This window comes from Arachis stenosperma, chromosome 4, assembly GCF_014773155.1.
Source record: "Arachis stenosperma cultivar V10309 chromosome 4, arast.V10309.gnm1.PFL2, whole genome shotgun sequence".
NCBI lineage: Eukaryota > Viridiplantae > Streptophyta > Magnoliopsida > Fabales > Fabaceae > Arachis > Arachis stenosperma.
In genome coordinates this window covers 9,455,659-9,527,747 of record NC_080380.1, presented here as the reverse complement: position 1 = coordinate 9,527,747, position 72,089 = coordinate 9,455,659, and the positions used below count along the sequence as shown (strand labels likewise).

At 31.3% G+C, this 72,089-nt stretch overlaps 1 long non-coding RNA gene and 1 pseudogene across 3 annotated transcripts; both read right to left on the bottom strand.

Moving 5' to 3' along the window:
- Window positions 1-28,777: 28,777 nt before the first annotated feature.
- LOC130976810 (putative vesicle-associated membrane protein 726) lies at window positions 28,778-32,168 on the bottom strand (annotated as a pseudogene).
- A 4,750-nt stretch (window positions 32,169-36,918) lies between these two features.
- LOC130976811 (uncharacterized) lies at window positions 36,919-53,797 on the bottom strand. Of its 3 annotated transcripts, XR_009084771.1 has the most exons (9): window positions 53,155-53,797; window positions 52,825-53,035; window positions 38,995-39,104; window positions 38,741-38,809; window positions 38,305-38,393; window positions 38,151-38,213; window positions 37,499-37,727; window positions 37,276-37,376; window positions 36,919-37,169 (listed from the first exon to the last, which is right to left on the bottom strand). It is a non-coding gene; the product is annotated as an uncharacterized LOC130976811 (long non-coding RNA). The 3 variants fall into 3 exon arrangements; XR_009084773.1 differs by lacking the exon at window positions 38,151-38,213; XR_009084772.1 differs by lacking the exons at window positions 36,919-37,169; window positions 37,276-37,376; window positions 37,499-37,727; ... (2 more) ...; window positions 38,741-38,809; window positions 38,995-39,104 and adding an exon at window positions 47,766-48,087 and having other exon boundaries at window positions 53,155-53,794.
- Window positions 53,798-72,089: the final 18,292 nt, after the last annotated feature.

Sequence of the window (72,089 nt, the reverse complement as noted above, 5' to 3'; positions counted from 1 at the left end):
ATAAAAAGCGCATAAAATCTCACAAATATATGCGCATAATTGTTCTCACACTCACCCCACTTATTTTTGAGTGATATATGCTATTAATTAGGTTAGTTCACTTATCTCTAAAATCAAATTATTATTATCATTATTGAAAAATAATTATTAGATAGAGTAAAGTATAATTTTTTGTCCTAAAATTTGACAAAAATTTTAAAAATATCCTTAAGTTTTATTTTGTGTCAAATTTTTTTTAAAAGTTTTTGATTTGCATCAAATATATCCTTGACGGCTAAATTTTTAAAAAAATTTAAGACCAATTTAACAATAATGCATAAAAATTATGCTTGATTTGCTTGTATTGGGATTGTTCTTATGAAATTGTTGTTGAATTGGTCTTAAATTTTTTTTAAAATTAGTCGTTACGGATATATTTAATACAAATAAAAATTTTTTAAGACAAAATTAAAATAAAATAAAATTTAAATATATTTTTTGTAATTTTTATCAAATTTTAGGATAAAAAATATATTTTACCCTATTATATAAGAAGGAGCTTTGTCCATTGAACTTTGTTCTGTTTGTATTTTATTTTCATGCGGTTCAATCTTGAAGCTAAGGTAACTACTTGATTGCGCTAGCCGAAAACGTACTCATGTTAAATACACATAAGGGACCATTATTTTGATTAAATTGATGGAAACATTATTATACAAATTAAAGTTGGTTAATTGTATTTGATATATGTATATATGATACGTGAAAATAACTTAATATTTAACTAAAATATTGATAAAATTTTAGTTAATTAGTTAAGTTTTTATATCTAGACGGTTGATGTTAAAAATTGTATTTTGTATTATTTAATTTGATATACAGTAAATATATATTAATTTTTTTTTATGTAATGATGAAATTGAATTTTCTTTAACAAGAAATTAAAATAATTAAAATTCAGTGAAAATAATATTAAAGACAATTTACTTATTTTAAAAATAAAAAATACTTTTTTTTTGAAATTTTAACTAAATCACCATGACCTATTTGTCTAGCTTAGTTATAATACGAATTCTCCTAAAAAATTATTTTATGAAATAATTAAAAGGATTATATTTATACAGAAGATTTAGTATATATATTGGACACAATCAATATTATAAAAAATTTAAAGGAAGATGAATGTATTTTTTTTAATAGAAGAGGAGAGTGGTTATTCGTTGAAAGCAAAGATCAGTGTTACTCACGTTATTTTTAGATAATCTGTTACAATAGGTTAGATATTTTTCTTTGACATTGCCATAAAAAAATAAAGAGCTATCACAATATTTTATAACATATCTAAACTGAAAAATGAAAAACACATGCAAACATAATCACACCTATTACATTGTACCATACTCATTCATATGTTATGGCTAAACAATTTGAATATCCTTGCTGTTCCTTTAGTTTCCCGACATTCAAACTAATTTTTTCTTTACATTATTAGTTGTAAATAATATTGTCTTTGCCTTCTTAGCTTCGCTTACCACCTAAGTTAATGTTATTGCATACCTTAATTAATTATAACAATGATATTTAAATCTAATGGTCATCTTTCTAGAAATAGGTTAGTACTGTCCATAGGAATCAACTTGAATTTTACCCAAAAATAAAATAAAATAAAATGGACGTGAACATTTTTCTTTGAATTATTCACTCATGATTTTAATAGGAAATTATTGAAATTGTTAAAGAAAAAGTATACTAAAACTAATTAATGCAAATATATATTTTATAAGGTTTCATTATTCCTCATGAATAGGAGTGAAGAGAGGTTCAACAGATACATTAGAGAATCTTAGATACATTTTTTCTTTACATTAGGGGATTATTCACTCATGATTTCAACAGGGAATTATTGGTTCTTGATAGTTTCTTGATTATTCTTGATAAAGGAGGTGATGAGCCAAATTACTGACGGGAGAGACATTATTGCTGTTGGAGATGGGAGAGACATTGCTGTTGGGAGACGGAATGCTGATGATCAGGGATGTATATATGGTTCTTTCTTGATGTATACTTCATGTTCTTATTATTCTTGAATGTAAGATTGGTTTTGTAGTTTCTTGATAATTCTTGAAGGATTTCAAGGAAGAGTTGAAGTCGAAGGACATGCTTCCTTGTCAATTTTGTAGTTAATTATTTTGAAAATGCTGCTTGCAAAATCTGATCGTTTGAAAGAGATTGAATTCATGTAATAATTCATATAATTATTTTTTGGATTAATATCATACTGTCTTTTAGTTTGAAATGGCTACGTTTATTTTAGTGTAAGATGTATAAATATTCACAATTAATTTTGTTTTAATATTTTTGGATCATTATTATAAATATATCTTAGTTAGAGATAGTTTATATTATTTAAAGAAATTATTAAGTATAATTAGGTATTTATTTTCATTTAATTAAAAATGCAGAATTATTATACATGTAATTATATTACTAATTAAATATTATGTTGTATTAATAATTATTAGAATACTAGTATTTTTATCCGTAATACTATTACGGGAATATAAATCTTTTAAAATGACTGATATTATAGATTATGACATGAAAAATTTATAATATTAAACTATTTTTATAAAATAGTCGTAAGGGACAAAAGTTCTCGTCGGCTAAGAAGACCAGAGTTTTAAACAAAATTAAATAATAAGTTTTTTAGTTACTATTTTCAAATGAAAGAGTTTAATTTTTTTTACTTAATTTTAACATTCATTATCTAAAATTTGAAAGAATTTAACATGTATATTTTTATATTTGATTAGGTATTAAGTTTGTTGTACAAATAAAAATAATTAATTTTTATGCTTGCTATTTAAAAATAATATTTTTTTTCTATATATATATAAATATAATTAGATATTAACACAAAATAATTTATATTAATAGTTATAAAATTATTAACTCATTTTCTTTAAAACAATTGAATCTTGATTCTAACTTTTAATTACAATATTAGTATTTTTTTAAATTATATGTAATAAATATTTTAAAAGAAAAGAAGTAAAAATATATATTAAAAAATAAGCAGTAAAAATTTAAAATTAAATAAAAAAATATGTATATAATAATATTTTTTATTTAAATTATATTATATTGTTAATTTTATTTTTTGTAGAACATAAAGGTAGAGAAAAATAGAGAATGAGAGAAAAGAGAGAGAAAGATAAAGACAAAGAATGAGAGAGGGAGTTTGTTAATTTTAGAAGTTAAGAAAATTTTTTATTTTAATTATAATGAAAATATCTGGTAACACATTTTAATTTATCAAATTACTAATATAAAATATGAATGATAAATTATATATAGAATGAAAAGGATAGAGAGAAATAGAAAAAAGAGAGAGATAGATAAAAAAAAATATATAAAAAAATTTACTAATTTTAGAAGAAAATATTTTTTTAAAATTTTAATAAAAAAATGTCATAGACACATTTTAGTTATTAAATTAATTAGTAATATATAATATAGCTATATTTTAATTTTAGTATTTTAATTTTAATTTTAATTTTAATTTAATTTAAATATAATTAAAAAATATTATATTTTATATTTTGATTATCAAATTTGTAATTAGTCATTGTTGTAAAAATAATTAATGCAAATATATGTTTTATAAGGTTTCATTATTCCTCATGAATAGGAGTGAAGAGAGGTTCCAAAAAATACATTAGAGAATCTTAGATTTGAAATCGTGATATTCATTGAAACATATTTTCAAACACCTAACATGTGTATTTTTCCTTCGGACTAACTAATCAATGTTTGAATAATAGTAAATGGGTCAAGATGTTAAAGTAAAACTTTGATCAATGCATCAATGAGATGAGTGTGAAAAAAAAGTAGTAGTAATCATCTAAAATATAATATAGTTTGAATATCATTAAGAGTGGTAGACTTCTCAAAAATTGAAATATCACCTTATATGAATAGACGAGTACATGTCATCATCTTAATAAACCTCTCTTATCAGGTCCAGGTCCAATTGTCATTACACTATTATTCATTTATTATATAATCTAATTGTCAAAAATAAGTCACATTCATTTGTTAAATTGGTCAAATACATAAATCTCAACCAGTTTCATTTCTCAACATTAAAGTAACTTCGTTAGAACAAAATATATAGCCTGCTTTTTCACTATATTTTTTCAATTTTTGTTTGGAAAAATGATATTTAATTTGAATCCTACCTATTATTGATATTTATATCTATGATATAATTACCATATCAATTTATTAATATATATATACCACATAAATATTGTAAATTATTTAATTATATATGAATAATCACAAAATTAACTAGAAAATTATTCTAATTAATATTTTAATTGTTCTTCACTACTGAAAATAATACCAACAAATTAATATATCAATTTTATTATTTTAGTTTAATTTATTAACTTGCAGTTTTATTCATTATTCTAATTTTTATTTTGATTTTTCTTCACGACTGACAAATACACCAACAAATCAATATCTCTCCTTTATTATTATTATTTTAATTTAATTTCTTAGCTTGCAATTTTATCCTCAAGTTTAGTCTCATGGTTCACGCTAGCACGTAGCTTAGGTAAATGTAACAAAAGTCTACATATAAATCTTGTAATGTATGTGTGTGATCAAAGGGTTGGAATTAGATAATTATAAATCAATTTAAGTTAAGATATTTGTTTGCTTATAGAAATGAGTGCCAATTGAATAGTCATTTTCACACCTCTCCCATCCCATGCAAGCTAGGATTATTGACATCATGGAACTTTCAAGTTTCAACTAACATGGAACCTACATATCATATTCATGCCCTGCAAAAATTGATTGCTTTTCGTATGGTATTTCCAATAATAAATTAAATTTAATAATTTGTTGACTAGTGAATAATATTAGGTTGAATGTATAAAAAGGAACAATCACCCACTTTGTCCCAAGTCATCTAACATTTCCCATTCTTAAATTCCATGCACAATGAATGAAAAAGGAGTGTACATAATATAAGTAAAAGAAATAAAGAAAAAAGAAAAAGAAATAAAGAAAAAGAAAAGGAGTGACCAACAAAAAAGAAAGAACATAAATGTGGACACATGGATTCCCATTATCATATTTAATTTATATGTCCTCTATTATTGCTTTCTTCCATCATCAACAAATATACACCATTCATTATTCATTCATAAATATATTTGTTTTATATACTTATTTATTTATTATTAAACTTTAACCCCCTTGGAAGTAAACAAAAGTATCATGAAACAACCAAAGAATCTTAGTGTGTGTTTTTTTTTTAATTAGAAAAACAAAGCATAAAAAGTTCATCATGTACTTAAAAAGAAAGCACAAAACTAGATAAAGTATGTATATATATCACCATAGATAATGACCCTTTATCAAAACACTACTAGATATTTTATTTTATTTTTTATATTTTTTAATCTTAACTCAAAGGAAAGCCAAACCAAACAACACTACTGCCTTGGAAAATACGAAGATAAGTACTAATTATTAAATTTAAATAGAATAATATTTAATTTCTATAAAAGCATCAAATGTCAGTTAGAAAATATTGGAATATATAATGTGTATTTTGGCATAAAGGTGCTTTGAGTAGCTAAATTTAACTTGTCGTTTATAGTGTCATTAGCATAAAATTAAACACCTATTTAGCAGAGACAAACTTTTGGTTGCATTTGCTTACGACATGTGATTATGACAATAATACATAATATTAGGCATGACATACATGCACTAATTAATTGTCAAGTGCATATATATATATATATATATATGAATTAATTTATTTTGGATCTTCATTTGATCATGATTATTAATGTGGAAAGTGTTCACAATTTTTCCAATTGGTCATCACATAATGTTAAAAGAATTTTCACTAATTAAACTTCTAATGACACTAATTTCTAGTAAGTATAATTTATGGGTATGAAAATTTGGCCTTGAATAATTCGTCTAAAAATAAGCCTCTTCTGACAAGCAATTAATTAATCATACCTTATTTTTTCATATGAAAGTTGGAATTATTTGCCAACCAATTTGGAATTATACATCTATCATCCTTCGGTGTTTCAAAAAGTGTTTCAAAGTTTTGTGATTTCAATGTTGAAAATAGGGTCATGAGGAGATCGGGTTGATGGAATTTAATTCCCATGTACCTTTTGTATTTTGTTATTTAATTATTGAATTTATTTCTTCTTATTATTTTGTATTTTTTCATTTTTCTAGGATCATTCTTAAAGGTTCTTTATATAGTAAAAAGTGTTGTAATATTTATTAATTAAATAAATATTAATTCTTTATCTATTATATTGTCAATAATTTAAATTTTAAAAAATATATTGTTAATCAAGTTAATTACATTTTTTTAAAAATATAAAAAACTTATACATTCTAATTTATTTATTATCTTTAATAATAATTCATTTTTTAAAGAGTGTTTTTTTTTTTCAAAATGCATTATATTAACAATAATTCTCATTTTATAACGACACATAATACAATCAATTATATAATTTTGATTATATTTCTCTTAAATTCTTGATCTATATCAAGAAATCAGTTATTGATGTCTAGTACCTTTGACAGAAAGAGTAACAAAATGATATCATTATCGGCATCATCAACAGTATAAGTAGGGCATACTATTATATATCTATCTTCTTTCATCAATCCTTCAAAATTTTCACTCATCATCATCATGTCATGTGTATTATATTGTAACATTTAGGAACCCCTACCTACCATATTTCAGAGAAAATAAATGCATTGTTTTTTTCATCTTTAGTATTTAATTTAACAAGGAGGAATCTCTGTTGGTCTGATATATAGAAGAGTTACCATTTTACACTTTTAATGTTTTTTATAGAATACTTCAATAAAATGCATGTACTAAATGATGTCAAATTAATGTAAATTTTTATAATTATAAATTTATGATATATAACATATGAAATTTAACCAAATAATTACTTTTTACAAAATTTATCTTTGAAAATTTTTTTCATAAAAATGGTTAGATATATAATCAATCATCGGTGACTCTTTTTATCGATTTAAATTTTTAAGAGAAATAATTTTATAGAATCTCTATGACTTAAATATCTAAATTTTAATAGTTGTTAATAAAAAAAATAGTATATATAAAAAAGTCTATACAAAAAACTTATACAAGTTTTAAAAAAGATTCGTATATTTTTTTATCAAATTAAATTTAAAAAAAAAAATTTATGATAAATTTTAATTTTAATCTTTACATTGGTAAGAAAATGTACACTAACTTACTTACACCAAGTTGTTTTTTTTTTTTTTCACAAAATTAAAAAAATGCTATAAATATATTTTTTGTCGTCGATTTTAACGGTGATTTTAACGATGTTTTTTTGTAGTGATGATATTTAATTTCTAAATCTACATGGGATCTTGTGAGATATAGCTGAATAATAGCTATGAGGATGAATTGAAAAAGGATTACTTTTGGGAGTGAATTTGAAAGTGGGTAGTTAAATCATAATTAAACTGAAGCTATATTTTCTAAAGTGCCTATGCTTTTTTAATCATATATAAATATATATCACAAAAGTAAAAGGAAATCGAAATCACGTTTCGACTTTTGATTGATTGGATGGATATATAATTATGAACCTAATAGTAGAGATTATAGAAAAAAGATCTGATCAATTTAATTAATAATTAGATTAAGCCGTGATTAATTGATTTGACCCCATTGGGTCTTATTTATTGACTTTGCCTTAACCAACATGGCCATTATTTTAACCTAAAGTTAATATGCTATACTAGGGCAAATCTTTGCTATTTTAGGCACACACAATTTTTTATTGCTTTCATTTGATGGATCGAACCTGGCAAGATAGATTAATCGATAATTAATTAATTAATTAATTAAATTGTCACGATTGAAAGGTTGTTAATTAAAATAATAAGAAAAGTTATGTAGTGTACATCATGTACGTATTTTATGAAAATAAAATAATAAACAAAATTGATGAGTTTGAGGAAGTCAAGAAAACCATTTATGAAGAAAAGAAGAAAATAAAAACTGTATTTTATTTGGTATTTTGTTTTGTTGTCAGAAAGAAGATCAGATCTCATTAATTAATTAAATAATTATGCATTCTTTTATGTTTATTATTATTTTATTATTTATTATTGAGAGGTGTTACAGAAGAAAAGAGACACGTGATCCAATAATTATCAACATAAAACAAACTAATTAATTTAGTGTACTTTGTGAATATGAAAATCTTACAGATGTAATAAGAATAATTGAGGACTTTTCAATATTATATATTTTAAAAATAATCTAACCTTCCTAGTTAGTTCCTATATATGTGGCCCTAAATTGATGGCTACCAATGTTCTAAAACGCTAGCTTAGATTTGAAGGAATCTGTTCCAAGCAACGTAATAATTGAGTCTAAGCTTGTAGATTGGTGAAAAAAAAATTCTGATATTTATTACCTGAAATTTGTATTGGGATTTCAACTTTCAACCTAATAATTGACTAGTTGCTCATTATTACAAAAATGAGATGGAAAAATCAAAAGGGAACTAAAATTGAATTAAAGATATTAGCAACAGTTTCTGTGCAAATTATATTGACTGATTGATAGATTATTAGATTGAACAAAATTTTTGGACTAAAATATTTAATTTATTTGGACAAAATTTTTTCTTTTTTAATAGATTATTAGATTGAAAATTGAGATATTTTGACTAAAATTTGAAATATTTTAATTAAATTTTAAAATATTATTGAAAACATTAAAATTATAGAAAAAATGTGGAAATTCAAGTGCAGTTGACTTCACCTGAAGTGGATACCTGAGAATCGTTAAATGATTTGACTGATTTAACTAAATTTTCATCAAACGGTTCTGAACTATCAACTTCACGTGAAGTTGACTGCACTTGAGTTTTCAGGAAAAAATATTTCACTGGCCAATCTATTTAATTCACGGATTAATTAGAATGAATTCATTAACATCTCATTTTTTATGGATCTATTTCTAAAATAAAAAAATATATCATATTGTTAGGTTTAAGAAAGGAAGATGCTCTATTGGAATCAATGTAGCGAATATAAAATAAAAATCCATTGGTATCTGCAGGAGAGGAGGATAGTAACATTTATTTATGCAATTAAGAAAAGGAATAGGACAATTGAATTTTCTTGTTTATATATACAGAGTTTGATGAGAAGCGTTGTGTGTGGACACTCCATGAGTCATTATTAATAGGTTGCAGGACCAAGGCTAAAGTCCAAACAAGAAAAAGAATGGAAAAGAACAAAATGCTTGCTTGGTAACATATCAATCACGCATACCATATAAATAATTAATTAATTAATAAATTGAGAGGGTTGTACACAAACCCCATGTGACAAGTTCTCCCCCCTTCAAATTTTTAAAATATATGTAGCCACCTCCTAATTAATTTCATTCACGTACATTTAGACCCATCACAATATTTTTGTAAGGTTCAAGAGATTTTTATTTTATGTTCAAAGTTTAATTATTAACTAAAAATTTGATTCATTCAATTATGTACTATAAATCTAAATTTTATTTAAAAATTTGTTATTATATATAAAAAAATATAAGATTCGAAATTCTGATATTTACTCAATCAAACAATTAAATCAATCATTCCACTAACTCAAACTTGGTTTGGGTGAATTTTAATTTGCCATAAATTAATTATATAAATTATAATCTAATGATCCATGATTGTCTTTTTTGGTAAAAAGAACGTTTTTCTTTTTTGTGAATAAAGAACTAATTTTTTTGAAGCAACGCTACGTCATCATATTTTAATATTAGTCTAAGCCATCAATGATGAAAACCATGTTGATTAATGCATGCTTGGTTCACATAATAAGTTTCTTGCAAAAGATTATGAATCCAACTTATAGTATATATAGCACTACGACATATATGAATTGAAGAGTATGATTAGACATTTGAAAAAACCATTTGACAATTATCATATCTAGTTTGGACGCACTCACTATAAAAAAAATAGCAAATTAAACTTTTTTTTTTATAAAGGTGTTGCATACAGAAATTAATTTAAAAAAGCTTAATTTTAGTCCCAATTTAATTTAGTCTTGATTAGACTAGCCTTAATTTTTAATTAAAATATTTAATTATGATATTATATTCCATTCAAATTAAAAAATTTATAGCAAATTAATTGGTGTTGATTGCCATATAATAATCGTATTTTTACACAATTAATGATAATTTGAAGGTTATGAGTGAATAATTACAAATGCTTTAATTAAAATTAATTATCACAACAGGTTAAAATGTTGAAAATGCATAGGCACAAAAGAAAAGCATCATATTCATGATTCATAATAAGAGATTCAATTCAAACCACAATTGAATAATAATAATAATAATAATAATAATAATAAGAAACGAAGTGATGGAGATTGGTGTGAGTCACTTTCTTGGAATTTCTCTTTTGGAGGCTGCTAGATGAGCACGACAGGCAGGAATTTGTGCGCGATATAAACAATTTTCTTTTGTCAATTTATTTTAATAAATATTATTATAAGTAGATAGTGTTGTGTCATGAGTCACGTACTTTAATGAAAGTATTTATTATTATTGTTATTGTTATTATAACATTGGACCCCATAAGAGGGGGGTAGTGTGGACCAATTTTAACACCAATCTCTTGTAGTGACATAGATGGATGATTGTTTTTTTGTTTCCTTTCTGAGTTTCAAAATCATCAATTTCTCAAACTCATAGCTAGAGTACTTGTTTGGCTTTATTCACGAACAAGTTGATGTTGATATCTATCAATTATTTTAATTTATATTATCTAAGCACACAACTCACAACTGCAAACCCATCAAAAATGCACCACCCTTACCCTTTTTTATATATACAATAACAATTCTCTTAATTTAAACTATTATTCTACGTCTCACTTTCATAGACTAAGCACAAAGGATAATTACAAAATTATTTATTTTAAAAATTAATTTAATGAAATAAGATATATTATTAATTATGTATTTAAGTTTTTTTTTTAGTTTTGCCTTATAATAAATTTATTTCTAAAACTTTTAATAATATCAACTTTGATATTATATTATAAATTTATTTATTTTAAAAATTAAAATAAATAGAAGAATATATATATAAATAATTATGAATATGTATAAAAAATTAATTTTAATTGACAATATTAGCTCATTTTTCATTGTAAATTTTTTTAACTTTTATTTGTTTGAGAATTTAGAATTTAAAATTTATGGTCTAAAATATAGAATTTAAAATTTAAGATAAGAAATAATTTCAAACAATTAGATGATATTATTTGAAAAAAATAATTAATTTCTTAATTGAAACAAATCTCTTATCTATACACTTCTTTTTTTTTATTAAATAAAAGAAGTCGCTTTATAAATGAAAAACATGATTCACTTGTTTAATTATTGGCACTTGGGTTTCTTTATTTAATGAAAAATAGAAAAAAATGATGGGTGAACCACATGGCACGTACGCATGCCTTAGAAGGCTTAACAAAAAAAAAAAACTTTCATAAATAAAGAAAGTTGATGGAACTTATAACATCATATATATGCAAATATGCCATCCATATTAATTTACTTCTTGCATCTCCGTATATGTATAAGTTACAACGTCATATGGATACAATGCATGTACCAATTACCAATAATTGCCCTATTTTTTATGTGGGGTTTTCATCATTTGTCACGCATAAGTTTTATACATATAAGGAGCAAGATGCTTGCAACTATATAAGATGCCATTTGTAATTGTACAAATGAAGTACATATAGATATTATTCATATTTATTTATTGTTTACAAAGGTACTACACATATAGTAGTGGTTTATTTCTTAAGTGAAATTTTAATTAATTAAGCAAATTAATATTAAAAAATATATTGGAGATATAATATTTATGTAACTCTTTTCATCAATTTAATTTTTTAAAAAAATAATTTTATAACATGATATTAAAATTTCTGTAACCTAAAAATCTAGAATTCGATCAAAAAATTTTATAAAAAAATTCGTGCAACTAAAAAAGTTTTTTTTTTTTGTGAGGAGATATGTTAAAAATATAATTATTCGTATATTTCTTTTTATCCGTTACTAAAAGAATAAGTGATTTCGTAACAGAAGAAAATATGTCAATTTCATTGTTATACATAATTTTTTCTTTTTTACCTAATGTGTTATATATTTACTAATTTTGTAGAAATTTGAATGCAAAAGTAAAAATTTTAAAAGAATAAGCGAATTCTTCAAATGATGATAGCATATCAACAACACACAATATAGTTTTGTACATATATATATGGCACAATACAACTTTTCGGTTAAAAAAAAGAATATTGCAAATAAAGTGTTCCTAGCAAATTCTTTTTATCTATTTGTTTTGAAGCAAATAACATACTTTTATGGGAACCCTAGCTACTTTTTCTCAATCAGGAAAAATAAAAATAAAACAAAATAAGTTAAACGTGTTTGGTTTCCTTTCAATTATTTCTCTTTTTACCGAAAGACATCTCATATATATTTTTGAAAAATTTTCAAATATATTGGTACATTAATTAAGATCAACGGTTAAAAATCACTGAAACACTAATATATTAATATACTTAAAATTTTTTTTATGTTTTTTTTAATACCACAATGCTTTTATAAAGATAGTGTTAAGTAGCTAACACTTTATTAATATATTATATATAAATTTTGCTAATGACAAATCAGAAGAAAGAATTTAATACCTGAAAAAAGACACGTTTCACAACATCATCTATTGGATTCTTGACAATTATAGATTTGGCCCTACAACCACCTTTGGTCACTAAGTACTTTTTTAATTAACCCCAACAACCACTTATCAATTTTGGCTTCTTTGTCTATCTTTCAATTTATTAATAATTATTATTTTGATGTAATTAAAATCATCAAGATAAGATAATAAAAATATCCAAAACCAACTACTATATATATATATATATAACATCAAGTACACATTGCTAGTGGACATGTCTTATCATGGAGACAATGAAAAAGAAATAAAAAATAAAAAATTAGAGAGTTTATTAGGGACAAGACATCATGGATGGGGTTATGAAATTGTTGTCATTTTCAGTAACTGCACCCATTTATTTATTTATTATTTAAAATCTGATTTAGACCATTTCATGTGCTTGACCCTTCTCACAAGCTGTGTACATATTTTAATTTATGGTGGTTCATTTCATTCTCATCTATAATAGGTTCAGTCTAACTTAGAAGCAAGGAATCAGAAAATACAAAATTATTATATTAAAAAAAATATTATTTTTTGGATTTAATAAAAACCATTGCAATGTGTGTTAGGTAAAACGTTGATTGGGAAGACAGTGACATTAATAAACCCTATCATATCCAGATCCTATGAGCAATAATATTATTATAATTATAAAATAATGCCGCCTGAATTGATTTAATTATTAAATAACATTTTTTGAAAGTGTTTGACGCAATTCATGTGAAAATAAGAACTCATGTATCTATATATTTTTGTTTCTTGTAATGTGCAATTATTTGATATATAAAATTAATTATTATATATGGCTAAGATTATAGATAAGTCCATTATTTGGTGCTAACGTCTCTGAAAATGTCAACTAATTTGAGATTTTTCTTCTTTGCATGACTTGACCCGTGAAGCAGCCAACTTGAACAAATTAAAACATATTGACTCTCTCAAAAATCAAAATCATTCATATATATATATAACATTTAACATTTACGTATGCATCACCATCATTTATAAAATTCCTTTGTATTTGATCTTCTCTATCTGATTAAAATAATTTATGTGTAAGTCAATTTCTTTCAATGTACTAAAATAAGTATTGCCAAAAAAAAAAAGATATTTAATTTTTATGATGATGGTATAAGTAGTTGAATTAATGTTGTTTAAAATGGAAAGTTATAACTTATAACCATTATATATATGTTTGATGTATGTATTTGATGTACACTAATTTTATATTATCATTCAATTACATACATGTATGATTAGATATATGTGAAAAAAAAATTTATGTTAATCATGTATAAAAATTAAATCCCAACAAATAATTAAACCAAACATTTTCATAAATACGATGATAAATAATTAAATACAGGTATAAAATTTACTTACAAATTAACAAGAATAAGTCATCATTTAGAAGTGATTATTCATGGTAAATTTACTTATGCGTCTTGTTGCTATTGTTTGCTTCTTCCCCTAAATGAAGTGTGACATTTGAATGTGGAATTGCCCTTGATTGAAGGGGATATACCTTGCGTCATTTGGTTACAAATCTAAGCAAAGAAAATATATACAAGTATGGGAAAATAAATAATATATGGCTAACCCTAGAAGACTTTGACTTAGGTCGGTGAATTATTAACAAATTAATGATATGATGACACTAAAAATGAATTTGCATGTATACTTTTTTTTTTTTCATGAAATCGGAAATTCGTGGGCAGAGTTGCTAGAACTGTAGTTTCAGTCTGATAAATAAAAAATTAATTTATTGCGAATTAGGACTCTATTAAAAAATTTGCTACTAATTAATGGATTATTACATGCAAAAGACAGAATTTAAATTTCTATCACTTATTTAAACGGGCGAGTGAGCATTACCTGTCCAAGTTGGTTGGAGTTTTGTTTCTTTATGGCAATGAAATTATGTAAACAACTAACAACTAACAACCATGAATGAATTAATATTTGGGCTATTCAAACGTAAGAGCCCATGTAACTTTCGTTGAATTATTATGGGAAAAACAAAGCATTCCAGGATTGCTATGAACAAAGTTTGAAATTTTGGTTATTTGACCAAGGACCCTTGAAAAACTGTTGATGAAAGAGTATGTAATTTATTTTAGAAATTGTTTATCTTGAAACACGGTTGCTTTGTCACACATTTTGTTTGTTTTTAGGGACATCACTACTTTTTTTCTAGGTTGAAAATTGATGATAATTAATGTTGAGTTTGGTCTCCTATTCTCTCTAAAGACAAAATAAAACAAAACAAAATTTTAGCTCTGTTAATATTATTTTCTTATATAGCTATGTTGGTATTCAGAGAACTAGTATATTCCCCGTAGGATATAAATATAAATATAAATATAAATATAAATAGTTTATTAGGAAACGTATAAATCTAAGCATGGTACTAAAACTCTAAAAGTAATCAATATATATGTCTACTAAATAAAGAAAAATTAACAATAATAGCTGGATTTAGGGTTCAATTCTTTGGTTTAATTTGAGGAACCAAAGAGGTGTCAAAATTTGATTGAGTTAGGGAACAGAGCAAAATCTTGAATGAAAAATCGAAATGAAATCATCTTAATTCTTAACCCCCACCCATCTTGTGACCAGAATTTCATTTTCTTATATTAAAAAAAAACACAAAATATTATTTTTTTCCTTTGGTATTAGAGAATGTCTTTTGCTGTTTAATTTCTTGGGCTTAGTATAAGATATTGACTTTGTTTTAAAATTGTTTTGTCCAAAGTATTAGAGATTGTCTATTATAGTTCCAAAAAAATATGGTCCTGATCCATCGCATTTGCTGTCACTCTAGAATTGTTTTGGGTTGACCTAAGTCCATTAATATGGTAGCAATAACATAACCACTTCCTTCAACTGGAGCCAAAAATGAATACCACAAAAAAAATAAATTCTTTTTTTTTTTAATTTTTGTCAGACTACGACTAATTGTTATGAGTTGCCATATTGAGACCGAGAGTGAAGGCCCCACAAACAAAATGGGGGTGACGATGCATATATTTCACAAAACTGAAGTGTTGTCTCTTCTGTGGTTTCAATCGTAAAGCTACTAAAGAGAATATGAAATAAATAACTGACTATATTAGTTAAAAGTTTTATTATGTTTATACCAAAATCAACTAAGTATAAAATATATATTGGATTATTGAAATATAAAATACATATTTATACACAAATATACCGTAATTGATTTTATTGTACAAAAAGTATTTTTGATTAGTTTATAAGTAATACTTGACGTCAATTTGATGAAATATTATAATCGTAAGATAATCATATTCTGAGCATTAATCATAAAGATAACATTGTTCCATGCATTTAGTAAGATGGTTTTGTAGTAACGAAATTCTCTGTTATTAAGGGTGATGAGTTTGGAAAATTCTAAAATTAATATTTGTGATGATTAAACATTATTAATATAATTAACTGCAAAAATATTAATTCATATATGTCGATTAAATTAATTTTTGCAATGTAGGTTCTGCTTGGGCCAAAAAATATTGGCTAGCCCAACTTAATAAAACATATTCAGCAGTGATATAAATTTTTATCACTATGGCTGAATTGATTTGAGTCGAAATGAAAGAAAATTGGCAAGCCCAAATGTGTTAATTGTAGCTCAGCCTTGAAACAAAATGTCCAAATTGATTTGGCTGAAACAAGTTGTTATCTTGGGCCAAATTGATTCATTATTGTTACAAACCCAAGTTAATCATGTTTTGCTATATGCCTCAATGCATGATCCGAAAATAATTCATCAGGAAAGCAAATGTTGCTATTTGCCTTATGCCTTCTAACGGATCTCAACTTTCACCAAGTGATGGAATTCAAAATTCATTAAAGTGAAGTTAATATATGCATTAGAAACATGAGAGAGAGTTGGTCATTGATTTGGTGGATATCATGTTGCTCAGTGAAAGGGAAGTGGACATTTAATTTGCTTTATCAAAATCCATTAGTTAATGTTCAAATTTCTCTTTCTTCTCTCTCAACTTTCTTCATCTCTTTCGGTCATTACACAGCAGCCATGGAAGCTACTTTGAGCTACCGAAAAGAAGGAAAGGCACGCTACAAGACCATCACAATGATGGCAAGAAAAAGAAAACAAAAAGTATGCTGTGGCTAAGATTCTCATTCACTTGTGGTAAGATATTGTGAAGAGATCTTGGCTCCTCCATACCAAAAATGGAAGTAAATATCTCGGCCAGCAAGGTGAAGATCCTTGGAGGAATGGCTTGTCTCTGATTCTGCTCAACCACCACAGAAGGTAGCTAGGGTGGCCACGTGATGAAAGAGGCAGAGATTGGAGCAGATGAAGCCATCATCATCATGAAGTATCAAGGGCCAGAATTTCATCTTGGAGAGCAAGCCAAGGATGGAGCGCTCGGATTGATGTAGGATGATGATCAAGGAAGAACTAGAGGTATTTGTATGTTGGATTTTGCATGGGTTACCTCTTCTCTCTCTCTCTCTGCCCGAACCGGTTATGTGTGAAGGAAAAGAAGTTAAGCTTGGTTTTTGTTTCAACTGTGGAAGCTTCCCTCTTCTATAAAAGGAGTGAACAGTCACCGTTTGATTCAAGGAGAAAGTGTGAGAGTGCAAGGCACAGAGTTCTCAGAGCTACCTGAGCTAATAGATTTCTCTTCTCCTTCAATGTATTATGTTTTGTAATTTTTCTGTTTAATTTTGTCATGTCTTGAGTCTTATAGAAAAAAGGCAAACAGTAAGGTTTGTATGAAAAAGCCATAAAGCGAAAAAAGGCAGAGAGTGCAAAATTAAAAGAAAAAGCCATAGATGTCCTTAGAGTTCCTTTGTACATATGTGTTGTGTTTCATGATTCTGTGGGAATCCCCTTGTAAGTTGGGTTAGCACTTTACAGTTTGTAATCAAGATGATTATAGTGAAATTCCATCATTGTTGTGATGGAGACTGGATGTAGGTTGAACTGTACTTAGCAGCTGAACCAAGATATATCTGGGTGTAATTTTCTCTCTCTTCTACTCTATTTCTATTTCTACTGCACAGGAGCTAAAACTGAAAAATTATCTCATGCCAAGTGACGAGACAAAAATAAAAGTCTCGTGGCTAGGGACGAGACAAAAATAAAAAAGTCTTCACAAAGACCAGAAAGTGTAATTGAAAAAAGGGGGGTTAAGATTCAACCCCCTTTTCTTAGCCACTTAAAACCTTCAATTGGTATCAGAGCTTGGTCTCAAAGAGATCAAGCTTTGCAGCTTGGAGAAAAGATCCAGATGATAGAAAGCAGTGGCTCAAATCTGGTGTCCTACAACCTTACAGAAGGACAGTCAAGCAACAAACTGCCTCTTTTCAATGGGAAAAACTACACCTATTGGAAGGAGAGAATGAAGATATTTGTGCAAGCAGTAGACTACAGACTTTGAAAGATTATCCTGGAGGGTCCTCAATTTCCAACCACCACAAGTGCAGAAGGAGTAGTGTCTCTCAAACCTAAAGCAACCTGGACCGAAGAAGATAGAAAGAAAGTAGAGTTAAATGCCAAGGCTGTAAATCTACTCAACTGTGCTATCAGCTTTGAGAAATACCGACGGGTATCACGATGCACAACGGCAAAAGAAATCTGGGACAAATCGCAGATCACTCATGAAGGAACCACCATTGTGAAGAAGACTCGGATAGACATGTTAAACAGAGAGTATGAAATGTTTGCAATGAAGGAAGGAGAATCTATCGATGAACTGTTCAAACGGTTCAACACCATCGTTGTTGGCTTGGATGCTATGGGAACAATACATTCCGATCATAGTTGTCAGAACCGAACCGGTGATCGAACCGGTGAGGTTATTGGGTCACTGAGTCACTGGTTCAACCGGTGGGTCACTGGTCGAACCGGTTAACTCGGTGTAATTAAATAATTATATAAAATTTAATTATTTTTTATCATTTGTATTTTTATTTTTGTTTTTATAAAAATAATTATCATTTTTAAATTTTAATGCTTTATTAATTAGTTTATATTCATTTTTTATTATATTATTATAGGTGAAAAGTCACGTAAAATTTTTTTTTGTGAAATTGATATTTAAGAATCGTTAGATGATTTGACTAGTTTAACTAAATATCATCTAACGATTTTTAACTATCAACTTCATACGAAGACAAAAAACAAAATAATATATTAAAACAATAATATTAATAGATATCATATAATCATGAAAAGAAAAAATAAATTGTGATTAATTAAATTTTTTTATTTATCTTTTTAATTTGTATATATTTAATAAAATTTATAGTTAAATAAAATATAATTGATTTAAAAATGAGAGACTTTGAAATTAAAATAAATTGAATATAAGTGAAAAGCAAAAATGCTATATGTATTATAATTTGTATATTAATTAATGAGAATCACTCCAGCTTGGTGGTAGAAGCATGCCAGCTTTATGTAGGAGGAAAGGGTTTGAACCCCATTGGAAGTATTTTGGAGAATTTTTCAAAAATCATCACAAGCTGACACTTGGCAGCGCTGGAGGGTATGGTGCATGGTGGAGTTGCAGATTGCTGGTCTATTGTACATTCACCTTCAATATTGACCGATTGACTCAGACCGGTCCGGTTTTCACCGGTTCACACCGGGTTAGACCGGTTCGTACCGGTTCTTTGCCTGAAACGGTCGCAAGCTTGGACCGGACCGGTACTAGGTCCGGTTTACCGGATTTCCGGTCGAACCGGCCGGTCCGGTCCGGTTCTGACAACTATGATTCCGATTCTGTGCTTGTGAGAAGAGTGTTGAGATGTCTCACTAAAGAGTGGGAAACAAAAGCCTTAATTATTTCTGAAAGCAATAGCCTTGATTCCATGACATGTGATAATTTGAGAGAAACCTTCTTGCTTTTGAAAACACTTATTTGAAAAAAGATTCAAAAAAGAAAAGAATTGCTTTTTCTTCTGTAACTAACCCCCTGGATGATGAATCCAGTGATAACTCCTCTGAAAATGAATTTGTGTTGTTTGCCAAAAAATTCAGGAAAATGGTAAAGTTCAAAGGCAAAGGCAGCATCTCAAAGAACATGAAGATAACAAAGTAACTTGTTACAACTGCAAGGAAATGGGGCACTTCAAATCTGATTGTCCCAAGTTAAAGAAGGAGGAGAAGCAAAAAAAGGGAAAGAAGAAGGGTCTGATGGCATCATGGGAAGACTTGGAAAATGACTCAAATAGTGATAAAGAATCCAAGACCAAGTCACAGCCTTGTCTCATGGCAGATCATATAGATCAGGTAGTCTTTCATAACCCTAACACTGAAGACCTTCATCTTATGATAGATCACCTTTCTGAAAAAATAAGATGTTTTCTGCTTGATAATCAAGATCTTGAACAACAAATTACCATTCTTAAAGCTGAAAATAGTTTTCTAAAAGAAAAGTTAAGGGAGGCCGAAACTGCCTGTGATCTTGTGGAAGAAAATAAGCAGTTGAAAGCTCAACTTAGAAGTTGTGAAAGTGATCATTCGGTAGTTGCATATGTAAAATGTTTCAAGGAAAATGAAGATTTGCTGAAAAAGGTTAGAAGCCTTGAAAATGACTTAGCCAAGTTCACTCAAAGTTCTGAAAATTTAAATCAAATATTGGCTAGTCAAAAACCACTCTTTGATAAAGCTGGTTTGGGATTTTATAAATCTGATGAGAAACCCTCTTTTAAAAATAGAGCTTCTTCTTCTAATGACACAAGATTTCAAGATCCCACCTACTTTAACAAAACAACAACTCCAAGGTTTTATAGGCTATGCAACCGAAAAGGTCATTTTCCCATTCAGTATTTTTTTTTGTGAAAAAATGATTGGTAATAAAGTTTACAAAGTTGTTTTTGATTATAATGGTTTGGGACATAGAAGATGGTTTAACGTGAAAGGATCCAAGAAGATTTGGATACCTAAGGTCACTTGAGCTCATTCTGTAGGTATGCCTAGCGTCCAAGAGGAAGGAAAATATGTGGTAAATGGACAGTGGATGCTCTAGGCACATGACCGGAAAGACAACCTTCTTCATAAAGCTTGATGAATATGATGGAGGACTTGTCACTTTCGGTGATGATGGTAAAGGAAAGATAGTGGCCGTTAGAAAAGTTGGTAAAAGCTTTTCATCTTGTATAAATGATGTTCTTCTTGTAAATGGTTTGAAACATAATTTACTTAGTGTAAGTCAACTGTGTGATTTAGGATTTGAAGTTATTTTTAGAAAGTTTGTGTGTTTGGTTGTTTGTAAAAAAAACTGGGGATATTCTTTTTGAAGCTAAAAGATACAACAATGTGTATGGATTAACTCTTGAGGACTTGAAAGAACAAAATGTAACATGTTTTACTTCACTTGAATCTGAAAAATGGCTATGGCATAGAAAGTTGGGTCATGCTAGCATGTACCAAATTTCTAAGCTAGTAAAGAAAAATCTGGTTAGAGGAATTCCTAAAATCAAATTTGATAAGGATCTTACTTGTGATGCTTGTCAATTAGGCAAACAAGTTAAATCCTCTTTTAAACCAAAGGATGGAATTTCAACTAAAAGGCCATTAGAGATGTTACACATTGATCTTTTTGGTCCAACAAGAACTCAAAGTTTAGGAGGTAAACACTATGGTTTAGTAGTGGTGGATGATTACTCTAGATTCGGTTGGGTACGTTTTCTTGCTCATAAAAATGATGCTTTTCATTCTTTTTCAACCATTTGCAAGAAAATTCAAAATGAAAAAGATTTAAAAGTAGCCCATTTGAGAAGTGATCACGGAAAAGAATTTGAAAATCAACACTTTGAAAAATTCTGTGATGACTTTAAAATTACTCATAATTTTTCATGCCCTTGAACACCTCAACAAAATGGGGTTGTTGAAAGAAGGAATAGAAGCCTTCAAAAAATGACTAGGGCCATGTTATGTGAGAATGAGGTTCCAAAGTTTCTATGGGCTGAAGCTGTAAATACAGCATGTTATATTTTGAATAGGACCATTATTAGAAAAGGGTTAAAGAAAACTCCTTATGAGCTATGGAAAGGAACCCCTCCAAATTTTAAGTATTTCCATGTTTTTGTATGCAAGTGTTTTGTGCTTAATAACAAAAAAAATCTTGGCAAATTTGATCCAAAATCATATGAGGGCATGTTTGTTGGATACTCCACTACTAGCAAAGCCTATAGAATTTACCTCAAAGATCATTGAACTATAGAAGAATCCATACATGTTACTTTTTGTGATTCTAATTTAATTTCCAGTACTGTGATAGATAATAATTCAGATTGTGAAGAAGCTGGAACAAGCAAAGAAAATCCCAAGTCTGCTCAAAATGAAGAATCTGCCAGTCCAGTTTTGTCTCGTCAAAATGGAGGAGACATTTCCATTTTGTCTCCTGAGTCAGTAAGAGAAACTGAAATAGTGAGACCTACAGAAGTTCATCAAAGCCCACCACCACAAAGGAAGCCTAGAGAATGGAAGTCTGTGAGGGGATATCCTCATGACTTTATCACTGGAGACCCTTCTCAAGGTGTGACCACAAGGTCCTCATCCAAAAGGCAATCCGAACCAAGCAATTTTGCAGTCTTGTCACAATTGGAGCCCAACAATGTCAAGCAAGGTCTTGAAGATCCATCATGGGTGAAAGACATGCAAGAGGAGCTTGCTCAATTTGACAAGAATGAGGTTTGGACACTAGTACCTCATCCGGATGGTAAGAAAGTTACGGGTACTAAGTGGGTGTTTAAAAATAAACTTGGTGAGGATGGACAAGTTGTTCGTAACAAGGCTAGATTAGTGCTCCAAGGTTACGATCAAGAAGAGGGTATAGATTTTGATGAATCTTTTGCTCCGGTAGCTAGAATGGAAGCAATTAGGTTGCTTCTTGCCTATGCTGCCCATAAGGGTTTTAAAATGTTTCAAATAGATGTTAAATGTGCTTTTCTTAATGGCTTTATTGATAGAGAAGTGTATGTGGCTCAACCCCCCGGTTTTGAACATAAGGATTTTTCAAATCATGTTTTCAAACTCTCTAAAGCTCTTTATGGTCTTAGACAAGCTCCAAGAGCTTGGTATGAAAGGCTTAGTGCCTTCCTATTAGAAAATCAATTTCATAGGGGTGCCACGGAAACAACTTTATTCATTAAAGCATCTAATGATGATATTCTCCTAGTTCAAGTTTATGTGGATGACATTGTATTTGGATCGGCCAATGAGTCCTTGTGTGAAGAGTTTGGAAAACTCATGACTAGTAAGTTTGAGATGAGTTTAATGGGAGAGCTTACTTTCTTTCTAGGCCTCCAAATTAAACCAACTCCTAGTGGTACCTTTATTCACCAAGGAAAGTATGCAAATATCTTATCAAAAAGTTTGGCCTAGAAAACTCTAAACCAATGGGAACACCAATGCATCCAAGCACTAAACTTGAAAAGGATGATGATGGCCAAGATGTAGATGAAACACGGTATAGAGGAATGATTGGTTCACTAATGTATCTTACCTCCTCTAGACCGGATATCGTTCAAAGTGTGGGTGTATGTTCAAGGTTTCAATCTCACCCAAAAGAATCCCATCTTTCGGCTGTTAAGCGCATCATTAGATATATTAAGGGAACTAGTGATTATGGCTTGTGGTATCCAAAATCAGATGACTTTTGTGCAGTAGGGATTTGTGATGCAGATTATGCGGGAGATAGAGTGGATAGACGAAGTACATCCGGCATGTGTTGCTTCCTTGGAAGCTCACTCAACATGTGGTCAAGCAAAAAACAAGCCACAGTAGCTCTATCCACAGCTGAAGCTGAATACATATCCACATTTGCATGTTGTTCACAATTAATTTGGTTAAAAACGCAGTTGAAAGATTACAAATTAAAGATCAATAGTATACCATTATTTTGTGATAACATGAGTGCTATAAATATTTCAAAAAATCCTGTTTTGCACTCAAGAACAAAACACATTGAGATCAAATATCATTTTATTAGAGAACATGTGCAAAAGGGTACTATTGATATTCAATTTGTAAAATCTGAAGACCAACTTGCTGACATTTTTACAAAACCCCTCTGTGAAGACAGATTCTGTTCATTAAGAAAAAGCTTGGGAATGATTGATCTTGTTTCTGTTGATAATTTGTGAAATTCTGATTCTGCCCAGTTTTGTTTCGTAGGAATGGACGAGATAAAAAATAAGAATGATGGAAGGGATGTGATCGAAGGGGAGGCTATGCAGAACTTAATTTTCGTGGGCCATACCAAATCTCTTTGACCCCACCATGACCGTTTTGTTAGTTCCTCATTTTTTTTTGAAAATCACAATCTTTCGTGGTCTTATCAATTCTTGTTGAAAGAGGCATAGTGTCAAATTAAATCTTTCTTTTCAACTAATCCCTCGATTTAAGGAAATCACTTTTTCAATTTTTTGGAAACCACCCTGGTTAATAACCGTGCCCTTGTTGGTCATTAACTTCTTTCACTATCTCTCTCCAATCAGCATTTAATGCCTCTCTAATCTCCCTTCACTCACCTTACTCTTCGGCCTTCTTTTCAACTTCCATCTCCATTCATCTTCTTCACATAATGAAAAAGAAAACTGCACCGAGAAAGAGTGAAAGAATTCGTCTCTCTCAAAAACTTTCCACTCCCCAAACTCACACCCACATACATATTCACTCCACTTCTTCATCTTCTCCCTCACCTCCCACCAAGCAACCCAAATCCATGATGCGCAAAGTAATAGCCCAGAAATCCTCTGGAAGAAGGAAAAGTGAAAAGAACAAGGAACCCAGCCTTGAACAAGAGGAAGAATCGCATACCTCACCGATTCCATCACCGCCACCTTCTCCACCGAAGAAAGCCACTTCCGGAAGGAGTTGTTAGAAGACCAATGGTTTCGTGTTGCATGAGACCAGGGAACCCACGAACCTTGAATCATTGGAATTCAAGAACAGATTTCACAAGCCACATTCTCACTATGATCCATCAAGGTTCTCTACATGTGCATTCTATGAATTCCACCAGGAGGTATTGGAAAAGAGGCATCTGTGTCTCTCATACTTGGTGAACTTTGATTCTCTGGCTGCCAAAGGGATCAACTGACATCCTCTGTTTGACAATCTCAAATGGTCTCCATTGCTTCTCATTCACAAAATGGTTTATCCAGGGTTGGTAAGGCAATTTTATGCTAATCTGCGACTGATTGATGGTAGTCTTCACTCCTATGTGAAGCGTGTGCATATCACTCTGAATGTTGAGACCATCGGCGCTGCACTTGGCTACACGGATGAAGGACCGAGGGTATACATGACTGACAAATGGGATGCACACGTTGGGATTATATACAAGCAAGTTCTTTCTCATATTTGTGCAAATCTGTCTGGATTAGACGACACTGTTCCTACTCACAAAGCTCTTGGACCAACCAACTCACTGCTGCACCGTATCATAACTCACATTTTGACCCCACAGAGTGGTTCTCACAACAGGGTAACAGTATCTGATTCTCTCATAATATTGCTCTTGTTACTTCATCTCCTATTTCATTTGCTTACCTCATGATTAGACATATGTGGGAGTCTGTAAAAAGTACCAAGAAGGCTAATTTACCTTATGAAATGTTTCTCACATATATTTTTGAGTACTTAAAGGTAGATTTAACAAATGAGAATGTAGAAAACAAAGTCTCTATGATCAAAGGAGGTGGAGCTGTTAGAAAAAGCAAGGGTAAGAAATCCATGTCATCGGATAGTGACTTTGAGAGTCAGCCTGAGTCCTTCAAAGCAACCAAATCAATAAGAAAAATTCTCACTGAATTCTCAAATATGTCTGAGATAATGGTGCAATCTCATAGGGCGGCTCGCAAATTAGCCTATGAAAATGAAAGGGCTTGGGTGAGATGCAAAGATAGAGTGGGTCTGATGTTGAAAAACTTGGAGAAGGAGCTGGGAGTTGGTAGTGAAGAAGGCGCTGAAGAATCTGATTTTAATCTCTCTGATGCTTAACTACTGTTCTCTTTATTTTGATATTGGCATATTTAGGCTCAATCTGATACTCTGTTTTGTTAGGTTGAATACTATTGGTACGATAACTCTGTGACACTTTGTGGATGCTTTTGGATTATATCTTGCATACTTTGTTTCCTATGTCAAAATCTTTTTGCAGGTGCCCCTTTGATGACAAAAGGGGGAGAATAAGTGCTGAAAATTGAAACTGGAAAATAGAGGATGAAATTCTCTCTTGAGAATTCATGATCACCCTTGTTAGAATAATACACTTGATGCTTGGTTGATTATAATTGTGATGCAATTGTATGCATTTGTTTTGATAATGAGGCTGCCTGGTTGTTAATTGGTTGTTAACATGTATTCTTGTGATAGTTTTATCTTGATGAATATGCTTGTTACTATAGGAATATTCTGATTTATCTGGGTAAACATATTTGCTGAATACTTTATTTTTGGCAGTTCCTTTAAGCATTAAGTATGAAAATAAATATTGAAAATTACTGTGATCATGCCGTGATTAAAAATATTTTCTTACCATAAGTATGTTGCTCTGATTTGAATGGAAAATATTTTAAAACAGCAATTTGTTTTCAAAAGATTTTTTGTTGATTATAGATCGAGCAGAGAATCAATTTATGATAACAAATGAGTTTTAATTATCAATCCAACTCTGCTCATAAATCAAGCATTTAGCTTCATGTAATGATATGCTAAATAACATTGTTACTTGAGGCTTGATTAAAATATTACAAGTTAGTGCTTCCATTGGTAAAAATGGTATATATTAAGGGAGAGCCATGTGACAATTTGAAAGGGGGAGAAATTCAAAAATTCAAAGGGAGTATCCTTTACTCAATCTTAAATTTCTTTCCATTTCAATTTTAATAATGTTTGTCATCAAGGGGGAGATTGATGAGTTTGGAAAACTCTAAAATTAATATTTGTGATGACTAAACATTATTAATGTAATTAATTGCAAAAATATTAATTCATATAGGTTGATTAAATTAATTTTTGCAATGCAGGTTCTCCTTGGGCCGAAAAATATTGGCTAGCCCAACTTAATAAAACATATTCAGCAGTGATATAAATTTTTATCACTATGGCTGAATTGATTTGGGCCAAAATGAAAGAAAATTGGCAAGCCCAAATGTGTTAATTGTAGCTCAGCCTTGAAACAAAATGTCCAAATTGATTTGGCTGAAACAAGTTGTTATCTTGGGCCAAATTGATTCATTATTGGTACAAGCCCAAGTTAATCATGTTTTGCTATATGCCCCAATGCATGATCCGAAAATAATTCATCAGGAAAGCAAATGTTGCTATTTGCCTTATGCTTTCTAATGGATGGAAGCTACTTTGAGCTACCGAAAAGAAGGAAAGACACGCTACAAGATCATCACAATGATGGCAAGAAAAATAAAACAAAAAGTATGCTGTGGCCAAGATTCTTATTCACTTATGGTAAGATATTGTGAAGAGATCTTGGCTCCTCCATACCAAAAATGGAAGTAAAGATCTCGGCCAGCAAGGTGAAGATCCTTGGAGGAATGGCTCGTCTCTGATTCTGCTCAACCACCACAAAAGGTAGAGATTGGAGCAGATGAAGTCATCATCATCATGAAGCATCAAGGGCCAGAATTTTATCTTGGAGAGCAAACCAAGGATGGAGCGCTCGGATTGATGTAGGATGATGATCAAAGAAGAACTAGAGGTATTTGCATGTTGGGTTTTGCATGGGTTACCTCTTCTCTCTCTCTCTGGCCAAATCGGTTATGTGTGAAGGAAAAGAAGTTAAGCTTGGTTTTTGTTTCAATTGTGAAAACTTCCCTCTACTATAAAAGGGGTGAACAGTCATGGTTTGATTCAAGGAGAAAGTGTGAGAGTGCAAGGCACAGAGTTCTCAGAGCTACCTGAGCTAACAGATTTCTCTTCTCTTTCAATGTATTATGTTTTGTAATTTTTCTGTTTAATTTTGTCATGTCTTGAGTCTCATGAAAAAAGACAAACAGTGAGGTTTGTATGAAAAAGCCATAGAGCGAAAAAAGACAGAGAGTGCAAAATTAAAAGAAAAAAGCCATAGATGTCCTTAGAGTTCCTTTGTACATCTGTGTTGTGTTTCATGATTTTGTGGAAATCCCTTTGTAAGTTGGGTTAGCACTTTACAGTTTGTAATCAGGATGATTATAGTGAAATTCCATCATTGTTGTGATGGAGACTGCATGTAGGCTACACTGCACTTAACAACTGAACCAGGATATATCTGGGTGTAATTTTCTCTCTCTTCTACTCCATTTCTGTTTCTACTGCACAGGAGCTAAAACCGAAAAATTATCTCATACCAAGTGACGAGACAAAAATAAAAGTCTCATGACTAGGGTCGAGACAAAAATAAAAAAATCTCCTCAAAGACCAAAAAATGTAATTGAAAAAAGGAGACTAAAATTCAACCCCCTTTCTCTTAGTCACTAAAAACCTTCGAAGGGTTCCGCTTGAACTTCTATCTGTTTCTTGTGTGCAAAGAGATTCCTAGCTGTATTATTCTTACGAGTGAAGACATGGTGTTAATACCAGAAATTGTGCCTAGAAGATTATATGTAATTGGTGTAGCGTTAAACTTTTGTTGTAAATGTAATCTTTTCACTCTGTTGAGCTCTTTCATGCAGTATAATTGAAAAAAAAAAAAGCAAAAACAAAAAATACCACCAAAGAGAGACAACCAGTGTCGATGCTCAAATTCCAAAGAGATACTTTCAAACTTCAAAAGTAAGATAGCACGAATTGAAACTAATAATGCTAATAATGATTTAAGCAATACAATTAGAAAAGTTGTAATGGAAAAAAATATCAGAAGTAATTTTGCGTGAAAAATGGGAATTAGAAAAGAACTTGATTACTTGAACAGAAAACCAAACTTATATTTTCAAAAGCAATCCTATATAAGTAGAACAACGTGAACAGCATACCGAATTGTTATCTTTACTACATACAAAGTCATGACATATAGTGATATCTTTCCTCTCATAATCACAAGAAGCTAAAATAAACACAAAATGCGTCCTTAGAGAATATGGTGCTCATTTTCCACAGTGGCTGAACCCACGACACACAGACAGAACAATGATCAGGATCAGTGCTATCAAGATTCCCAATACAATCAGCTTTATCTTCATGTTCTGCAGCCACATTTTTCGACGGATTTTGGTTCCTGAGTTCCTGAAATCTTGTGCCTGGAAAACAAGAATCCTTTCCTCAGAAAATGTAAACATCAAATATTCATGCTTTGATGATCAATGCAAAAATTGGGAATAATCTTGGGTACGCATGGTAGAAGAGGCAAGTGTAAACACAGTTAATAATACAAATTGAGTTTAAAATGCAATGTATAAAAAAAAAAAACATTAGAAATAGACTGGATGCAAGAGACAATCAAAGCCAAAAGAAGGGAATGACCTTTTCTAAATATAGATAAGAATAACAGGCAGATACAAATATACTAACCTGGTGATGAAGGTTCTCAGTCTTGTCAACCAGCAGCTCTATCTTTTCACCCCTGTCCAGAACCTACATCAAGCGATAAACGTGTCAATATAAATTCTTTATGCATTATACATTTATACTTGCACATCTTAATTCAATCTTTGCACGAGTGTGCAAAACAATCCACTGTGCTTTTATCTTCTTCAGATTTGTACAACTGATGTATAGTATTACTAGATAATGATGAATATAAGCCACTAACAGCGGTCAAGTGATGAGGGGTTTGTGTAGTGTCCATCCATGAAACTTGTTGCCATTGATGTACCAATAAAAAAAAGAGAGAATATTGAATATGATAAGGGTAGAGAGAAGAAACTCAGAACTCACTGTTCTATGTCATTGGAATGTCAAAGTTTCTATTTCCATTTCCATCTAAAATGCAGATGAAATAACATTTGCTATATCTGGATAATTAACTGCCATGGACATACATTGTTTAAAAAGCTTGGTTTTTCACTCCAAAAAGAATTCTTATACATAACACAAGCAGCTCGTCAAGTAGATAAGTCAAAAACATACATATTGCGGAATGAAGTTGTCTGCTAGGTCCACGATATACTAAATCAAAATAACTCAGTGCCACCACGAACTAGATTCTAAAGAACAGTGCCATAGACATCGAATAGTCATTCAACACCTATTTTTTTCAAGATCCAATGTCTTCATATATGTGTTTGCAGTAAAACTCCCAATTAACAAGATCTCTTTAACAGCCAGGACCAGATCATTTATGTCAGATATCTGAATTCTGACATGCTAAGCTTACTTTCAGAAATATCTTTACAATGAAAAATCTTCATAAAATGAGACCACTAATTCAGAGTTCTCATGTATTGAGTTTCAAATAGTCTTATGTTCAATTTTGCTCAGAGTACGAGGTCCACTTTGTTCTTTGTTTTGAAAATTCAAAACATAACTATATATAGTCATTTTTCAAAAGGATTCTTGAAGTTTTAATCACACAATTAGAATAGTGCTACCGTACCTTTTCAATATTCTCCATCATGACACCTTTAACTTCAGAAACCTGAGCTTTCACCTTTGCCAGCTTACTTATCTCTTCAGGATGATCCACACAGTACTGCATATGTTCCTTCAACTTTGGGCTGCAGCAAAGAGATGACACATTACTAACGTATGTTAAAAAAACCACACTTGAAGCCTTACAGGCTTAGAACATGAAGTCAATACCCAAATTCCTTGCTAAGACCATTTGCAGGAGCTGTAGCAGCCTTTCCACCACCAAATCTAGACACAAAATCATCCTTGATCCTCTCCAGGAAAGCAATGGGTACCTGTCTTCCAACTGATTCATCCGCAACAACGCAATATGCTAAAAATTTCCAAAGTCAGACATCAATTTTAACACTTACACTCTAAAAAATAAATGCAGTATCTTAGTATATGATTAAAAGTTAAATTGCAAATCGCCGAAAGAAGAAACGAGGGAATATTGTCTAGTTATATCATTAAAGTTGCAGGTATTGACTGATATTATTCCAATTTTTTCATCGTGTGTTCATATTCCATAGCCTCCAAAAAATGTGATATCGTTTGATATAATCACCCAAAAAAAGAAGAAGAACATTGGCTACGTATAATTTGACATCTGTTGCATAACAATATATCCTTAAATTAGCATATATGGATTGGATAGTGTTCTCTACTCCCAATATGGTATTCATATTATATTCATATAGCATGAGATGATATTTTACAAAATCAATCAAGAGAGAAAAAATATTAAGGGAAAAAAAAGAGAAGATCCATTTACACAAAAATATACAATTAAAAAGTAGGGATTTCCACTGACCCAAGTATAACACACGGCTACGTAACAACTAACACGTGAAATACGCATATCCATAGATTTTTACTGTTGAAAATAAAAATTGATTTCGCCACGCATATAACCTTCCCACGACCCAGTCGAGCCTCAGTGACATTGAAATTTGAATGACCAGAAACCTAGCATAATCAACCCGGCGCCTAAAAAGTGGGGAGATTAAAAAACCCTAGTCAACAAGAACGAGCGTGTTCAAAACAAAACCCTTCAACCTTCACCAGATCAAGGTTTCTTTAAACCCTATCGTCAATCTAACAACAAAATATTCATTTCATTCGCAGTGACAACAATCGAAAGCAACAAGATCACAAATCTCATTTCTCATATCTCATAATCATCATCAGGTCACTATAACCTAATCGAATCCAAAATCAATAACAAGAATCTGAAATCATAATCTCTGTATGACGCATAGCAACACAAACACAAAGCAAGAAAGTGCGAAAACATACTGTATCCATTGTCAACAAGGTAATTGAAGGTGTGATTATCGCAGTTGTAGGTGAACTTGTTGTTGGTAGCGGGTAGCTTCTGAAGGCACTGGAAAGCGATGGAGTTGAAGTTCCCTGAGAATTCAGTGTACTCGGCGAGAATCACGGTCCCGCGAGAAACGAAAGCGTAGATCAGCGACCTCTGATTCTGCCCCATCGATGAATCGAAATTCTGAAAATTTGAAATTCGAAAAAATTCTAGGGATTCCGAATGAAGAAAAAGAAGAGAAAGGGAGAAAGAGATCTAGGAACAGTGTTTGCTTCGGTGGTGGTGATGATGAAGAAATCGAAACGGAAACCCTTTATTTCTCACTTTCTCTCTCTAGGATCTTTTTTAAGAGAGAGAAAGAAAAGAGAGAGTGTAAAAGAAGGAAAAGGGAAAAGGGAAAAGGGAAAAGCTAAGGTGAAAGTGAGAGATAAGTATGAAGAGAAGGTTAAGGGTCAAGGAACGTTTGATTTGATTATTTTGAAACTGAAGTAAGTTTTAACTTGTAATAAGCAGGTTTTAGCGAGTGATTACTGAATATTTATAAATATTACCGATAAGACTATAAAAGCCTTATTACGACAAACTTCTTGTTAATGCCGTGAATTTTCAACTAATTTTCCGCGTAATCAACTGGTGATTTGTTATTGTCTTATTGGTTGTTTTAAAAGAAAAAAATAATAATTACAGAATGTATTTAATGTATTGAAAATATAAAAATAATATTTAAAAATTTGACAAAAATAATTTTAAAAATATGAAAAATAAGTCTCAAATAATTTAAAAGTTTGACAAATATAACAAATAACCATATTATTTATAAGTGACAATAGGGGTGGCAATACGTAGGATAAGGTAGAATTTGAATCCAACCATAATCCTATCTGCCGATTGAGATTTTTATATAAATTCAATCATATCCAACTCGCGGGTTGAGAATATCTTAACCCTAATCCTACCTGTTTTTAACTCACATGCAGAAATGATACACTATTATTATATAACTTGATGATAATTTAAAATATAAATGATTTTTATGTAAAAAATATTAAATTATTAATTAATGATATTTTTTAATGGCCAAGAATTTTTTGCATTTAGTGAGAAATCTTTAGTTCAACATCCACTTAAAATATACTTTTATATAAAATGCGAGTAAGTCGGGTAGGGTTGAGACTCAACCCGCACTCTACCCTACCTATTGCAGATCAAATTGACAATTCTATCCGACCGGATGGGATCGAGTGAATAGGGTACATATTGCCACCCCTAATGAAAAATAATTTTGTATTTAATAGATGACGTATGTGTTTGATAAAATTTTTGCAAAATATTTAATAATTACGCATACAAAAAATTGGCATAACATTCGATCATCCAAAATTTTTTTTTAAATTATTGGCATAAAATCACCTAAGTATTGAAAAGATATTTTTTCTAAAAAAAATTCTATCCAAATCATATTTCTAAAACCTTGTCTAATTATATAAATTTAATATTTTTTCACGTTATTTATTTTTTTTAACTTATTTATCATTCATTCTTTTGATATTACTTTCAATATGAAGTGCCATTTGGATAGTTAATTTGTTTTAAAAAAACATCAAACATTCATGATACTCCTAAAATATATTTTTAGCAATATCTTAAAAACAATAATAACGATATTTTTTTTTTAGCAGAGTTAGATAATAGCCTTTTTCCTTTCTTTTCCCAACCTCGATTTTTTTTTTCAAGGTAGGAATGATTTTTTGATTGACTTGAGCGTAGGGCTGCACATGGATCGGATAATATCCGCATATCCGCGGTAATTATCCGCATCCGATCCGAATTTTGCGGATATTATCCGATCCGCAGAGTTATCGGATCGGATTGGATCCGATCCGCATTATGGTCGGATCGGATTGCGGATTCGGCAGTGATATCCGCGGATCTGATCCGCAAATCCGCATATCCGCACATCACATATAAATAACATAGTTTAAGACAGTAAACCCTAATGTGATATGAATTTTAATATGTTATTTTATGAATTTTATGATATTTTGTTTTTAATTTTTTATGTTGTACTTCAACTTAGAATAATTAAACTTAAATCTTGTGTTATTATTTTGTTTTTATTATTCAAAAGAACTATTATTAATAATATTCTAGGAGTAAATAGGCTTAAACAGATCAAAAATGAATTTTCTGAAATTTTTTTTTGTAAAAAGGCCAAACAAAATCTTAAAATAATTTTTTTAATTATACAGATATACCCGATATCCGATCCGATCCGATGAATACAGTGCGGATCGGATAGAATTTTAGGCCATATCCGATCCGATCTGATCCGTGTGCAGCCCTACTTGAGCGAGGTAGGACCGTAGGATGATGATATAATATTTGTTACTTTAATTTTAAACAAAAAGGTTAAATATGATTTGTTTAAATTTTTTAAAATGAACTATTTTATTTTTTAGGTAGTAGTGCTCACTTGTTCATATAACGATTTGGATTTTAAAAAATTTAAAAATACTATAAAAAATAATTTACTAAAAACTATTAAAAATATAAACCTTTTATATTTTTGGTATTGAATATATCAAAAACTTAAATTTGTATTACGATACTCGTAAAATGTATTCTTATAATACAAAATAATTAAATTGAATTTTTATTGAATCAAATTTGTTGTAATAAATGTCATCTAAATAATGTGGTGTGTTAGCAAAGAGATGGTCATAGTTATCGAAAATTTAATCATTTTTTTTAAAGATAGAGAAATTCAAATTCGCTATCTCTAGATGAATAAAAGGAAATTATGCCGTTTGAGATATAGCTTGTTGGATAATTACTCCGTCATTAGTTCTGGTTAAATCACAATTTGAATCGGCTAAGTATTTAATCTAATTAAATTTGATCACATTAAAAAAAAATCGGTTGAATTCAGTCAAAACCAATTAAAATCGGATGAACTATCTGGGTTAAACTAAAAAAATTATTATTATACATGATTTTTTTTATTAACAATATTACATAAACAAAATAAAATTATATTTAAAGTTTTAAAAATATCAATTAAAATATATTTTTTATTTTTATGATTATAATTTTTTTTATAAATACTTGAAGAGTATAATAAATATAAATTTATAAAGACTTAAAGAATATAATAAATATAAATTAATTGATAACTTATTAAAATTTAAAAATAAGAGTTAATTTAACATAAAATAAAATTTTTAAAAAATATTTATTATGAAAAAAAATTTAAATTAAATTTTATATAATTATTTAATTTTTATTGAATTAATTAGTTTAACTTATAATTTATCGATTAAATTAATAAGTTGGTAATTTAATAGTTGATTGATTTTAGATTAAATTATTCTGTTGGTCTTTATAGTTTCGCGAAATTTTCAATTAGGTTTTTATACTTTTTTTCTGTTTAATTTAGTTCCTGTACCAAATTTTTTTTTCAATTGAGTCTCTACACTTTTTTTCTTTTTATTTGAGTTTTTGTACCAATTTTTTTTAAAATTGAGTTTCTATACAATTAAGCCAATTACTATTAAGAAAGACCTAATTAAAAAAAATTTAATGCAGGAACTAAATTAAAAAAATATATAAAGATCTAATTGAAATTTTTGTAAAATTATAAGACCAACAAAATAATTAAACTTTAATTTTATTATTGATTCGATTTTGATAACTATTGTGATGACAAATAATGGTGGTAGAATTTGCAGCATTATTCAATGTAGCAAACATTATGAAAAAGATTGCATGTAATTGCTATGAGTAATTGTTAGAGCAATGATATCTCAATACATTGTATATATATCAAAGATTGGTCCTAAAGTTCAGGAACTGGTTATAACAAAATACTAGTAGAATTTATAATGAGTCACATCAAATGAGGATAGTTTAGTAGTTTAATTAAATATATTAAATTATTTACACACTTCTTTTATGCAACTAAAATAATTCTCTAGGAGAATATATGTTGAACTGTTTACTGTATTTATCTGCTGAATGCTAATAATAAATATTTAATCGTTTTCCTGAATCATGTTCCTAGCTATAAGGTTATTTTCATAATCATCATAGTCATAAATCAAAATGCTTGACTTTTATCGTAACTTTATCTGAATCGGGTAGAAGAATTCTTCTTTCATATGTGAATATAAGATGCAAGTTCTTTAGCTAATTTACACATTACGGTACGTTTACATAAAAAATTAAAGGATATGAAATGAAACTCACTAATTAGTAATTACTTTGAAGAAGGGGACAAAGATTTACATCAAGCAAACCATTAAAGTTGTATTCCAAAGATCTTACAATTCACAAACCCTATTTAGAAAGACTTGTTCAATTATATATCATAATTAATTTTTGTATATATAATCTTTTATTTGAAAACTCTTTCTTACAATATATAATTCACAAATACCGATATTTTTTATCTATTTATCATAAATATATCTTATTTTTATTTCCATCTAATTCATTTAATAAATTGTTAAATTAAAATTTTAAATTTGTTCGAAATTTTTGTGCATATCACTTTAACCTTTTTTTTTCTTTTTTTTTAACAAAAAATATTAAAAGACCATTAGAATTTATTATTTTTTGTGTTTATTTTTAGCTGTCAACCTAATTCTTTTATTTTAATAATCTAATAATATATTGTAACATATACTTTTAAATATTGATAATTAATTAATAACTAAAAATAATACACGCGGATGATCCTCTAGTATTTTATTTTAGTTATAATCTCACCCTTTTAATCCTTTTTTGGTAATTACATTCACTACAAAAAATTATCAAAATAACGATCGATTTTGGTGATCGCTAAAACTTTAGTCGCTAATTAGAAAATAACGATCAACTTCGGTCGCTAGCTGTTAGCGACCGATTTTTTAACAAGGCCACCAAACTCTCACCAAAGAGTATCGGTCGCTAAATAATGACCAAATATTTTGTCGCTAAATTGGTCGCCAATGCCTGATTAGAAAATCTAAAATCGGTCGTTAATTCCTGAACTAAAAATCTAAATTGGTCGCTAAATCGGGTGCTGTTTCTAATCTTATAATTATAGATTTTTACTAATTTCACATTTATCACTATTAAAACTTAATTTTTATAAATAATTAAATTTTTACAAAATATAAAAAGAATCAAACATAGCTCAATTTTTCAAATAAATATAAAAAATATTCACAATGTCTACATAGAAATAAAAAATTTAAAATATTAAAAATTCCTAAATGTATCAAATTTATGTCTACACTAAAATATGGTAAAAATAATTCATGAACAATATAACTCTGCTCTATTTAGTTTGTACACTCCGATATAACTCGAGCCTCTTTCAAGTACACCACGTCTTCTATGATAGCAGGATCCTCATTTAGCAACGATGACAACTGTTTTTGCTGTAAAATAATATATCAAGATCAAATTAAAAACAACACAAGAACATTAAAAAAATAATGTTTACTAAATACATGAAAGTATTGAAAAGAGGGATGGATAGCTTACATCCATTTTGTCTAGCTCGGTAAAAAAGTGATTAAGTAGGCTTCATTTTGCTTCCTGCAAGCTTGCACACACCATATTGACATAAAATAAAATTGTTGTTCCTGTTTTTACAGAAACATGGGTACATTCAGTACTTATATGCATTTTTAACATAATAAGAATTAGGTTGTAACTACGGAATTAAAGATTGAATTAGATACTCCTATTTTTTGGTAAAACTCACCAATTCAATTCTCCTTAGATATGGATCATTATATCTATTAAAAATTGAGTGGATAGGATTGCCACCCTTGTCAACATCTTGAGGAAGCTTCCAAAAGAAATTTACTATCAAATAACCACCTTCCATATTAAAAATTGGTATGTTTTTTTGCTTTCCTCCCTCATTCTCTTTAATGAATCAACAGATGCACTCCCAACCTCAACTCGGAGACCGAATATTGCTTCAAGTCCTGTAAGTCAAACAAGTAACTTATGGAATATGGACAGATTCAAATATCATAAGTAATATGATGCTTATCACACAAATTTAGAGGTAAGAAAACAAAACAAATATTAAATCAACAAAAATTAAAACATTCCAATGTCTCACTAACAACTTTGTGAATCAGGTCTTTCAATAATGAATGAACCTAGATGCATTCAATTCAAAACAACATATTAAAGAGCATGAACAACAAAACCAAAGAATAAAGTTGATAGGGTAAATGAATCGGCTACGACAAAATATTGAAAACCACTTTTCTAATAATAAGCATCCTTCAGGAAGGAAGTGTCTACTTTCATACTTGATAGATAATAACCATACAAATATGAAAGAATTTCAAATGCTTTTTTAATTTTTTAAGAATTCTTTTAAAAAAACTTCAACTTACGCCATGCATCAATACCCTTAGCCATAAGATCTATCTTTGTCAAAATTCCAATTGTCCTATCCCCTGAAAAATCACTAGAATAAGAATTAGATAAGCAACATAAAATGCATGCACCAGGAAGCACATCAAAGCCTACAAAAATAAAATAAAGTACCAGTAGGATCCACTTCGCGGGATATTTTAATTGCATCAGATGTTGCAAGATCTTGATTAGCTGGAGAAATAGCCAAAATTACAGTTCGACTGCAAATTAACAACAAATTCAGCACACAATATTTTTACACATGGAAAATCTTAGCTAGTATGAAAATCTCTCAGTAAAGAAAATCAATTCTTCATGGATGAAAAATTGTATACATCAAACTCATCCGTGAAAACTTAGACCGCACTTTTACCCCCCCCCCCCCCCCCCCCAACTGAACACCCTGAAAAATTCTGGTACATGATTACAGAATTACAAGAACCTATCTTCTACCTTAATAATGAAATATAAGAATTTATAACAAGCTAGATCATTGCAATTTGCTTTACAAATATGCAGAACAGAGAAAACTTGGGTTAAAAGCCAAGATGTAGAGAAATCCACCGACAAATGCATCACTGGCACCAGTTGTGTCAATAGGTTTGACTTTAACACCTCCAACTTTGTCCCTGAATTCCTGCATGAAATTCAGCAATCAGAATTCGTTGAATCCTGCATCAGTTCATTTTGTACCACAATATCACATTACATTAAGAATCTCATTCACAAGTGACCACCATTAACACAGTCCACTAGTACTATTCCCATATAGAAACGTGTAGAAATGATAAGGTGTGCTTTAAATTATTTCACCATGCATACCTTGGTGTAATATCTACAACCAGAGGAGCCTTTAGTAACAATTAGAAGTTTGAGATTAGGATGAAAAAGTTTCGTCAATACAATATTATCATCATGAGGATCATTACCACCTGTAAAAAATGTAATCTCTTCCTCACTTATATGCATATATATAAGAAAATAGCACATCAAGTCTAGTAAGAAAAATGACAAACTTTCAAAATTAAACATTTGTAATTACAATTAGATTGTGTTAGAATCATAGCCTAATGCATTTTACCTTTATGACATCAGCTTGATCCCAAATACTCATTATGCCCTTGCGAGCAGCCTCAGCTGATGGCCATAGTGCCAATCTCAAATTTGGGTCAAACAAGAATTCTCGTTCACCATTAGCTCTAAGTGTAACAAAAGCTGATGCAATTCTAGCATTCGGGTCAAACCGCATGCCGGATGTAATGATCGTACTAAAAGTTTAGACGTTACTTACCTTTAAGTCTTTCTATTTTATACTACCTTTATTTAATATCGAGCCTTTATATATATATATATATAAAATCACATAGCATTATATACATAGACATAATCCAAGATTCTCAAATACAAGTCCTATCCTTCTAAAAATTAAAGATAATAAACATTGAGGGAAAAATAAAGTGTAAGATTAAGGGCTTGTTTGAGTGAGCTTCTAGGAAAAGATCTTTTTTCGAGTTATATTTTTTTAAAAGATCTTATGGAAAAGTAAAAGTAATTTTATGTTTGGGTATCTCATGTAAAAAGATCTTTTTATTTATCAATTATGTTTGGGTATAACAATATAAAAGTACTTTTTTGTTTATTTATTATATGAAAAACATCTTTTTTTTTTAAAGGAAAAAAGATCTTTTAAAAAAAGATGTAAATTACAGCTTCTCAAAAAAGATGTTTTTCTGATTTTTCTAGTGCTTTTACTTTTACTACTAGAAATTTGCCAAACACACTAAAAAATAAGAAAGATCTTTTTTCAATGAAAAAAGATTTTTTTTATCAAAATAATGGCACCCAAACAAGCATTAAACCATATACAGAAAATATGAATACATATACATAAAAACTCTATGGATCGGTCGTTGATGAGCCACTATTTTATGGTTTATTTTGTATTAAATTGAATGGATTTTGTCAACTATTCTCACATTTATTCATGTAAATTGCATGTTTTTAAGTTTTCTTCCTAATTTTGTGCTATGATTAAAAACATGCTTTCTAAGCCTTAAAATCGCTAATTTTTAATCATCTTTTATTATTATTCAATGCTATAATTTGTGTGTTAAGTGTTTTAAGGGTTTATAAGGCAGGAATGACTTAGAGGATGGAAAAAAAGCATGTAAAAGTGAAAGATACACAAGAAATTGAAGTTTTGCAGAGCTGGTATTCACCCGCACGTGCCTTAGTTCGAGAAAACGCTTGCGGCTATTTCTGGACTGCTTTTGGCCCAATTTCAAGTCCAAAAATGAAGATTAGAGGCTGCAGAGTGGAGCTGGGACGTCATTCATTCACTTTTCATACATTCACACTTTAGGTTTTAGATGTAGGTTGCTATAGCCTCTCTCTAGGTTTTAGGGTATTTAGTCTTATTTTTTCTTAGTTTCAGAATTTTATCTTGCTTTAATTTAGTTTTTTTCTAGCTTTTATTGTTCTAGTATCTTAGTTTATCTTCTCTTGTTGATTTCTTTATTTTTTCAATTTAGTTTATGAACTCTTCTTGTTAGATTCAATTTCCTTTTAATGCAATTTGAGGTATTTCATGTTTATTGCTTCTTTCTTTAATTGTTGGTTATTGATTCCTTGCATTTGTTAATCTTAGATTTTACTATTTCTTATTACTTTTCTATACTTTTATTTTGTGCCTTCTAAGTGTTTGATAAAATGCTTGGTTGGATTTTAAAATAGATGTTTATGTTCTTAACTTGGATTAATCAATTAGAGACTTTTAAGTTATCAAAATTCTTTTGTTGATTGGTGATTGAAAATTGCTAGTTGGCTTAGACTTCACTAAATCTAGTCTTTGATTAGGACTTATGAGGTTAAGTTGATTTTGCTCACTTGACTTTCCTTCATTGTTAGAGGTTAACTAAGTGAAAGAAAAAGACAATTACCATCACAATTGAGGATGATAATGAGGATAAGAATTCCAATTCTCTTTCCTTGCTAAGAGCTTTCTTAGTTATTACTTTATTTTCTTGTTATTTTACTTTCTTGTCTCTTATTACAAAACCCCAAAAATATACTTTTCCATAACCAATAATAAACTACACTTCCCTGCAATTCCTTTGAGAGACGACCCGAGGTTTAAATACTTTGGTTTTTATTAGGTTTGCTTAAGTGACAAACAAATTAAACATTGACCGAGGATATTTTGTTTGTTTAGAACTATACTTACAACGCGATATTTTTGTGAAAATCTTTACCGACAATTTTCTTCCGTCAAGTTTTTGGCACCGTTACCGGGGAATTGCATATGTGTGCCTTATTATTGGTTATTGTTAATATTGTGAATATGCTTGCCTTTTTGCTTCTTTGTTAGTTTTTGCTAGTTTTAGGACTTTGTTTACTCATTTCTTATTAGTTTTTGTTTTTATTTTTTTTATTATGAATTCTCACCCATTTGGCTATGAGTTTAGTTACAATAATGTTGTAGGGAATGGAAGCTACAATGAGAACATGCATCAAGGATGGGACAATCAAAGGTGGGAGGAGCCTCAAGCTTATGGACAACATTTTTGGCAACAACCTCCTCCAACTTACTATGAGCAAGAGCCATTCCAAGATTCATACCAATCCGATGGCTATGGTGGACCTCCTTGTGATTATCAACAACCTCTACCATATGTCAATGAACCCCTTCCTCAATATAGTCTCCAACCATACTCACAAGTCTCATACCACCAAACACCTCCATATGACCCTAATTCATATCCCTCATACCAACCACCATATGAGCCATGTGAACAAGCACCCATTGAACCACCACAATTCCAACATCATCACCTTCACAACCTTTCTTTTCCCTCCAACCAAGCTCTTATAGATGATACACTTGGTATCATTCTTCAAGAACAAGAAGAGCTTCAAACCATACTCACCTCTACCCTCACCGGTTTCACCTCTACCCTTCAAGAGTTTATATCTCGTATACCTTCACATTCTACCAACAACCAAAGCATCTTCCAACTTTCAAGCCTTAATGCATCTCCTTTTCAACTGCAAGATAAACTCTCTTTTCTACCACAATCCTCTATGGAAGAGTGTCCATATCCATCATTCCAAGAGCAATATGATCCTACTTATGTTAGTCAAGTAGAACAAGAGCCAATGGATTGTCTCAAGAAAACAATGGGTCGGCTCCAAGCAATCATCCGTCAAAAGGAGCAAGAGGAAGCCCAAGGGATGCGCGAAACAATCATGGCTAACATCGCAAAAATGTAAGCCACCATAGACTCATGGGATACATGTCACAAGCAAAGTATTTTCACGAATGAATGTGAAAAATCAACCGAAGAGAGGAGCATGAAGGAGACTCTAGAATCTCAACATGAGAATAAAAAAATAGAGTGTGTTATGCAACAAGTGAAAAGTATAGAGATTGTTGAAGAAGAAGAAGTGGTTGAAGACCTAGGCGAAGTTGAACAAGAGGTGGATTCCAAGCTTGAGAACACTTCCACACCAAGTGATGTTATTGATGATGTTGTGGAAGTTGTTGAACCTTCTTTCATTGAGCATGAATTTGATATTGAAGAGGATAATGTGCAACCACTTAGCATATTATGGATGATGAGAGATTGAAAGAGGTTGAGCAAGCGATAAATCCTATTATTGAAGATGATTTCACACCAATTATTGTGCCATTTGAGATTGTTGAACCTTCCTCATTGTGTTATGAAATTGATGTTGAGGAGGCTAGAGCACAATCTCCAACACATGACTTGAACAATGAGGAAGGTATAGAAGAAGTTGGTGAGCAAGGAATTGAAATTGAAGAAAGCTACCAAGAGGAAGAGGTTGAAATTGAAGAAGCTTGCCAAGAGGTGAAAGTAGTCAAGGAAGAGCACAAGGGAGTGGAGCTTGCAAGATCATTAAAAACACCTATCCCCAAGCCATTACCACCCAACAAAACATTCAAGTGAGTAAAATTCTTATCCTTAAACTTTACTTTCCCACTTGAGTTTGGTTTGCTTGAGATGGATGGTCAACTTAGAGCTCTTTGTGACTTTAAGAGTAAAAGGGAGATGGTTGGTGGTTGAAGTTGCCATGCAAGGTTCAATATGGTTGCATGCTCAAAGTTGAAGTGCAAATATTGGTATAGAGCTAGATTGAATGGGTTTAGGAAGTCGTTTGGATACTTCAGTGAGAATTTGGATTGCTTACCACCCGGATGGAATAATAATGATCAACTTGAAGATGGGTGTAGAAACAAGATTTGGGATTCCGGCATACGAGAGGATCAATTTTGGGAGCTCAAAGTATGTAAAGAACTTCATCAAGGCTTGGTGAATTTATTTGGAAATGTTGGATCATATTGGAAGTCCAAGCATTGGTGAAAATTTCAAGATGAGTTTAAGCACAAGCCACCATGACAAGGAGCTCACCAAATGTCCAACTTAAGGACTTTAACTAAAAGTGCTAGTTGGGAGACACCCCACTATGGTAAATTCTTTCTATTTTCCTAGTTAGGTTTCTTTAGTTTCAGTTGTTGTTTCAATTGTTTAATAATGCTTGGCATTACTTTGGTAGCTTGTTAATTGAAAAAAAAAAATTTGTGTGTTTCACGCGTGCGCATGGCCGACACGCACGCGTCATATGCGACGCTGCAATGCTCTGGTACAAAAACCAGAGACTTGCGCTGGAACCATGCGAGTGGAGTGCTAGAGGCACAACCCAATGCGTACGCGTCATTTGAATTTTCGACAATCCATGCGTGGGCGTGGCCGACGCGCATGCGTCGTATCTAAATACTGCCATCCCTGATACATAATCCAGAGAGTTGTGATGGAATTGTGCAGCTTTCGTGCATCTGGCACGAAAAGTAGTCACGCGCACGCATGACCGACGCTCACGCGTCACTTTTTATTTTGGGCCACCCACGCGTATGCGTGGATGACGCTAACGCGTCACTTGCCTGTTTCTGTTTTCACGCACACGCGTGACTTCTGCGCGCGCGTCGCTTGCGTGACTACAGCAGCTCGGTTTCTGTTCTTTTCTTCTTATTTCTTCTCTCCTTTCTTCTTCTTTCTTCTTCCTTTCTTACTTTCTTCTTCTCCCTCTCCTCATATTTCAACTCCTCATTTTTATCCTCTTTCTTTTCTCTTGTTTCTTACATTTGCATTCTTGCCTTTATTGTATTTTAACTTTGTTGTTTGTTCCTTTTTTCTTTTCTATATTTGTTGTTTTAACATTGGTGTTAAATTTTCTTACTCAACTGTTGAATATTTCTTGCATTATTTTGCTACTTCTTGACTTGTTTGATATTGTAAGGTGCTGATACTTTTAGATCAATGCTTAATCTTTTGTGATACTTGCATTCTTTGTGCATTGATATGGACTCACATTGTTTTTCATAACCCACTTTTTCTTACTTATTATTTGCAAATTTTGTCCCACACACAAGATTAGTGCTTTAGTCCTTCCTAACTCATCATTCTTTGTTTTTGCGCTTCATTATCATTGAGTTAAGATAGGACCAAATGCTCTCATGCTTATCACTAATCTTGTCTGTGTCAATTCTTGTTTTAACTTGATACTTCCGACTATTCTTTTCACTTACTTATGTTTTGACTTTACTCTTGCATCAAGTGTTTGTTGATATGCTATTTGCTTATATTGCTTTCTCACTTACATGTTGTAGCTACCATATAGTTGAGAACCCCAATCTTATTTGGCATTAACCCACATATATTTTATTTGTTTTTATATCTTTGTTTGTGGGCTATTCTTCTTCTTTTTTCTCTCCTTTCAAGCTGGCCACCAAAAGGGGAACGAAAAAACTTTTGAATGGGGCGACAAACAAGTCCATCTGCACAATCCTTTACCGGAGCTTGTCAGTTGTAGCAACCCTACTCCACTTTGCTCATCTTTGCATGCACCGAAGGCGGTGCCATCTTTAAGTGTGGGGAGGTCGAGACCAACTTCCGTGGGTAACTACTTCTTTTTTCAACACCAATTCTTAATTTACCTTTTATAGTCAGTCATTTGCATGCTAGATTACATGTTAGTTAGAGTTTGTGCATATTTTACCACTACTTGGTTGAAGTGATGATTTCTTTTTCAAGAAACTATTTTAGGCATTTCACTAATTTGAATTAAAATTTTTTGTTAAACTTGCTTGAAGAAATTTATTTTGGAACATGGTTTTAGAGTTAGAACACACAAACCCATTAAGATTTTTGAGCCTATTGATTGGTTGCATCTTATCAACCAATATATTTTGTTTTAGTGTGTGTTGTTCTCTCTAAAATTGTGATCTTTGTCTTGCTTGTTTCTATATTTCCATTGTTTGATGTATGCATGCACTTATGATTGAGGCATTTGTTTCACTATAGCTCACATACCCATACGGCCTTACCCTTTCATCATCATTTGCAACCCAATATTGAGCCTATTTTACCCATTTTGTTCTCTATTTTAGCACATCACTAACTCTAAGCGGAAAACAATAAATGTTCATAATTTAAATCCTTGGTTAGCTTAGACTAATGAGAATGTATATGAATTAAGTGTGGAAAAATTGGGTTTGGAAACATTTGGTTTGGGAATTGAGTATTGTATATTTTTGTGAAAATGTGAAAAAGATAATTGAGAACATATTCGTGCATTCAATACCTTAATCATATGCATTGAAAAAAAATAAGAAAAGAAAAAAAAAAAAGAGAAAAAGAAAGAAATAAAAAGGGGACAAAATGTCCCATAGCAATGCATATGTATTGTACTCAAATTTGGAATGCACGAATATGTGGCAAAAGATAGTTAATGGGTAGTTAGATCTTGTATTTTGATTACATGGATTGTTTTAAGTTAGGTGGGAAGTTTAGGTTACTTAAGGATTCAGATTTTAGTCCACTTGACCAAATACAATCCTACCTTGACCTTAATCCCATTACAACTCTTAAAAGACCTCTTGATATATGTATTCGTGCATTAAATTTTGTTGATTGGTAGAAGAAGAGCAAGCCTTAGAAAGCAAGATTAGTAGAGGACCGAGAGAATCGACCCTCAAACACTAGAGTGATTAGAGTGTATACACATCCGGTGAGGGTTCAATGCTCGATTCTTTGTTCCCGGCTTTCGTGAGCTTTCTTCTTGCAAGTCTATTTGTACTTCATTTTGAGATTTGAATTAGTGGAATCCAGTTTATATTTGTTCTTGGAAGATTTATTTACTTTTAACCAAATAGGTAGAATCATTTAGCATGTAGTTGCATTCATATAGATAAATTGCATTGCATAAGTCTTACTATTTTCCCTCGCTCTTTTGGTTCTCTTGAGCTTAGCATGAGAACATGCTAATGTTTAAGTGTGGGGAGATTGATAAACCACTATTTTACGGTATATTTTGGATTGAATTCAGTGGATTTTGTCAATTATTCTCACACTTATCCATATAAATTGCATGCTTTTAAGTTTCCTTCCTAATTTTGTGCTATAATTGAAAACATACTTCTTTGGCCTTAAAATTGCTAATTTGTAATCTTCTCTTATTACCATTCGATACCGTTATATGTGTGTTAAATATTTTCAGGTTTTATAGGGCAGGAATGGTTTAGAAAATGAAAAGGAACTATGCAAAAGTGGAAGGAACACAAGAATTTGGAGATTTGAAAATCTGGCATCGACACGTACGCATGGATGACGCGTACGTGTGACCGGTGCAGCAAAAAAATGACGCATATGCGTGGATGAAGCGTGCGCGTGGACCTTGCAAAGTTCAGATTACGTGTACGCGTGGCTGACGCATACGCGTGACAACCGTCACGTGCCTCAGTTACGAGAAAAAGTTTGGGGCGATTTCTGGGCTGCTTTTGGCCCAATTTCAAGCCCGAAAATGAAGATTAGAGGCTGCAGAGCGGATCTGGGATGTCATTCATTCACTTTTCATACATTCACACATTAGGGTTTAGATGTAGGTTTCTAGAGAGAGGCTCTCTCCTCTCTCTAGATTTTAGGATTTTTAGTCTTATTTTTTCTTAGCTTCAGAATTTTATCTTGCTTTAATTTAGTTTTCTTCTACCTTTTATTGTTCTAATATCTTAGTTTATCTTCTCTTGTTGATTTCTTTATTTTCCTAGTTTAGTTTATGAACTCTTCTTGTTAGATTTAATTTTTTTTAATGCAATTTGAGATATTTCATGTTTATTGCTTCTTTCTTTAATTGTTGGTTATTGATTCCTTGCATTTGTTAATCTTAGATTTTACTATTTCTTGTTACTTTTCTATGCTTTTATTTTGTACCTTCTAAGTGTTTGATAAAATGTTTGGTAGGATTTTAAAATAGATGTTTATGTTCTTAACTTGAATTAATCAATTAAAGACTCTTGAGTTATCAAAATTCTTTTGTTGATTGGTGATTGAAAATTGCTAGTTGGCTTAGACTTCACTAAATCTAGTCTTTGATTAGGACTTATGAAGTTAAGTTGATTTTGCTCACTTGACTTTCCTTCATTGTTAGAGGTTAACTAAGTGAAAGTAAAAGGTAATTACCATCACAATTGAGGATGATAATGAGGATAGGAATTCCAATTCTCTTTCCTTGCTAAGAGCTTTCTTAGTTATTACTTTATTTTCTTACCATTTTACTTTCTTGTCTCTTCATTCAAAAATCCCAAAAATATTTTTCCATAACCAATAGTAAGTACACTTCCCTGCAATTCCTTTGAAAGACGACCCGATATTTGAATACTTCGATTATTTTATTAGGTTTGCACTCGTGACAAACAATTTAAACGTTGACCGAGGATTGCTTGTTGGTTTAGAACTATACTTGCAACGTGATATTTTTGTGAAAATCTTTATCGACAATTTTCCTCCGTCAGTCGCGGCTCCTCACCAAGGATTCCTGAACCTGTCATTAAAAACAGAAGATCTGTAGGAGGGTGAGAATGTCGTCCTCGCATGTTCTTAGTAGGAAAAGTGAATGTCGTAAGAGTAAAGAAATAGAATGCAAATGTTTACTATATAACCTTAAAATAATTACCTTTTGGATTCTTTAAACTCACTTTAAAGACCTTAGTTAGTTTTCTTTAAATTACATTACTTTAAGCAAATCACAGTCACATCACTCACTTTTGAGTTATAATGATCAGTTTTCGAGTATCTTAATCCTTGACATATACAGGAATCAACAAGCACAAGCAGACTCGCAATACACACACAAACAACAACAACAACAACAACAACAACAACAAAGCCTTCTCCCACTAGGTGTGGTCGGCTACATGAATCAAATGACACCATTGTGCTCTGTTATTTATCATGTCTACAAAGAGACCATTTATATATAGATCTCGTTTGACCACCTCTTTGATGGTCTTCTTAGATCTTCTTCTATCTTTCACTCCTTGTCCATCTTCCATCTCATCCACCCTCCTGATTGGGTGTTCTGTCAGTCTTCTTCTCACATGTCCAAACCACCTGAGACACGATTCTACCATCTTTTCCATAATGGGTGCTACTCCAACTCTCTCTCTTATATCATCGTTTCTTATTTTATCCAATCACGTATGACCACTCATCTATCTCAACATTTTTATCTCTGCCACACTTAAGTTATGTTTGTGCTCCCCTTTGGCCGCCCAACACGTCGTACCATAAAGCATAGCCGGTCTTATAGCAGTGTGATAAAATTTACCGTTAAGCTTTAATGACACTTTTTGTCGCATATAAAACTAGATGCACTCTGCCATTTTGACCAACCTGCTCGGATCCTATGATTTACATCCTGTTTAATCTCTCCATTATCCTATATGATGCATGCAAGATACTTAAAACTTTTAACTATTTGTAGGATGTTTTCTCCAATCTTCACCTCTATATTAAGGTTTCCCTTCTCATACCGAACTTATATTCCATATATTCTGTCTTGCTACGGCTTATGCGTAGACCATACACTTCTAGAGCTTCTCTCCATAAGTCCAACTTCTTATTTAGGTATTCCCTTGACTCTCCCATAAGGACGATATCATCGGCAAAAAACATGCATCATGGTACAGGCTCTTGGATGTGCTCTGTGTGTACTTCCAAGACTAATGTGAAACGGTATGGACTTAAAGATAATCCTTGGTGTAATCCTATACCAATAGAAAATGTCTTTGTCACACCACCTTGAGTCTTCACACTAGTTGTGGCCCCATCATACATGTCTTTAATTGCACAAATATATGCAATCCTTACTCTCCTCTTTTCTAAAACCTTCTATAAGACCTCCCTTGGCACCCTATCGTATGCTTTTTCCAAATCAAAAAACACCATATGTAGATCCTTTTTATGATTACGATACCTCTCCATCATCCTTCTTAACAAGTATATCGATTCGATGGTAGATCTGCCTGGCATAGATCCAAATGTCAACCTCCGTTCTATCACCCTTTTCCATAACTTCATGGTATGGCTCATGAGTTTGATCCTTCTATAGTTTCTGCAACTTTGTATATCCCCCTTATTCATGTAGATAGGTATCAAGGTGCTCTTTCTCCACTCATCAAGCATCTTCTTTGACCTTAAAATCTCATTAAAAAGCTTGGTTAACCAGTTGATGCATTTTCCTCCAAGGCCCTTCCAAACCTCAATCGAGATATTATTAGGTCCTACTGCCCTGTCATTTTTCATCTGCTTTAGATGCTCTTTTACTTCAAAGTCTCGAATCCTTCGATAGTAGTAGAATTTTTTATCTTCTTCCCTTGTGTATAACCGACCAAGGCTCGGAAGAGTCTTATGCCCTTCATTAAACAACTCGTAGAAATAGCTCTTGCACCTTTCATTAATCTTCTCCTCTTGAGCCAGCACCTCTCCATCCTTATCCTTTATGCAGTTAACTTGATATAAATCTCTCGTTCTTCTTTCACGGCTCTTTGCGATTCTATATATACCTTTTTCTCCTTCTTTTGTACCCAAAGACTAGTAGAGACTCTCATATGCTCTTGTTCTTTGTCTCTTTCTTAGCCACATTATATTTTTCCCAATTATTTGCATTGCGGCATAAAGACTACTCTTTAAAGCGCTCTCTTTTTATCTTTATCTTTCCTTGTACACTCGCATTCCACCACAAGGACTCCTTGTCTCTTGGTCCTATTCCTTTAGATTCACCAAAACTATCTTTTGCTGTTCTTCTAATAACTTCTGCCATCTCCCTCCATATCTCTTTCGCGCTTCCATTCCGATCCCACTTTGCCTCTTCTCCTACCCGTCTTAGGAAGCTTCTTTGTTCCTCACCTTTCATTCGCCACCACCTCGTCCTTGGGTTCTTCGTATGATGTCTTTTCCTTAACTTTTGCTCATTGCGAAAATCCATGACGAGAAACACACAAACAATTCACACAAAAATCAAACAGCATAATCATAGAGAAACAAAATGAGTAAACACAACCAAATGCAAATACGCAAACAATATGATGCATGTCTAGTCCTATCGCAGGTAATGAGCTCATTTGTCAGTTTCGACCCGCACCCAACATAATCTAACTCGCAAGTCGGATAAGGCATTCCAGCGACATAACCTCTGCAAGTTTTCACTTCTTGTAGGCGCTGATTCTCCAGTTGAAGTATGTCAAACTTGACCTCTGCAAGTACTTGCAGGCGCTGATTCTCTAGCTGAAGCATGTAACCTATGTTCCTAGAAGCCATTCCATATTTACGGGCATCCCCACACAATCATTCACATATAAAGCTCACGGCTTAACATTTTCTCATTAGCACCATAACTATTTACTTTCCGCCACCCTCTTGTGACCTTTTAATCATTTCATAATCACACGTGCCATGTTCTCTTTTCTCTTTCTTTCTTTTTCTTAACAAATTGAACTCATATCATAACTTAAAAACAAAATCTCTTCTCAAAAGATTGAATTTAAAACATTATACTTTTTTTAATAAATCGAATTAAAAACAAGACTCTTTCTATAATAAATCAAAATTCATTAAGATTTTTAAATCAGATTTGCTTTTAAATAACACTTTAAACAAGGACTTGGAGTTTTATAAAAATTTCGGCATCATTTCCTCTAAAATTCGGATTATGCCACCCTTCAAGGGTCCCTACCAAACCATTCTCAATTCTCAAAAATCACTTATAAATCCAACAAATCATATCCATTATCAAAACATTTATAAATCTGAAAGCTAACCAGGTTCAATATCAAAATCATTTTCAACTCTCTTTTCATTACCAATAAATTAAACCAGCATTTTTTCAAACTCTTTCCAACGATTTTAAACCCAAGTTTTTCATTACTTTAGAAGTATAAATAAAACTTTTCAATATTAAACCCTTTTCTCAATATGTGTAAATATGTAAACCAAATCTTTTTCCAACATAGAACCACTTCTCAAAATAAGCCTGTAAATCGGATTTCTAGTACAAAGTTCGGATTTCTAGTACAAAGTTCGTTTCTTAATATAAATATATATAAATCAGATTTCTAGAATAAAATTATTTTTCATATATCTTTGCTAAAATTCGGACAGAACTCCACCTATAAATTAAACCTCACTACTCTTACGGGTTCTCTCTCTTTCATAATTTCTCAATTTATCTCGATTCAAACCAGCGCCCAATCCAAAATTAACCAAGTCAAGTATTAAGTTAGCTCAACCCGTATCTTGTTTGTTCTGGAAACACGTCTTCCTATTCTATCTTTTCTCGAATCTCCTTTAAGGGATGAAATAGAAGCTCGAGAAGGAATAGCAAAACCTAGTTGACTTCCCAGCTCAAACTGAACGCGATGTAATCAAACTTATAGCTGACGCCGTAGAGAAAGCCCATATGCGAAGTGGAAAAAGTAGGAGTAGACATCGGAATAAGAGCTGTTGTCGGACGTTCATCAGTAACCGGTGTGATGTTAGCAATGGAATGCGTATCCGCTGTTCTCTTTTCTGCTGTGATTGAATCAGTAAGCGCTGCGGATCTTTTCGTATAAAGAATAAACCTCATTCGATCTCAGAAGGGATGAATACAAAGGAAGGGAGTTGCACTAGTCTCATAAATGCCAGGGGGATTTGCTTCTTCACAAGCTTATCCCCGCCCCGACCGGCAGCTGCTGGGTCCCCCCATCTCTAAATAACTAAACTTCCCCCGGTCTTCGGCCCGAGCTGTATGAGGCAGAAACTCGCCCCACGTACGGTTCGGAGGCCGAGCCCCACCCCAGCTGTAATGGTGCGGCTTAGGTCAACTAACACAAAGAGGATACCATTCTACGTAACTCAGACCAATATAATATTCTCAATTTGCACATCATTTAACCAAATCATAACATAACATACTCACAGTCGCAACTCCGGCAATTCTTGATCACAACTAGCTAAATATAGAATTTTCCAATATTCTCAAACATTTAAAAAATCAAACACATGTTCATAATAGTTCATCAACTACCAACCAAATTCCCAAGCACACCACCATCATCAAATCACATAACCAATAAAAATCATCATCCTCAAACACAGCCACAAATCAATCTTATCACATTCAATGATATTCGCTATTACCAACAATTCCGATTTTTCTCAATTAGCCATACACAACATTTATAAGTTATTTGCAATTACTCAATAAGATCTTTGGGCATTCTTAATTTAAAAGCTTTCAATTTTAAAACGAACTCCCTACCTCGATGTCGCTATTAAAAGAAATCGAAAGCAGGATTACGGTGAGACAGCTGACTGGACCACTACTAGCCATGCAACAATTTTAGTCAAGATAGCAGCGACATTGCACCCAACACAACCGGAACAGCCACAACATTATCTCCCACAACAGTGATCAGGTTTGCAGCGAAATGGGGAATTTAAATCCAATGGAATTGAAAACAGAAATGGCTCTGAAAATTCAAAATAGAGCATTGACTAAAGTTAAATTAAAACAAGAACAAGCACATTAACAAGATATTTGCAGAATAGGGCGTGTATTTGTAGCAGAGATAAGGGAAAAAGGCTAAACCAAAGCAATCGATGTTGAACCTAATTGGAAGGGGGATAGGACAGCAGCGGCATCATCCCCTTCTTCTTCTCGCTGGCAGTAGCGGCAGTGATGGCTAGGGTTCGGCGGCGATGGCTCCTCCAACGGCGGCGATGTGGCTCAACGACGGCAAAGCTTCCCTTCTGTTCTCTGGTTTGCATTTCCCTCATCAACGCGGGACTGATGGCAGTAATAACCTTCTTCTGGCGGCGGCTTGGGACGGCAGCAGCGATCATGAACCACAACGGCGTCACGGCTCCACGACGGAACGGCGAGCTCGACGGCGATCGTGGGCTTTGCACATCAATGACGTGTTTCTTCTTTGGCTCATTCTCGCTCCTCTGGTTCTCCCCCGCAAACTCCCTCTCTCCTCTGACGCTCTTGATGACGACGGCAATGGCGGTTAAGGACCCCAGCTGGTGTCGCCCCTCCTCTCATCGCCTCTTTTCCCGGTCTCTGTTGCTCTCTCTTGTCCGCACCCCCCCCCCCCCCTTTTTAATTCCTTTATGAGTATCATTCAGTTTGTGTGTGGTGCGTATATGGGGAGAGGGGTTGGCGGTGGGTTAGTGAGTGGCGATGAGGAAGGGTGAACGTGGCTCATTAAAGAATGAGCAGGTGGTGGGGGCTATACGTGTGTGTGTTTTAGAAATTAGGGTTAGGATGAGATTAGGAATTAGGGTTTAGAAGTGAAAATTTAGGGTTTGAGTAGAGTTTTAATTTAAAACAAATTTAATTAATATAATTAATTTTAAAAATATTATTTTATTTTTTAAATTATAAATTATTTTTAATTAAATACTTTTAATTTAAAATTATAAATAAATAAATAAATTTTTCTTTTAATTCATAATATTAATTAAAAATTTTAATTATTTAATTTAAATTATATATAAAAGGTTAAATTACACAGTTAGTCCCTATACTTTCAGTGAAATTGCAAATTGGTCTCTATAGTTTAAAAGTTTGTAATTGGGTCCCTGAAAAAAATTAAAATTTGTAATTGGGTCCCTACCGTTCAAACACCGTTTGATTTAACAGAATATTCCTTAGTATATTCGCTATTTTAAGCATGTGAGTTGCACGTGTTTAACAGTAAGGACTAATTTACAATTTTAATAAAAGTATAGGGACCAACACTATAATTTAACTATTTAAAAATGACAAAAAAATCCCTAACCCATCCCACCCCTCCTCAGCCTTCTCACTGTCACTTCTCCACTTTCCAAAACAGAGAAAAAATCCCTAACCCATCCCACCCCCTCCCCAGCGTCATGAATTGAAGGAACAACAACAATTCTTTACGCTCATGTCTCTTCTTCCTCTTCATCTTCAACTCCATTTCTCTCTTCCTTTACTTCCTCACATACTCTTCCAATTCTTTACGCTCCAATGCCAACCTTCACAATCAAATTCCTCTCTTAAGATCACAGCACACACAACAATCGCACCATCACTCTTCAAAGCCATGGCTAATTCTCCCTTCTTACCTGCTCTTGTGAAGGCTACTTCGGAAACGGCTTCGGGGGGACTCATTGGCGGTGAACACACGGCAAATAACGTTGCTGTGGGGAGCGGCGCCACCGTGGTAGGGGAACTCCTCCCAGCCGAAGGCTTCTACGACATTGTTGAAGTCAGAGGGGTTTTGGATCGGGAAACCTAACTCCATCGTAAACCTCATTTTGTTGAAATCTGGATCTCCAAGAAGAAGGAGAAGTAGAAGGAGGAGAGTGCTGTAGATGCGTTGGCAAAGTGTGCATGGTTGATGTTGTTTGCTTCCTTTCCAGGGAAGACAACCTCTTGTCTCCCTCTCAAGCTCTCAAAGTTTCTCTTTCTGTTATTCTTACTCAACCTTTCTCTCTGCTTCTGCTTGAAATGTTAGACCTCATATTTTTCTTCAATTTTCTGAATCTGAAATTTTAACTCATAGTAGATAAAGTTAATTTAGATTTTAATTACTGAGACTTGTTTACTGGAAGCAATTAATCTGATTCTCCAAGGAGCACAGATTATAGCAGCAACAAGAAAGAGTGGGGTGGGGGGAAGGAAACGCGTTTTGGGGGTTGGGGGGAGGGGGGAGGGGGAGCCGAAAGGAAACGTGAAGAGGGAGGGGAGGGAGAGGGAAAAGGGGAAAGGAAGAGGGGGAAGGGGGGAGAGGGGGAGGGGGACGGTGCCGGCTAAGCTTGGAGGGGGACCCCGCCGGCGCTGCTTCTTCCTCTGTGACTGTCTCTGCTTCTTCTTCTGCTTGAGCCTCTGCTTCTTCTTCTGTTACTGCCTCTGCTTCTATTTTTGTGACTACTCCAGTTTCTGATTTTGATTTATTTTTTGATTTTATTGTTGTTGTGTGTTGATTTGGTTGTTGAGTTGAATTTCTGATGTTGATTTGGTTGAAATGTTATCTTTCTGGGATTGTTGTTGTTGAAGCCCTATTGTTGTTGTTAAAAAGAATAACAAAAATTCTGAAGAGAGGAGGAAGAAAAAAAAGGAGAAAAAGAGGAAGAAGAGGACATTATGGTAAATGTGCATTTTTTTTACGGTAAACGTTATTGAGGATCTAATTACAAATTTTAATTTACTTTAGGGACTCAATTACAAACTTTTAAATTATAGGGACCAATTTGCAATTTCACTGAAAGTGTAGGGACTAACTGTGTAATTTAACCTATATAAAACTCTCTTTTATCTTCAATTACTAAAGCTTTAAATTTTAATTAAGCAAGAAACTAAATCATTAACTTTAATTGATAAAAAATATCTAATTGTAATTGAAATTTATATAAATCTGAATTAATTTAAAACTCGAAATCTCATCACTTTTGTTTATTTATTTTTTAGTAAAGGCAACTTTCTAAAAATAAAACTATATATAAACATAAATAATTCATTATTTATTTTTTAAAAATTTTTGCCCTCGAAAATTAATATATTGCATAAAACATTACATAGTTTCAACATTTTACTTTTTTAAAATACCTTGTAGAAAACGTAAAAAGTCTCAGCTCATATGAATACGTATACAGTTTCATATACTTGGGTTTTCATAAGACATAAAAAGGATAGGGTAGAAGTGTGATTGCAATGCAGAAATTACAAGATAGGCTTGATATCTCAGGGAATTCAAATAAATACACGCATTTAAGATTGAACGAAAAACGCCTATAAACAAGGAACAGAATTGAGGAATAATTAACTCACTTTTCCAAGAAAGAAACCTCAAAAAAAACTATTAGTAGCCGATTTTGTTAGTTGCTAAAATCGCTTGCTATCTTACCAATTAGCAACCAAATTATTTTGTTAGAAAGTTTTCATAGTTACGCATTTAAAATTTTATTAGAAAATTTTCATTCATATATCACGCCCTTCCCCTTACTTTTCTCATATCTCACTCTATTTCATTCGCATCTAAAATTTTATTAAAAAATTTTTATAATCACACGAGTGTAATACTCAATCATTGAATTTTATAGTGTTTTTTAAAATTATGGGGCGGGACAATAGCCACACGCGGATGGCTATTGTCCCGCCCCATAATTTTAAAAAATAGCATAAAATCTAATGGTTGAGTATTGCACCAAAGTTTTTTCAATATCTAAAACAATAAACGATTTTTTTGTATATGATGATAGTAATAAAATTCTAATTTACAGTAATTTTGATAGTAATGCAAAAAAATTATTGTATAGTTTGTGTTTGGTATTTTAGTGTGTCTAATAGGATAGGTAAAAATTAGAAAACTAATAAAAAATGTGTATCATGTATGTTTTATTGCTGTTTTATTTTTACTACTCGTATTGAAATTCTCTCCCCTATTTATTGGAGTCGAGATCTTGCTGTAACAATTATTAAAAAAAAAATACTTCTTGCAAGTGGCCGATTTTTTTTCTCTTTTTACAACACAAAAGAAGCTTTTTTTTATTTCCTTTTTTTTCCTTCTTGCAGTCTACACACAATCAAAAACATCTTTTTTTTCGTATAGTACTTCTCATGTCACAATTTTATGTTATAGGATTGTTCTTGTTTATTTTTTTGGATTTTTTGTTGTATTATACCATGACTATATATATATAATATAAGAGTAATAAATACTTATTTTTTACCATGAATGATTTAGACACGAACAAAACTGATCATAAAAAATTAAAATTAAAATTATATCCATAAAAGATAAATTTTATTTGACAAAATATCTAATCTTTAATTTTTTATTGCTTTCATTAAAAAATAAATTAAAATACCTAGATTACCCACGTCCTATTATCTTCCTCACTTCAACTTCTTATTTATCTCTTTAACACCACCATTGTTATATATCCGAAGGAAAAAAAAAATCTTCGATTAATATCTTTCTACTTGAAGAGAAAAAACTTTGATTTCATTGGTTGATTTTTGTGGATCCAATAATGTCATCAAAGGCAGTTAGACAAAGGCTTACAACCACAAGCAAGCAATAGAAGGAAGAAGCCACCATAGCATCAGCTCCATTGGCATCATGGCGAAAAGCTTAAATTCTTTCCCGCATTTGGTCGAGCAAGGATTGGAAAAATCACGGGAAAAAAGAAAAACAAAAGAGAGGGATAATGAAGGTAGATACGATGGCATGGAAAGCCCCCATTGCCGTTGTCGCCACCGGCATTGCGAGTGAAGCAGTAGGTGGAGGAGAGAGTCTGCGCATTATCGTGTCTGTGCTTGCCAGAAGCCATTGCCGGAATTGTCCAAGATTGTCGTCAGCTCTGTCTTGCCCTTTTTCTTATCTGACTTTTACTTTTCTTTTGTTTTTTTCTAGTTTCCTTTTCAGAATCAAGAACGAAAAGAAAATGCAGGAGATGGTAACGGCGATGAAGGAGAAGACATGAGCAACAGTAAAACTAAAGGATGTGATTTTTTTTCTTTCAGGTTGCTAAGTGGTGGTGTCAAAGAGATAAGGAAAAAGTTGAAGTGTTCAAGATAATAGAACATGGGTAATATTTTTATTTTAATTTTTTAACAAAATTAATAAAAAAAATTAACGATGAAATATTTTTGTCAAACAAAATTTATCATGGTTATAGCTTTAATTTTAATTTGAAAAAAGAAAAAATAAATTTCTGATATTTTTTTCTGCAAACATTTTAGTCTCCAATGATTAGAAAATACATTTATGTTTCTGCCTTTTTCAATACGCGGACAAATTTACCACTCTATTGAAATGACTCCGTCGGATCCGACAGAAAAGTATGACGTGGCTCCCGTGGCGCTAACCTGGCCGTTACGGGAGCACACGTGGCATGTAACTTTTTAAAATAGGACATATTAGTCTTCTTACACTAAAACATGTAGCTTTTCAAAACAGGATATATTAGTCCTCCCACTCCAAAACGACGCCGTTATTTTTATGCTGGTATTGTGCATTGTATTCTTTGTATCTGATTTCCTTTGTGTAAATAACTACTAGATTTGCACCCCCACTTAGAACCTTATATATATCATCAAAGCAAAGAAAGCATTTTTGCTTTATGACATACTTCTAGATCGTACCATGAGCTAGCAAAAACTCTTCATAGAAGTATAAAGTTGTGTTTTTATAAGGTCAAATGTAATATCAAACCAACCATAATTTAACACCGAATTTTGAGAATTAAAACAATAAACGGTTATATATTGAGAGAACAATAAAAGGTGAATACAATTTGATACAACAGATCTTTTATACACCAACAAAACTATAATCAATCAGCCAATCACAATTTAATTACTAATCTCTGTTAAAGAGGTTAAAGGGGTATGTGATGAGGTTGGGAGAGGGAGGAGTAACTTGGAGAGCGGTGTTAGAGAGGGAGAGGAAGCTGTCGAGGGATGTAAAGGTGGTGGGAAGATGGTTAGAGGCTGAGGAAGGAGTTGGAGGTAGCTGAGGACAGTGACCCACTTTACTGTTTTTGTGCATTTCAAAGATTAGAGCTCATAAATCTAAAAGATTGAGGGTCTGGGTGAAACGGCGTCGTTTTGATGTGGGAGGACTAATATGTCCTGTTTTGAAAAGTTACATGCCACGTGTGCTTCCATAACGGCCAGGTCAGCACTACAGGAGTCACTCAAGTTTTTTCGTCGGATCCAACAGAGTTACTTCAACGGAAAGGTAAATTTGTCCGCATTTTAGAAGGGTCAGAGACATAAATGTATTTTCCAATCATTAGAGATAAAATGTCTGCAAAAAAAAAAGATTAAGAACCTATTTATCATTTTCTCTTTTTAATTTTTTATAATTAGTTTTGTTAGCGCTTAAATTGTTCATGGTTAAAAATAACTATTTACTCTATAATATAATGCATTTGTGTGTATCATTTAGGATTTGAGTTTTAAGTTGCCGTTTTATATATCATGTTGTTGTTAATATATTAAAATAATTATTTAATTTTAATAGCAAAATGCATATTAATTTTTTCAATTGAACAATTTTAATTTAATTGTGACAATTAATAAGCATTGATTATTTTATTGCAACAACTATCATTCTTGCATTAAAGCCTATAACTATTAAGGAAGTAATACGAAATGTAACAAAGATGGTTGTTGCAGTAGAAAATAATTAGTAATTATTTATTATCGTAATTAAAATAAAATCGATGCATTTGGAATAATTAGTATCAATTTGATATTAAAGGTAGAATTTAATTTTGATACACTGTGATTGTAAAATTATTTTATACGTGTATTTAATTATATAATGTCGCATTAACAAAAATAATTATATTTTATATTGATCGCGTAAATGATTATACAAAAATATTAAACTCTTAAAATTAAATAATTAATTTAAATATCAACAATTTAACATATAAAAGGCAATTTAAAATTTAAGCACCAAACATATAACATAATATTAGGACACAACAAGTATTCTACGGAATAAAACGAAAATACTTCTTGCCCACTACAAGAAGAAAAAAGAAAGAGAAAAAAAAAAAAAGCTTATATTGTAAAAAGCAAGAGAAAGAACCAAGTTCTAAGCTCAGTATTTCATTCATGGGCCTATTTTGAGTATTATCAAAAAAATAGTCAACAACCAAATTAAGCCCATATTCTGGTATTTTATCCATGGACCTATTTTGAGTATTACCCAAGAAAAAAAAAAGAAATACTCACAACCAAATTAAGTTATTGCTCCTTAGATAAGTGATTTTTAAGATATTAAAATTAGATCAAATTAAGAGTTTAACAAAATTTTACTTTTGTTTTCTTGGACTTTCTCTGCTAAAAGTACTTCAAACTAAAATTCTATAACTTTTACAATCACATGAAAATAAACTTATTGTAAAACTTTATTTAATTTTGTATGTTGACTAATGATAATGTGAATTTGAGACGTACAAAATATTCAAATCCCTCACTGTTAAATATTATTAAATATTAATTACGGTACTTGTACTTATTAGTCCATATATCTTTCTAGTAATACGAAATTTAGCCAAATAATTTTCTATCAGAATTCAATCAACCAATGCCACTCCATCCACAATTATTGTTGCAAACATAGGTTGGTTATTTGCACCGAAATTTTTTATAACTATTTCCTCCATACAATCATTTCCGTAAGATCTTCTAAATCTTATATCCATCGTAATGAAGTGCGAAGAGGATGGTTTTATCCAATAGACCAATATATCGGATATGATCTACAAATTTTGGATCAGAACTAGATTAAATTTGTACAATGGATGGATCTGATTCGATTTTGAACACCTATATTAATCATGTTTTTATTTTTTATTTAGAGAAAAAGAAAAATAAGTTTCTGACCTTTTGTCATGCAGACATTTTCGTCCCTAACAATTTAAAAATACTTTTAAGTCCCTAACCTCTTCAAAAGTTGGACATATAGATCCATCTGTTCTGCTGTTCATATGCGTCCGTCAGACTAAACAAAAAAATCTGACGTGACTTCTGTTGTGTTATGCTAACCTGGCTGTTACAAATGCACACGTGAAGGGAGAGTTTTTAAAATGGAACAAATTAGTCCCTTCTTCAAAATGGTGTTATTTCAAATCCTCTTTCTTTCATTCATTCTCACATTCTTCCTCTTTCTTCTTCTTGTAATATAAATCAATCAAATTTCTGCCAAACTCTGACCTATGCATCTCCACAAGCTTCTCCACCAAATCCTCCTTGTTCATGGCCTCTACTGCATCCTTCCTCCCAAATTACCCAATCTCAAGCACGCAATCCATCCCCAAAACCCTTATTTCTAACTACTTGTAATCCAAAAATCCAATGACATTTGGGATCTTACCGTCCAATTCAATTTTGTCTATAAACGGCGATTTGATTTACCTAATCAGAGAACATAGAGCCTCAATCAAACGCAACAAACCCATACCCACAAGAGCTCGAATGGTAGGTGGAGGTTGTGTCTTGTACATTATATATATTTCAAACTAAAAAAAAATCTTGCTCGAGTTAAAAGGATTAAATATACAAACAAAAACAGTATTGCCAATTTGCCAATGATATACTACATAGATTGTTTGTACCACGTCAGGATGTTCATAATACAATATAATGATTCATAGGGAATAATATAATATGGAATATAATATAATGAAATGAAATTTTGTTAGAATGAATCGTACACAGTGACGGATCCAGAAAATTTTAGAAGTGGGGGCAAAATAATATAGTAAAATAATAAAAATATTAATATTAATATATTTAAATATTTAAATTTTGAAATATATTAGCTAATCAAATTTTTAATAAATAAATATAATTAATACATCTAAAAGTATAGTAATTTAATTTAATTTTTTTCATTTTCCTATTTCGGTAAAATTGCATGAGCTACATTTATTATTAATATTTGTGCTTAGTCAAATATTTAATATCTGTCAAATTATATTTATATTGATTATTTTTTATATGATACAAAAAAAATTATAACTCAATAGCTAAAAAATTTATAAAAAATATAACTCGAATGAACTAAATTAAAATTTTGATTACTTTTTATTTTTGTGTCTGAATTTTTTCTAAAATTATGCGAGATAGACAAGAAATTTGTGAAAAAAATAAAAATTCAAATCAAACAACCATAATTATCTTTATATGTAAGTATAGCCAAAATAATATATTTTTCTCTATTAAATAAATATTAAATAATTTTTTGATATTTAATTGAAAAGTTAACATTTTATGATATTATAGTAAACATTTTTTTTAAAGAAAACAATATTATATGTATGTAAACAAAATTAAATTAAAAAATAATAAAAAAATAAATAAATGATAATATTATAAAAAATATTAAATACTAATAATTCATTATATTTAAAAAGTTAAACTTAACTTTAGGTAATTAAATAATTAAATTTTATTAGTTATTATTAATATTGTTTTGAATTTGTATAATATAATAATTTTTATTATTGTATTAAATATAATATAAATATTTCTTACATATAAGTTTTTTTAAAGTGTGGGGGCAAATAAATTATTATAATAAGAACAATTCATACATATATATAATTGTTATTAGCTTTGTAAAAGTTCAATGGGGGCAATTGCCCCCACAGTGTCACACATAGATCCGTCCCTGACAGTGACGGATCCAGAAAATTTTAGAAGTGGGGGCAAAATAATATAGTAAAATAATAAAAATATTAATATTAATATATTTAAATATTTAAATTTTGAAATATATTAGCTAATCAAATTTTTAATAAATAAATATAATTAATACATCTAAAAGTATAGTAATTTAATTTAATTTTTTTCATTTCACTATTTCGGTAAAATTGCATGAGCTACATTTATTATTAATATTTGTGCTTAGTCAAAATTTAATATCTGTCAAATTATTTATATTGATTTTTATATGATACAAAAAAAATTATAACTCAATAGCTAAAAAATTTATAAAAAATATAACTCGAATGAACTAAATTAAAATTTTGATTACTTTTTATTTTTGTGTCTGAATTTTTTCTAAAATTATGCGAGATAGACAAGAAATTTGTGAAAAAAATAAAAATTCAAATCAAACAACCATAATTATCTTTATATGTAAGTATAGCCAAAATAATATATTTTTCTCTATTAAATAAATATTAAATAATTTTTTGATATTTAATTGAAAAGTTAACATTTTATAATATTATAGTAAACATTTTTTTTAAAGAAAACAATATTATATGTATGTATAAACAAAATTAAATTAAACAAAATAATAAAAAATAAATAAATGATATATATTATAAAAAATATTAAATACTAATAATTCATTTATATTTAAAAAGTTAAACTTAACTTTAGGTAATTAAATAATTAAATTTTTATTAGTTATTATTAATATTTGTTTTGAATTTGTATAATATAATAATTTTTATTATTGTATTAATATCTAATAATATAAATATTTCTTACATATAAGTTTTTTTAAAGTGTGGGGGCAAATAAATTATTATAATAAGAACAATTCATACATATATATAATTGTTATTAGCTTTGTAAAAGTTCAATGGGGCAATTGCCCCCACAGTATCACACATAGATCCGTCCCTGGTCCCTGATCATACAGATAATTTATTCAAGGGCCAATAAATTTGTGTGAAGTACATACATTTTGTGTGGTTAAAGAAGCTAAGATAATTAATTAGGTTGATTATTGCATTCAATTTGTAATGAACTAAAATTATTAATTAGATGATTTTGATCATTTTTAATTTTTTGAAGACGGAGAAGAATAATGGTTTATCTATTTCGAGTAATATGCCCAGAGTGTCCATAGAGTTGTGTCATTTTATAAAGGGAAAAAAGGAATTAATTTTATTAACTAACAATTAGTTATTAACAAATGATTGTGGGGGATTAATTTGTCCTGTTTTAAAAAATTTTTTTCTACGTGTGCATCAATAACGGTCAGAACAGTACAACATGAGTCACGTCAGATTTTTCTATTATATCTGACGGACCCATATAAATGGAGGGATGTATATAACCAACTTTTAAAGAGGTCAAAGAGTTAAAAGTATTTTTAAATGGTCAAAGACAAAAATGTTTGCAGGATAAAAGGTCAGGAGTTTTTTGTCTTTTTATTTTATTTCATTTATATTTTTTGTTAGAAATTTCTCATGGTGATGACACATCACTCATCGTACTTCTTAAATGTGTGATTTTTCATAGATTACTATTAGATATTACATAAGTTTAACAAAATTCTACTCTCTTTTTGGGACATTTTGCTTCTTCAAACCAAAATTCTGTAACTTTCACAAACTACATTTAAATAAACTTATTGCAATAAGATTTTCATTTCATGATCAAACACGTCCCTTTTATTATTATTATTATTATTATTATTATTATTATTAACGGACAATAATGTGAATTTAAAAGTTACAAAATGTTCAAATTTATCGTACTAATTATTATTTATTATTAATCACCGCAGTTGTACTTACGAGCCCATATATCCTTTCCATTCATCTGAAACTTGGTGAGACGAAATCCTTTCAGATTTCAATCAACCAAGGCCACACCATTGACAACCATTGTTGCAAACTTGGATTGGTTATTTGCTTCAAAATTTTCCATAACTCTTTCCTCCACAAAACCATCTTCATTGTCCCTTCTAAATAATTGCCTTACCTCCTCTTTAGACACAGAGAAACCCCTAGAAAATGTTAGGAACATAGTCTTATCAGCCTTAGAAACATCATCACAAGGTCTTTTATTACTTCACTAGCTTTTTTAGGATCATAGACTAAACCTTCAATATCCCTAGCATGTTTTTGGCTTTTAAGCAACTTATCTAGATTCTTAGACGATATACCAAACTTAGATAAATCACTCTTAAGTTTTTCTATTTCCTTAAGATGATCAGTACAAGATTCACATGATGAATTTTGATTTTCACATTTTTCTTTGCCAAGAGTTTTGTTTTCATTTTTGAAAACATTAACGTCTTTTTGATATTCTAAATTCTTTTTCTTTGATACAGAAAATTTGTTGACAAGCCTTGTGAAATCTTCATATAATTTGTTATAAGCTTTTTGTAATTTAACATTAGAGTTAGATGAACTTACCTCATTGTTATCTTTTTTGTTTGCAACGAGACAAGGGTTTGCAATTTTTTCTTCATCTTCGGAAGAAGTGGATCATAATCATTTTACCATGACATATATACTCGTTGTTTCTTCTCTTTTTCATCTTCTTCAAAATCAGCCTTGAGACAAAAGTTCTCTCTTTCGTCTTCATTATTCATGGAGGTGAAGGATTCTGCATCATTCTCCTATTATACATAGACTAGTTGCTTTTTCTTTGTCTTCTTATCCTTTTTTCCTTTTGCAAGAGTTGGACAATTTAGTTTTATATGTCCAATCTCATTGCATTCATAGCATTTTGGCTCTTTGTCTTGGATTGTCCTTTGAAGTTGATTTTCCTCTTCTCGATTATCTAATATAACTTCTTTAACAACCGTCCAAGCTCTTCTTCTTCATCTTCTTCATCATCATCTTCGGTCCTTTTGTAAGATATTGCGTCTAATGCCAAGCTCTTTTTCTTCATTTCCTCTCTATGTGATTTATTGAGAAAAATAACCTCATATGTGATGAATTATCTCTCAATTAATCATATGTGAGTTCTTCAAAGTTTCATCATTCTTGAATTACATTTACTTTAGAATCCCATTGAGGTGTAAGACTCCTTAGTATCTTGCTCACAACATCCCTTTCGGGAACTTTTCTTCCCAGAAAATTTAAGTTTGTGATGATATTTGAGAATCTCCCAAACATATCTTCATTCTTTTTATTTTCCATCATTTGGAATAACTCATACTCATGAACTAATCTAGAATTTTAGATTGTTTTACATGACTAGTTCCTTCGTTTATTATGCTAAGTTTATCCCGAATTTCTTTGACCATTTCGCACATAGATATCTTCATATAGTCATTTTGTGTAATGTCACAATGAAGATAATTTATGGCTTTGTGATTAAATGAGACCTTTTTGTAATCATCAGTGGTCCATTCACTCTTAGCTTTGGCTTTGCTTCTTCAAGGACTTTGTCTACTCCATCAATCTTCTTTGTGGTAATTTTCTTTGGAACAAAACTACAACTTTTAATGACATCCCAAATACTCATGTCTTGGGATTTAATCCATATGGTCATGCAATTCTTCCAATAGGCGTGGTTGATTCCATCTAGGAGTGGTGAACGGTGAGATAAATGTCATTCAACAAGGTTGTAGCTTGTGTTTATCCCAACCATGATTTACACTCTCAAACGCTTAAGCTTTTTCCAAAAGGTTAAGCTTTGAAACCAAATGTCAGTCGATAAGCACAAGATAAATATACTCAAGAGTGGGGTGAATTGAGTATTAATGACAAATAAAAAACCTAGCAGAATATAGATGGAAACTTAAATTACGGAAATATAAACTTGCAAACAAAGGCAACGTACTTTTATTATGGACTTATAAGTGAACTTCAAGCATTTAAACCACGTACTTAATATTTTCCGTATTACTTGTATAAAATAAATGAAAGTTTAAATATGAGTGGTTTTATACTAGAACTTTTCCAAGGGATTGAACAAGTTTCCAAGCACTTATAAGGAGTCAACTTTTCACACCACTTTAGAAATGTAAATAGCAAGAAATGCAACAAGTTTAAAGGTTAAGAAGATATGAAAACACGATATATTTTGTTTCGGTATAACCTCTTTACCTACATCCAGTCCTCCCCACAAAGGTGCAAAGATTTTCACTATATTACCAAATTTATAGGGTGTTTGATAAACCACTAAAGTTAGATCACTTGATGAATACCTCACAGTATATGATCATCCCTTCGATTAAGCCACTCTACTTAGAAACTCATTCTCTAAGAACTCAAAAGAATACCAACTTCAAGTATTTTTCCTTGAGTGCTTAATGATCTTAGGTATCTTCACTGATTATAATATTCAGCAAGTCTCACCACTTAGAGAATCACACTCTAAATCTCGCAAAAAAAATGAAGAGCTACAAAACTCTTCTCTTACAATATGAGATGATAAAAATTTGAATATGTAAACTTTCTATGTAGAGTATATAATTACAATTCAAGCTCTATGAATAAGTTCAAGGATATCTCTCAAATTTTGGTACAAGCCACTTTAAAAACTTATGAATTTCGATCAATATGATAGCATATAGATATAGAAGAAATGGTGCAATGAAACACAACCCAAAGTCCTCTATTTATAGGCCTCTATGCACTCATATATGTTAGGAGTAAGTGGGAGGAGCCTAATCATCAAAAACATACACTCTTGGTAGGATTTTTGTGTCCTAAGAACGTATATAGATAGAATCGATTCTCAAAGCATATGATTGATTCCCATAACACAAAATGATGAAATTTAGCTTCAGCACTTCATGAGGATCGATCCTGCAAAATAACATCGCGAACGATCCTCTAGTTTATTTTTCAGTAAAATTTGAATTTCTAACTATGGTGCCTTGTGCATGATTAGGTTGGGTCCTACTCCCCATAATCCATCATAAAGGCTGCGTTTATTCTTGGAGACAGGACAGAACATGACACTGAGACAGAGACAATAGAACAGAGACACTAAAAATTATCTTTTGTGTATTGTGTTTGGATATGATGGACAAGACACTAATGTAATGTCCAGTATTATGTTTGGACACACATGGACAAGACTAAAATATTAGGTAAAATGACTAAAATAGATATCCTTCCCCTCCTTCCTTGTATCTCTAATCCTTGCTCTCCCTAACCCTTCACTAAACTCTTCTCACTCTCTCTGGTGGACCACTCTTCAACGCATTGCATTCCATTTTACCATTCCTCTCTTGATTGCAAGAATGTTGTCATTGTTCCCATTCTCACGAATCATGTTAAGGTACGCTCTTCTTCAAATCCCAAATTCTGTTCCTCACTCCGCTCTTGGTCTTTGCTTCCCTTCAACTTCATCCCTACAGTCTCACTCTTAGCCCCAATCACTTGATGAAGCTGTTGATTCCTTCACTCGCATGCTCTTTATGTGTCGCCCTCCATCCATCCTTCAATTCCCCAAGATTTTGGGATCTCTTGCCAAGACCAACCATTACCCCACCGCCATTTCCCTTTTTTAGCAATTGCAATCCAAGGTAATCGCTCCCAACTTATTTACTTTGAATATCTTAATCAGTTGTTCCTGCATAATGGTTTGGATCACTCTTGCTGTCTCTGCTTTTGCAAAGATTTTCAATAGTGATTTTCAGCCTTATACCGTAACATTGACAACAATCATCAAAGGTCTCTGTCTATGTGGTAACACTGAAAAAGCACTGCACTTTCATGACAAAGTGCTGGCTCATGGATTTCATTATCAGTTTTATGAGCACTTCCATGTTGGAACACTATATTTTTTGTTTTGTCAATACAATAAGAAATTTCTTATTGAAAAATAGACAGTGTTGTGAATCATCTTTGTTATTGATTATTGTTTCTGGTCATAATATTTGAGCTGTATCTAGAATGGCTATGTATGTGTATGTGGATGAGCTTCATCATGAATAAATTTGGGTAATGTTTCCTATATGGAAAAGTATAGGGTACCAACATATTATCTGCCAACTTATTGCCAACAATGATTAAATATTATATTTTAAACACATATATAAAGAGACACATCCAAAAAATATATGTATAAAGACACTTCTATTAAACACAGCTATTAAAAAGACATTTTTATTAGATAAATCGACAAAAGACACTTCCATTAAACACAGTTATATATAAGAGTTGGCAGATGTTGGCAGAAATGTTGTTGGTAACGTAGCGGGATTATTCCTATATTGTCTTTGCTACAAGAAATGCTACTATTCCACTGGTCATATTTTACTGAAAAAAGAATAAAGACAGGGTTGATTGTTTACTTAAAATCAAACTCATGTAAATATACATCATTAGTTAAACCCTTAAAGGTGGGTAATTAAGGAGCTAATGCTTAGCAGTATTCATAATAGTTAGAGTTGGTTGGGAGTTACGGGATTCTACTATTTTGTGCAGTTCTTGTTAGCTTGTTGCCCCCCACTATAAAGAAAATATCCGCTATATATTCTTCTAATTATCATATCAACAAATCATTAATTCTTTCATTGATTTAGCTTCTGCAAATTCCAATCTTTTTATGTCATTCAAAGTCAAACTGAGCAAAGTTTCATGTAAGTGCAATATTAAATTTTGATCAAAATTTACTACCTGGATACTATTATTAGGTGAGTTTGGTTTTACTCACGTGGTGGTTTCATTAAATTCTGCTAGCTGAATTTCATGGGTGAGTTGGTGTGGATGTAACTACTCACCCTTTGGCCAGTTTCATTTATTATGCAGGTCTAGTTCCAGAGTTTCAATTGTTACTTTCGAGTACTAATAACTCCGTTTATGATAATGGCGTGAAAGAAACCTTTTTGCACCCACCCATTTTGTGCAACAAATGCTATTTTTATATGTGTTGGTTGATGTGTTACCGACAGTGATTCCTGTGATGTTGGAGAATATTCATAAACAACATTAACAAAATTGAAAGGTTGTGGCTTTTTGAGTAAAAGGGATTTTCTTGTGTTTTTTTTCTTCCTTTGGAGATGCAAAGAAGATGGAGAAGAAAAGAGAGATTGTTGAGTATACGGAGAGGCTTGACAACACTCTTGCCTCACCTTATATGACAAATTATCACATGCTCAAAAACCTTGTTCAGACTCAACTCTTGCATTCTTCAAAACAACAAGGTACTAAGAGCATTCCTTAGCCATATTTGCTTTGTAATGATTGAATGTTTATTAGTACTATAGTTGAGGAGTGTTTTTGAATATAGTGAAGGGTCTAGTACAAGTACACCATCACACACTGATTGGAAAGTATGCTACCTACACTACAACTATGCTATATTTTTATTGTACATCCTTTTAGATCTAGAACTTGAAATCAGTAATTTGCATTATTGTAATTTTACTTCTTTAAACAGATAAAATAGGATAATGAAGAGTTCCGTGTTATATATCGTGAAGGGCCGAAGGGAACTCCGTTTCAAGTGGCCTTATATTATTGTCAATTATGTTCCTATCCATCTCAGTTTGAAAGATTCGTGTCATCCATTTAATTTGGTAATTTTGGCAGTTGTTCATCTAACACTGGTTGATCTTCCTGCCAGAATTCTACCAAGGTGAAGGTGTCGATAGCTTAAGGTGAAGAAAGAAAATTCCTAGAAGAAAATGAGCTAAGGGAAAAGAAAAGAAAAGAAAAGCAGCAGCATGAAGGTTATGAAGAAAGGTCTTGGGGGAATGCCAATTGCTGGTGGATAGCTTGTCACATCTAATAATCTCATAGGCTCATAGGCATCAAGGCTAGCAACTGTAAATTTAGGATGAAACTTTAGATTTGAGCATGTACATGAGAGAGCTAGATATTTCTGTGTGCTACTCTCCTCATGTGACTTTATTATTATTATCATTTCATCATTTCTAGTGAGTACTTTTGCACATGCTTAACATAAATAAAGTTATATTCTGCACAGTTGACTAAAAATTCTAATTGAACATAAGCAAAAGAAACATTTGCAAATTGAAGAAAAAAACTAAAATTAATTAAGCACCCATTTTGAACAAGTTTCTGCAGTAACATAATTAAAACCAATACTTAAAACTAATTATGCACCAACATCAACAAAATCTTGCATTCAAAATTATGCATGTTTGAACCTAAATCTGCACAAAATGAAATGATAACTCTAAAAGAGATTAACTCTAATTCTAAGTATGCAATATAGCTCAAATAAATCTGGCTTTCTGACTATTTCCCAATGACCAAAACATTTTTTCCAGTTGAGAATTTGTGGAGAACTTGAGTGCAATAGAAATAACTTCATCATTAGTGAATCCAAGTTTGCTAAGTATATCACCAGCCTTTTTTTCCTCATGAGTGTTTACCATAGCTTGGGCAAAAGTATCCAAATGCTTTCCCTGTTGGTCGAACACATATTTCAGCATGTCAGTTAACTCCTTCATCATCTTGGTATCCTTTGCCGCTTTAAATGAGGAAGGCTTCTTTCCTTGTTTCTTCCCAGAAGATGAAGCCACAGAATTTGATTGTTGGAGTAGATATTCACTGCAATCATGGTTTGACTTAAAGATATCCATATCTTCTTCGTCCATTTCTTCATACCCATTCATTTGCACTTCTTCTTCAGCGTCATTGCCGCATACAATAGCATCCCCATTTGCTCTTTCGTTACAAAATATTTTTTCCAAGCGCGTATAAAGGGAAAAAGGCTTTCCTGGAGTATACAACCTTACTCCTTGTTTCTAGAAAGAATAAAAAATAAAAGATCAACAAAGAAGGACAAACTATCAAGTAGAATAAAATTAATTCAACAAAATCAAACTTGTAAACCAACCTTCATATAAGCAGCTAGGATCTCTTTATTGTCCACAACCACACATTACTTCACATCATCTCATCCAAAATCGCTACAAGCTGCCATGTCAGCAGCAAATTGATATTTCTCTTTTAACCTCTTAACCTTGTTTTTGTAATGACTTATTTGAAAGCCACCAGCTAGAAACCTCTCATTCATTTTTGCAGCAAGTTTCTCAAAAGATCCAGGCCTAAATTGACCTGCATCAGCTATTCTTTCTTCAATGACAAGCTCATCCATAAAACCAACAAATACCTCTGTCTCTTCATCAGTCCAAACATGTCTGTTCATTTGTCCCTACAATCTAGATTAACTCAATCAAAATTCAATTGAACATCCTAAACATATCATGACATTATCTTTATAATGTATCAATACAATATATTTAAATAAAATACACATAATAATTCAAATAAAATACACATATAATGTATCAATACAACACATAAGCATATCATGACATTATTTTTATAATGTATCAATAT